This window comes from Triticum aestivum, chromosome 7D (assembly GCF_018294505.1).
Source record: "Triticum aestivum cultivar Chinese Spring chromosome 7D, IWGSC CS RefSeq v2.1, whole genome shotgun sequence".
NCBI lineage: Eukaryota > Viridiplantae > Streptophyta > Magnoliopsida > Poales > Poaceae > Triticum > Triticum aestivum.
The window spans coordinates 578,431,273-578,503,361 of NC_057814.1; the positions used below are offsets into that span (position 1 = coordinate 578,431,273).

General features: G+C 45.7%; 1 protein-coding gene, 1 non-coding gene and 2 pseudogenes across 2 annotated transcripts; 3 read left to right on the plus strand and 1 right to left on the minus strand.

Moving 5' to 3' along the window:
- The first annotated feature begins 4,181 nt into the window (after nucleotides 1-4,181).
- Nucleotides 4,182-7,101, plus strand: LOC123168903 (pentatricopeptide repeat-containing protein At2g37320-like). The gene is made up of 3 exons (XM_044586765.1): nucleotides 4,182-4,428; nucleotides 4,885-4,973; nucleotides 5,094-7,101. The coding sequence occupies exon 3, from the start codon at nucleotides 5,112-5,114 to the stop codon at nucleotides 6,846-6,848; it is 1,737 nt and encodes a 578-aa protein (XP_044442700.1). The 5' UTR covers nucleotides 4,182-4,428; nucleotides 4,885-4,973; nucleotides 5,094-5,111; the 3' UTR covers nucleotides 6,849-7,101.
- A 621-nt stretch (nucleotides 7,102-7,722) lies between these two features.
- LOC123168902 (protein argonaute 4B-like) lies at nucleotides 7,723-12,692 on the minus strand (annotated as a pseudogene).
- A 17,407-nt stretch (nucleotides 12,693-30,099) lies between these two features.
- Nucleotides 30,100-30,294, plus strand: LOC123171623 (U2 spliceosomal RNA). Its single transcript, XR_006485326.1, has one exon. It is a non-coding gene; the product is annotated as a U2 spliceosomal RNA (small nuclear RNA).
- A 1,318-nt stretch (nucleotides 30,295-31,612) lies between these two features.
- On the plus strand, nucleotides 31,613-31,776 carry LOC123171638 (uncharacterized; annotated as a pseudogene).
- Nucleotides 31,777-72,089: the final 40,313 nt, after the last annotated feature.

A 72,089-nucleotide genomic window follows, 5' to 3' on the forward strand; every position in this document is an offset into this window, starting at 1 on the left:
ACATTTGTAGGGTTTTGGATTTGTTTAGTATGTTGCATTCAACACTAGGGGTCAGCTTTGAGCCCTTATCGACCTACAATGTTGTATGGCGCTGAGTGTTGGCCGACTAAAAGGCGACATGTTCAACATTTAGGTGTGGCGGAGATGCGCATGTTGAGATGTATGTGTGGCCACACAAGGAAGGACCAAGTCCGGAATGATGATATACGAGATAGAGTTGGGGTAACACCGATTGAAGAGAAGCCTGTCCAACATCGTCTGAGATGATTTGGGCATATTCAGCGCAAACCTCCAGAAGCTCCAATGCATAGCGGACGGCTAAAACGTGTTGATAATGTCAAAAGAGGCCGGGGTAGACCGAATTTGACATGGGAGGAGTCCGTAAAGAGAGATCTGAAGGACTGGAGTATCACCAAAGAACTAGCCATGGTCAGGGGTGCGTGGAAGCTTTTCATCCATGTGACAAAACCATGAGTTGGTCACGAGATCTTATGGTTTTCACCTCTAGCATACCCCAACTTGTTTGGGACTAAAGGCTTTGTTGTTGTTGTTGTTGTTGGTGGTAATGTATGTCTAACAGCATTACAAGCACGATTCCGAGCTAACTTATTTTCTTATATATTTTCATCTTTGGATAACATAGTTGATGCTTACCGCCTGATCTTTTCATGTTAGCATATTATATTAATTGATGACATTAACTCTTGAGATGACCTGCAAAAAGAACTTCATCTTTTAATATCCTTTGCAGGTGTTGTTAACCACTTGTTTTCTTCAGCATGAACATCATCTTGGTCGTCCTATTAACCAAGTAAGTTGCACATCTTGAATAGCATAGCTCAGTTGGAATCTACACTTTTTTCCTTAATTACCGTATCTTGTTTCTGTGAGATATTTGTTTCTGTATAATATATTCTATTTTAATGACCAGCTCACATGTATGTAGATATTTGGCCAGCTTTGAGTTTCAAACTTCAGTTGCAGCAATGGAAAAATAAAAATTTATCCCTTGCCCCTCTTCTTAGCAAGTTCATATTTTTATTCTAAATTGCCACTAATGCTACATTTTTGCTGTTTTGTATTTGGCAGAATCTAGGTAGCCTTTTGATGGATTTCCTGTATTTTTTTTGGGTAAGTGAGTATGTATGAACACTTTATTGTTTAAAACACAAGAGAAAAGATGAGTGCCTGATGTGGAAAAAGCGTGTAAAGTATGCTAGAATGACTATAGGACCCTTGTGTATGGTTTCTCTTTTGGGATAGCTAAATTAGCAATATATTGGTGCATCTGACCTCTAACTGCTTTCAAACATTCTGGATGACAGGAATGTGTTTGATCCACACCATAAGCGTATTTCCATCCAAAGAGGAATTTAATTGAACCGAGAAAGAGGGCACAAGTAATAAAAGTCGATGTCAGTAATACATTGTTTCTTTCTGTCACCTTCCGCCTATGGTAATTTTCCATATAGTTGATTTTGCAGCATTGATCCAATTCACATCGATGATCCTCTTTTCCCTGCTAACATTGTGGGCCGGAATTGTTTCCGGGTCCACCACTGCATCAAGGTTGGCTCAAATTATCTTTTCTGGACTGGTTGAATCCTTCTGTTGTTGTCTAGAGCTTTTGGAGTTGTGGCAATGCTGTGATTATGCTCTTTTATCTGGTAGTTTGTTTGACCCGACAATCTTGGTATTGAAATTTAGTCTGTGCGGTACTAGTACTAATGCATTCTTTGTTTGGCCTTTGAAGATATAAATATTCGTCCGGCAAATCATGGATCAACAAGTGCTATTGGTATTTTCTGATGCTTTTCATGGCAGGCTTTTGCTGTTCTAGAGAACGAGCTACTGCAGTTCACAGCAGAATGTAACATGCCCGCATCATCATTCAGCCTGCTGAAGAAAATAATTCCAAGCATTGATTCCAATGAGTTGTAGCAGTAAGAGAACCTATGACTCCACGAGCTGCAGGAACTGTTGGGTTGGAAATTGGAATGGCCTCCTCTGTGTTCTAGACACTGAGTTCTACTGCAGCTGGTGGAAAAGGAGGCCAGTAGATTTTAATTTCCTAGCTGGTCTTAATTCTGGGTTACTTTCTTTTTTCTGGTGTACTCCCTCTGTAAACTAATAAAAGATCGTTTAGATCAGTAGTGATCTAAACAATCTTCTATTAGTTTACAGAGGGAGTACATTTTAATAGTACTCTTGTCAGTTTTTAATGCTCGTAGGTGTGAAAAACATTAGTAAAAAATGTTCACATTCAAGTCTTCTATTTACTGCAGACTTGTTCTAATGTATGATGCCAGCTGCCCTCCTCTCGCCTCTGGTTGCTGAGAACCTGAGACCGTTAATTGATTTACTATGCTGAATTGAACGACTCGAGAGCAAGACGGGGTGCACTCTGCACACACAAGGTACTGTACCTGTCACTTCCGTAACACGAGCTTATCCTATCACTTTGTAAGTATGTAATTCTCATCCACTTGATACCATAAATGATACTCCCTCCATTCCAAAATAGATGACCCAACTTTGTACTAACTTTTTTTACTAAAGTTAGTATAAAGTTGAGTCATCTATTTTGGAACGGAGGGAGTAGGTCCTTAACCTCCTGGCGGTGGTATGTGCTGCCAAGGATGCGACATGGGCATGGACACGGTCACGGAGGAGCAGTACGAGCAGACCCGCACAGAACTCTTGACCCGGAGGAGCACCCAGGATAAGCTCTAGCAGAGGCTCTGCATGTTTCCTGAATCATCTGTCCTCTGAACCTTACAAAACTGCTGAAGAAAACAGGAGCAATATCCGTAAGGAGGGCGAGTCCTTCGTGCTTTTGGCAGTCTGCATGAGCTTGTGGAACAGGAAATGGAGAATTGCTATGGAGGAGGCTACCTGACTTGATGCTGGAACTGGTGACCGGTACTGGCGGAGCAATTTTCCAGATAGATGTTTCTCCCGAAGATCAAGATTGTTCCTTGAACACACCAAAAGGGTAGCTGTGAAGATTACTGCCGGGATCTGAGTGTCGGATTCTTCGTTGAAGATACTCGCACTGCAACTGCTGAGTTGGTCTCTTTGAGAAACAAGTCAGGGCAAGTTTGTTGATATGATGTGCAAAACTACAAGCACGACGGACACCACACCATGCAGAGCATCAGGAAGATGAACAGGCGACGACTGACAAGGTTGGTCTGTCTTACAAAAACAGGCTTCAGTTCCTTGGACTGATGAGATTCAAGTTACCACTGCTTTTGTAGCGAAAGCAGACTTCGGTTCCTGCAGTTGATTAGTGTAACATTTTAAAAATGCTCATTCATTTCAAGAGTGTGATCTGATATGCCACTAAAAACTCCTTTAAAAAATGTATACAATGTAAGAATAATTTTATAAAATGTTGATAGCATTCATAAAAACGGTGTAACATTTTAAAAATGCTCATTCATTTCAAAACAAATGTACTGTGACATTGTAAACAATCTTTGTACAATGTAAAGAAGTCTGTGTAACTGAAAAATAATGCTACTCACCATTCAAAACATATAAATTTAAATTTAAATAAATGTCACAAGTTTCAAAAATATGTGATTTTAAAAACAAATATACAATGTAAAAAGATGTTCCTAGTTTAAAATAATGTTTCGTATCATTAAATAAGTTCCAATGTTTATTTGAATTTTTTAACACGTATTCGAAAAGATCTGTTTAAGAAAAATTAATCATGTATGTGAAAAATGTTAAACGTGTATGAAAATGTTTTGTATGTATACCAAAAATGTACACTATGCCTGACAAAAAAGAAATAAAACATATATTTGATAAAATGTTAATTATATGTTTTAAAAAAATATTAAACATGTATAAAAAATGTTTATGATGTATACAAAAAATGTATAATATGTATGAAAAATGTAGACATTGAAAACGTTATAAAAATAAAGAGAAAATAATCAAAGAAAACCGGTGAAAAGCGAAGAAAGGAACCAAAAAACTGAAGAAAAAAAAGAAAAACAACAGGAACCCTAATAAAACAAAGAAAAACTGAAGAAAACAGAGTAAAAAACAAAAACACAGAGGAAAAGAGTACATGTCGCAGCGGGCGAGAGATAGCCCTAGCAGACAGCAACCGTGAAGGCCCAAGACATAGTGCTATTTTGCAGTTCTCCCCCAACGGCCCAACCCAACCGCGCGCGCAGCCACAAGCGAAGGCACGCACGCACCGGAAAAGCCGCCGCCGCCGCCGCCGCTCGCCTGCTCCTGCCTCGTGCGCCGGCGCTGCCGCGTGCTGCTCCCGCTCCCGCTCCCGCTCCCGCGCCGGCACCGCCGCAGCTCTCCTGCTCCCGGCTCGCCCCCTACCGTGGCCCGCGCCGGCGCTGCTCCTGCGGTCCCCGGCCGCCGCGCTACACGCTTTGGTCCATCTCGGTTTAGGTGAGTTTTCAGGCAGCCTGCAGCCGGCGGTGGCTTTTGACATTTTGTGTCATGTGCGTGTGTATATGTCCAGTGTCCTGTATGAATCATGCTTTGGTGCTGCAGTTAATTAGTAGGCATACAGATTTTGTTAAGCGTGCGTGATTGCGCACAACTATTTCAACATTTTCTTATCAATTGTTGTACAAACTATCAAATATAAGATGAAGCAAGCCATTGATTTGGTACTCTTTTCTACACCTGTATTGTTACTTGTAGTTTTGTCATATTTGGTCTATTCTGTTGGACCGTTAGGCATCTGCCCCTTCTCAGTACAAAATCATGTATGTGTGCGTGCCAATAGGTCTGAATTGTAGTCTGCTTTCGGTCGATTGATTCAATATAAAAGAGCTTCTCTACAAAATCGTCTTCTGCGCTAGTATTACTAACTATGCCTTCTCTGTTGCTGTGGGACAGTTAAATTATTGGCATCCAAGCTCGGCGTCCAGTCAAAATCTCCTTAACTTGATGTTCGTATTCAAGGATGCTGGAAGAGGCGGTGCAGGGTGAGTATTGCAGCCACAATCTGCTTATGATAATGCATAAAGCAGAAGAGACCAGTGGATCAGTAAATCTTCCTTCATGATAAACATAACTAACTCAATGCCTCTGTTTCCCTTCACCAGGTGTGGATTTAGCTGTTCATGCTGCTAGGCCTTTCCAAACGGAGGCTTTGCACGACTTGCTGTGCGTGTCGTTGGGTTTGCCCATGGACAACTTCGGCCATGCACAAGCACAGCCATCTCCTCTGGTACCGTTTCAGCAAACGTTTACCATCGTTCTCACCGATTCGTCTGTGCGTGGCGAATTTTGGCACTCACTTACCACCCGAGAGATCAAGAAAGCAAGGGGGTCGTGGCATCCATGACGCATTGAGAGTCATGCACCTCGTGCCAAGGAAGGCATATAATGGCAAGGAGGAAGGTTCATCTCACCGCCGCCTTATCAACGACTGTATGCATGACATCTTGGGAGTTCAGCCAGAAAATCATGTTATGCGCAATGGAAAAGTGCAGTTTTCTGGCTCAAGCAATAATACAGAGCAAATTTTACCCAATACCGTTGATTCTCATGATATCTCTGCTTGTCCTTCCATGAATAAGCTCGCAAAGGTAAACAAGTTTATGCTACTTGTGGAGCTGCATAGGAGGGGAATGAGTGCGGATATATCTATTTTAGCATCTGCCATGAGCTTTTGTGCTGTTAAGCAATCCATTAGGGGAGGTGTCCAGCTCCATGCTCTACTGGTGAAAGTTGGTTATGAATTGTCAGTCCTTTCTGGCACCTCTCTAATCAGCTTATATGCAAGATGTTATCAACTGGAGAATGCTTGTCAGGTTTTTCAGAACATGCCAGTTAAAAATACCGTGTCGTGGACAGCACTCATTTCTGGTTATGCGCAGGATAATAAGGTTGAGCCTTGCCTCCAGGTGTTTCAGCTGATGAGGCAGTCAGCGTGCAGGCCTAATGACATCACATTTGCCACTATCTTCAGTGTGTGCACTAACCACGCACTTCTTGCACTTGGTAAAAGTGTTCATAGTCTAGAACTCAGAATGGGTTTTGATTTGTGTGTGCATGTCTCAAATGCACTGATATCAATGTATGCAAAGTGTGGGAGTATAGATGAGGCCCAGTCCATATTTGGGAGCATTGCGTGCAAGGACCTGATTTCTTGGAACTCCATGATATTTGGATATTCACAGCATGGCCTTGCTGAGCATTGCCTAAGCTTGCTAAAAGAAATGGAGGAGGAGCACATAGCGCCTGATGCAATCTCCTTCCTTGGCATCCTGTCATCATGTCGGCATGCATGCCTTGTAGAGGAAGGCCGGCACTGCTTCAAGGCAATGATCAGACTTGGAATAGAGCCAGAGTTAGATCACTACTCGTGTATGGTAGACCTCCTGGGCCGGGCAGGATTGCTCGATGAAGCGTGGGATTTGATCCATACAATGTCCACGTCTCCAAATGCAGTCATATGGGGTTCTCTGCTGGCTGCCTGTAGGGTGCATGGGAACATTCCGATTGGCATCCATGCTGCAGAGCACCGTCTTAAGCTGGAGCCAAGTTGTGCTGCAACTCATGTACAGCTAGCAAATCTATATGCTAGCATTGATTGCTGGAGTGATGTGGCCAGAGTGAGGATGATGATGAAGGGGAGAGGACTGAAGACGAACACTGGGTGCAGCTGGATAGAAATTGGCAATAAGGTTTATACCTTCACAGCAGAAGACAGATCAAAGAGCCAACAAGTAAATCATGTCTTGGCTGTTCTTGACTGCTTGCGCTCTCATATGGAATACAAGGATGATTTGCTGATAGATGGTCTTGAGTTTGATGAGCCTGAATATTTCAAGGTAAGTTCGAGCACTGAATAAATATTGGAAGATCATAGATCGCCTCATCTATATGAAGGTAGAAGAATCAATTCTGTAGAAAAACCATCGACTCACCTCAGAGACTTGTGATATGATTCATCTGATTCCTACCTCAAATTTTTTGATATTATATTGTAGTCTTATTTATACACACTTGTTGTAAACTAGGCTTCACTAGTGATTGGTACAGACCATGCGGGGACTTTGATGTAAATTGGAGTCAAAATATGAGAAATGTTAGATTGATTGACTAGATGAGGTTTGACGTTTTTTTCTTTCTCTACTGCTATTTTTGCACTGATCTGAATAATGCGAATTACTTCACAACTTCAGTTTTAACATCTGGAAATTACTTCTTGATTGCAACTTGTGGCTTAATTAGTATCCTCTAATAATTATCCGTAGTTGCATGATTTTTCCTTTGGGTTGTAAAAGAAACAAATTTAATAATGGGTAATTCAATATTTTACTTGTTCTTTTCACGTATGTTAGTATATTTCACTACAATCTCCTCTAACCTGTAAGCGGGGTCAAAATCCAGGGCCTTTAAGTAAATTGGCAGCAAAGTACATAATCACAAAACTATAAAGACACTTATTGAGAATCCGAAAATTAACCGTTGGACATGCTGCCAACAATATTTATGAACTTCACATCCAAAATATGTAGGCACCTTGCACATGAGCAGAGTTTCAGGTCTTGACTATCAAAAGTTCAGATTATTGTTGGCAAGGAACTCACAGAAAGCACCATGATAGCAATCAAAGATTGTTCGTTGAGATAACACCCACTAAATCTAGCAGCTAAGACCAAAAGCATACTTCAGCGCTCAGGCATGAACAGCATGACCGGTTCCATGTAGCATTTGAGAAAGTTTCCGTTGCTTCCAACCACTGACGATGGGGAAACCGTGCGACTCAGCAGAAGAACATCGATGACGCTATGTTGCGATGCAGACGAGGCAGCTCCGGCACCGGGGCAGCCTCAGCCTGGGACGACGTCTCCGACATGTCATCGAGCCTGGTGAACTTGGCCACCTGGCCCGCCGCAAGGTGTGCGTAGAATATGGGAGCAACTGAGAGGGAAAATCAGATGATCAGCCATGCCTTTTTGATATATATGTTGCGAAATCAAGTAGTGGAAAATCATGCTTACCTACTGAGATTGCTGTGGTGCTCCTCTGGTACCTGAAACGAGTTCACAAGGATTGAAATATCAAAAGGATGCAGTGATGATCAGAGGCAAGATAACAGCTGAATCTTTTGTTATAACTAACTGCTTTAGTGGACATACGCATAGGATAGGGAGTGCACGAGCTCCTCCAGCTCATCAGCAGAGAAGCCTATCTCGTCGTGGAGCACATGGTAGTGCGTTGGCCTTGTAGTACCCTGGTACACAAATGTAGAATGACTTAGATTCAAGTAAGCATTTGCAACGCAGTGAGTTACAATCACAACTCGCAAGGTAGAGAGAACATACAATCATGCCAGCGTGAGCACACATGTAGAAATCATAGTTACTGGGATGGCAGATGCCTCTATCAACCACAGTACCTACACAAGGGGAAAATAGGAATATGATAAGAATGTATGTGTAAAAAGGCCTAAGAATTGCTTGTTTAGTCCATACAAAATTGTACTCCCTCCGTCCCAAAATAAGTGTCTCAAAATAAGTAGTAAACAATAGTTCTGTGGTAGGTGTGTAGATAAAAGATGTAGGTTACCAGGGGGGACATTATTCACTTGATCAGGTCTCTGTCCATTTTGCAGGAAAAATCTCGTGTGATGATTCTTCTGTGCAACTATCAATGTGAACTTGGGGAACCAGTTGCCATTAAAATGCTTGCCACCAAAAAACTTGCATGCCTGTATCAATTAAAAAGACATTACTGTCCAGAACTGGCTCATGAGGAATGGGACATCATTTATGTTTACCTCCATGATCTGAGCTAGCTCCTCGTTCAGTGCCTGATTGAACTGGCTCTCACTAACACCATCCCTAACATCAAGACAACAGAGTTTCCTTAGAAATCAGGGTGCCAAAGTAAACTTAGAGATGTCATCGAGTATTAGAGTCAGTTTGCACTCTTAACATCAAGGGACAAGACATAAATAGTCCACCAATTTCTACAGAAAAATTATGCTGCTTAAATGCAAAGACTACTATCAATTATCTCAGGGAGGACTACTGACCTGAAAATGATAATTTGTTCCGGCCTCTGACCATTGTTGTTTCTGAGGAAGTCAACTAGTGAATCCCTGAAATGTTATTGTCCCAGTGAGCAACAAAACAAAAGCATATCTATAATTAGGAAGCATTGCTATTACAATTGTTTAAATTGCACTTATATAAATCCAAGCATAAGAAACTCACTTAATGAGGCCATGATCATCATCTCCAACTGGCTTAAACAAGGTATCAATCATTTCCAGCCTGGGTGACTGAGTGCACACAGACGCTCTGTACTTTGACATGATTGGCCACTTCAATGAACTAACCACCTAGGTAAAAGCCAAAAAACACCTGGGTGAGTAAGCGACTTGTCGGTTGTAAAATCTCTCCAGGACCATCAGCTGAAACCTGACTTTCTTACTGTAGGAAACTGTAAACATAAGCAAAACTTACTGCAGCAACCGATGGCACGTTTCGTCCTGGTGAACCATGGGAAACATCCATACCAAAGATGATGGTTGGTACCCTCGACACGTGAGGAATAGCACGGGTTGTTTCCTTTTTTAGCAATGAATTCAACCCGCCCAGCTGATTGGCAAAAACGAAACAAAACAAAAGCAAAGCATTCAGTTTTTCAGCTAACAAATCTAAATTGTGTGGTACATTGAAGATGCAAATATAGATCACACTGCGAACCTTGGCATTTATCTTTAGCAGCACATTTGTGAGGTACTGATCTTTGATATTGGGAGGAGGAACCAAGCATTGTGTAAAGATACCATGCTCCACAAGGCATTCGCGCTTCCACGGTCCTGATAAGAAAAATTGAGGTTTGGATAATAAATTAAGACATAATAAAGCTTATTTGCAAAGCTGAGGTAGCAGAGCAAACCATAAATGTCACTGTTCTTCTCAGGAAGAACACACAGGAGAAAGAGAAAGTCTGGTTTTCGTGTTAACTTTGCTTTAATCTGCTGAAACATAGCCTCCACCCTTTTCGTCGGAGGCTCCCGTCTCATTTGATGCCTCTCCTCAATTACAACGCCACATTCGGCCATTTCCTGCAAATAGAACTGGTTGATCAATACCAGAATTTTTTGAAAAAGCCCAAGATTAGGCAAAAAAAAGTTAACTCACAGTTCCCTTCTTGGCACCAGACTGGATAAGGCGCCTGACAAGATCTTCAACATTACATCGTGCAGACAAATTAACAACTCCCCACATCTTCACTTTTATGGGTTGAATGAACCTCTGGAGAGCAGAATTGGGAATGTTACCGCATCGATAACAATACGCAACAATAAAGAGTTTACAGTGCACATGTGTAGAGTTCAATCAAGAGGTATGTTCAGTTGCTCACGTCATTATTGAAGTTCCACCTCCCATTAGGTGTATGAAGTTCTCTACCATCTGCAGAGTTTAACTGCACATTACGATATTTAATTAGATGCAAGCAGCAAAGGGCCTGCATAGTAGGCGTTCAACAAAGACATACATCCAGTGAAAAGAGCAGTATGGCTCTACTAACCTGTGGTGCTTGAAGGACTCTACCCTCGACTTGAGTAAACTCTGGATCTATCGAGATGCCGCACTCCCTCAGCATTGGATCAGAATTATAATTATTGGCACGCAACGCCTGGGTAAATAAAATTGAGATTTATTGTATTTTGGATATTTTTAGACCCTGTGAACATATCTACTGCAGTATAGCTGAATTCATGGTATCAGAGTAACATACACCAGACAAGCTCAACATCCTTTGATCCGGCCTCTGCCTGGATCCCTCCACCAGCTTTGACCTTTGCAACGTTGACAGTGACTTCTTATACCTTTGTAATGGCAGTAGGACGCAAACCTGGTTGCAAACATGAAATTAGCACCAAAAACACAAGAGACTTTGCACGGGAAGAATGACTCAGAACAAGAACAGCGAGAAAGGGACGGACCTCCAGCGGTAGGTATGTTGGGTGCTTTGCCTTCCCCGCAATTAGACAGGGCAAATTAGCAGACTTTTCCATCTTCATAGACCAACGATTCATGAAGTGATCATAGACAGTTACATCCACAGTGTTGCCATCTTTTTGCTTTTGTGGGAAACTAGAACAAGAATGAATTTATTGAAACAAGAGGACGTGAGGCGTATGCCCTGAACTTGCATATAACAATTCAAGAGTAATAACATCTTACGTCAGCTCATTGCAATTCTTTTCGGACAATCCAGTAATCGTAAATTCTGCCTTGGTGTGAATGGTCTCGATCCTTAATTTGTTCAGTGCCCGTTTGGCCTAAAATCATGTCAAGGGTGACCAAGGTTAGAGCAGGTAAACATGTTAAGTCTAGTGATGGATTCTTGAAGGACTGAACATCTATTAAGAAATCACTAGGTTGTAACATACTTTGCGCCAGTCAATTCTGGAAGGGTCCTTCACATCCTGGTTGAAGAGTAGAAAGTCAATTACAGGCCCGGGTCTCACTACCATCGTGGTGGTTAAATCTGCAAAAATTTCAATAATCAATCACATGTGCAAATATGCCACCTTCAATCTTGTAACAAACTTTTTTCCAGGAAGCTCATGCAAATTAGGCCTCGAGATAATACACATACCAACATTGAGTGAGAGCCCACTTTGAGTGGGTCGAAAGCTAGAATAAAAACCCTGACAACCGCGAACACTGCCACCCAACTCCACATAACGGGAATCTTTACGTTAAAAAGACTGTCGGACTAAAAGGCAATTCCTGCAGCCAGCAAGAAAGCCGAGTGAGTATAAGAACATGGAATTGTTTGTTATAATAAGAACCTAACAGAGAGCCATCATAGAGTTTGCAACATTTGATAAAAGATCCAAAAGGTGTGCTACATAAACTTTAAGAACATACTGTTTTGCAGAGTGCTGCCTCAGAATGATGTCAAGAACCCGAAGAGCATCCTGCGAGGAAATGTTCATCCGAACCTTTGCCGCTAAGGTTATGTCCACCTTGAAAATTTTGGAGTCTACTGCCGGTTTCATTCTCTTGCTGTCACTTGGCCCCGGGCTGCCATCTCCTCCATGGCTCCCGCTCGTTGCTGCAATCCTGCAGGTTATATTAAATGTGAAGACGATTCCCACAACTAAGAGGAGATTATGAGTTCCAAGAATAGATGAGATAAAATGGGTGATGGAGCAGACGAGTGTTTTACCTTCCGGATGAAGCATCGACCACGACATCATCAAACACATTGGTGGTAAAAGGAAGAGGCCCAGCGGTGCAGAGGCCCGTCTCGCCATCGTAGGCGAACTGCTTGTCTGCAAGAAAAGAGGCATAGGTCTCGTGGAGCTGCCTCATCACTTTCCTCCTCATGCCTTCTCCCTTCACGGGATGACCGTCTTTGTACTTGAGATCCACCTGCGAACGGGAAATTCAAAACCAAGTGTCAGAAGGTGGCCGTGGAAATCAAGATGAACAAGAAGTGGGATGGTGATGGACTGGTCGGGATGAGGGATTGCCGTACGTGGTAGTGGTAAAAGAATTCATGCGTTGGCTTCCCGGAGACTTTGAAGTGGTTGGTGAGCAGTGTTATGCGCCGCCCCCTTGTGACGGGCTCGGGTGGCCTTCTGATGGGAAGCATCTGAGGCTTGCTGGTTTCATTGCCCTTGCTGCCGTGCGGCATTGGTGACTTGGTGGAATCACCCTTGCTGGGTTCATCGCCCGGCATTGGTGACTTGGAATCACCCTTGCTGGGTTCATCACCCCCGCCACCGTGCGGCATTGGTGACTTGCTGGAATCACCCTTGCTGCCCTGAGCATGCGACTCCATCTTTTCTGCAAGGAAAACGCATAGCAAGGAAATTCGCTCAGCAAGGATGTACTCTTAGTTGGGCAGGGAATTAACCAGACATTGTGTGCACTGCTCCACGATTAATTAGTTCCCTAAATATATGAAGCAAATTGATTCCCTTCCGGTTTATAGGTCCCTTCCGGTTTATAGGGCTCAAGGCTCAAATCTCAAATCTCATCAACCAAGGCATTTTGTGAGTGGAGGAATGTATCTCGTACTTTACAAAACTATCCCAATTAAACTCATGCATTAATTGAGATTAATTACAATGCATGCATGCTTGACCACTAGATGAGTAGGAACATTACATGCATTGCTGTGTTCCTTTTTAATTCTTGCATGCAAATATTTAATGCGCATTGAAAATTAAAAATGAGATGGAGATGAGCCCTCTAAATTGGAAAAACAAAAAAGTTGAGTTAAGCCTTATAAACCGAAAAGAAGGGAGTAAAAAGGATGCAACTTATGTAACATGAAAATATTTTCTGATGATAGATACATGGTATGTTTCCCAAAAAGAAAGGAGAAATGAAGTTAAGGGTTGCATTCCCAACTCCAGGTGATTTAGATCGAGCAAAGACAAATTTGGACAAGTAATATAATCTGGAAACTAAGAACCAGTGAAACGGTCAATTGGTACAATATCAGCATAACTTTTTTGTTTTGAGCAATAGTTGTTTCATTTCCCCCCAGTTCCATTGATATGAAACCACAAGTTCACAGCATTCGTTGCCGTCTAGGGTTAGGGGAGGAAACCAGAGGAAGCCCCTTTGTAGTAATTTGCGTACAAAATATAATTAATAATGTGTCGCCGTTCCTGATCTGTCGCATCCCCAAAACACCACCATACATCCCGCAAAAAAAGAAGAAAAAAACACCACCATACTTTCTGCAGCAACCTGAAAACCCTCGTGCACAAGCGAAACCAGCAAGCAAGCATCAGTGACTCACTCTTCACTCATCACAAAGTTGAAAGCCAAAATCCTAACTTCGCACGGCGGACCATCGAGAAGACGAACTAGTGCAGCGACAGATGGGTCGAGCGAGTCCGCCGCGGGAAAACCCAGAAAACCACCGACCTAGCAACGACCACGGCGCCAACGCCATGGATCTATCTATATAATTAATAATATGTCTCCGTTCCTGATCGGTTGCATCCCAAAAACACCACCATACTTCCCTAAAAAAAAAGAAAGAAAGAAAAACATCACCATACTTTCTGCACCCAAAAATAGGTGGGGAAAAACACATGGCCAGACCAACCTGAAAACCCTCGTGCACAGGCGAAACCAGCAAGCAAGGATTATTAGTGACTCACTCTTCACTCATCACAAAGTTAAAAGCCAAAATGCGGACCATCGAGAAGATGAATTAGTGCATCGACAGATGGGTGGAGTCCGCTGCAGGAAAACCCCGAAAAACCACCGACCTAGCCGGCGACCACGGTGCCGACGCCATGGATCTATCCATCCTCGATCGCCAAGAAAACGGCCGGAGAGAAATCAACACTGTCAGAAACTAGCACAGAAACAGATTCACGCAGAGACGAGAAAGGGAGAAATGAATCCAAGAAGAAAATGCAGCCAAGGTAGGATGGAGAGGAGGAGAGCTCGTCACCTTGGCCTCTTCCTCCTGGGATGGGTCACCGGCAACGACGGCTTGCTCGATGGATCTGCCCTCTTGGGCTGGAGCGGAGCGGATCGGAGCGGGAGATGAAAACCCTCGCTGGTTCCTCGACTGGCTGGCTGGCTGACTTCTGAGGCACACCACTTGCAGAAAACCCCCGCTCCCTCCCCCTCGTATTTATTATGACAAGCGAGGAATCGAGAATCCCTCTTTGCCTTTCATGGCCGTGGACCGCCTGACTGACTGACCGAGAACGGGGCCCCTTTCGTGTCGCTGTGGCGTGGGCCGCCAGGTGACGGGGTCCCGCGTGTCGGCCTCCTTCGATCTGTGTATGCACGCATGAGAAACACGGAGAAGAAACGGAAGAAGGCGCACGGCCCGGCATGTCCGTCTGTGGACGTGTTAAAGCGGAGTTGTTTTACGATGATGATACAGTGCTCCACTTACTGCATCTGGCCCGTCAAATCCTCGTTCATAGTTAAAACTCCCACTAGTTAAGTTAGTGGTTGTTTGGGTAACTAGTACTGTACTAGCAGTAAGTTTTATTTATATATAAATACAACAGTTTTAAAGGCTGCTCATAGTGGGGAATATCACATGTATACAAGTATATATATTATGCAACAGGTAAGCACTTGTTTTCCACCAACAAATAATAACGGGAACTTAAACCGCGTCCACTTACCGACACGTGCCCCTGCAACCCGCCTACCACTTCCAGATAATCCTACACCTACAAAGACCCTATGCAAGTCTATGAAACCTTGTAAACTAATTTGAACATCCCCCCTCTTTGAATTTTAGGGGGGTGGTCCCCTTCCTCCCCTAAACACCAATCCGTCTCATTGTTTCTCTATCTCCATCTCTACTTACTTAAAAAGAATATAAGGTTTCCGTTTCATCTTTCTTCTCGTCACCCTTCGTCCAACCTTCCCTATATAATAAGCAATCACCTTAATTTACTTACCTTCTGAACCAATTTCATTTTAATTTACTTACCAAACTTCTAATCAAAATATAAGGTAAATAACGGGCATAATTTGATGAACATTTATTTACACAATCACATACTATGGGCAGGTAAATCACTTTTGATCAAAATATAAGGTAAACCACGGACAAAATTTGATGAATAGTTATTTACACAATCGCATATTATGGGTAGGTAAATCACAAGCTAACGTAATAGAATATTTATATCCCGTTGCAACACAAGAGCATTGTTCTAATCTACCTAAACATGCGTAGTTAGTCTCGTATAAGTCTAGCATTGCCTCACCGCTTCCCCTCAAGGCTCCAGCCTTATCCCTTCGAGACGTCTCTGCTTCACACAATTCTTCCCCTCCTGATATCTCGTTTGTCTAGCTCGAGAGGGGATGGCTCCCATGGCGTTGCGACCATGCCAACCACCTGCTGCATCCCCGCCGCAAAACAAAGGGCGGTGTGACCACTAGCTCTCTTCGAAACAACTCCGATGCAACGCAACCTCACCATGGGAGCACCACTGTTGCTAAAAACAGGAAGGGTTGACGCCGGCCACCCTCACGCGTCATCGCCGCGGTGTTGCAACCCCGCGTTTGCAGCAGCACCACAGCTGCAGAGGGGGTGGCGTACGCAGCTCGGAGGGGGTGCCCAAGGTGGGGCGACCCAACACGCAGGGCGTAAGGGGAGCGGGTGTCACTCTGCGTGTCGCCGGTGCTGCAACGCAACTGCAATGGAGCGCTCGTCGGCTGCTCCCCCGTGCTCCTATGCAGCACTCGCAGCGCTTGCTGGAGGCCCAATGTAGAGTCGCCGACGACATTTGAGGAAGCTCGGCATTGCAATGAAGCATTGCTGCCACGCCTAGAGTTGACGTCGTTGGCATGCACTACTAGGGAAAAGCCTAACAGTAGTGTGGGTTAAACGCCTAGCAGTAGCGCGGGCACCCGCGCTACTGCTACGGCTCTACAGCTAACTTTTAGCAGTAGCGCAGGTTGACCAACAGGTAGCAGTAGCGGGTGTTAGGTAACCTCGCTGCTGCTAATAGCTGCAACGCCGCAGTTTATAGCTCGCTACTGCTAAGTACTCGCTGCTGCTACACACATACCCCACGCTACAGTTATTATTTTTTGAAAAAAATCTGCTGCATATTTCCTTTGTATTTGTACATGTTTTATACAATAGTCGTTATCATATCATACACACAACAGTGTCATCATATCATACACATACAAATACTCTCATCAAATCACGTCATCATCATAATCATCATCCAACACAAATGTTGTCTCTCGTCATCATCTCGAAATAGCGATACAAGTTATGACATGTCTCGAATACTTGCAACTACATTGTCATCCATCTAAACAATGATATAGAAGAGAAGAGCTGTCACTATGAGTGAGAGCAGAATTATGCAGTACATGAGGTGGCAGTTCTGATTCCTCTCTCGTGCTAGCGTGAACCTCAAGTAACTAGCTTCCACTTCTTGTCAGCGATCGAACCCTTTATGGCTGGCGCCCGAGAACCGCTCCACTTGGGCCTGACACTTGGGCCACTCGTCGTACGCTCCCGAAACCCTCCCTATGTACACGGCATAGCACTTCTTCGCCATCAAGGATCTATGTACCTGTTAGAGATGCAACTTCATCAAGCGAATCAACAATAATATGCAACATAATATACTTGAGCAACACAAAAAGAAAGAGTTAGCAAATAGATGCAACATATAGTAAACATAATTATTCAACGTAGATTCATCGTACCCAAACTAATTAACTAGAGGTACCCAGGTCATCGTACCCAAACTAACAAACTAGCGTTACACAAGTTCGGCAAGGACCGATGACATCACAAAGTTTCATCGCTACAGAAAGTACAAGCTCAACCGACACATCATCATCGGCATCGTCAATCATTGGAAGTTCCATCCATCCAGATCATCGAGGATGCACCCTAGCTTCTTGAACGGTGTTAGGTCCCGACGTTGTAGGCCTATGCGAGTTCGGACGTCAGCTCGTGATATAGGGCCGTGGTGGAACAACCCCTTCTCTTCGATGACTTCTTTCATGTCCCTCTAGATGCGAAAGAAGTCATCTCTGAGTTTATAATCCGGTTCTTCTCCAAAGGATTCTGCCCATTTGCGGATATGATCATCATTTCTGGTTTTCATGCGAAGTTGTTGGTGATCCCTTCTGAACTCCATCATGAGATGGAGGAGGTAGAATCCATCGTTCTTGCTTGCTGTCGGTTGATGGATGCAGCAGAAGCTACTTTTATGCGAGAAACCCGGCCTGCTCTTCCTTTGTTTCCTAATCTCGAGGTGGCCACCCCTCATGCTGAAGTCGTGGAGAGCATCATCCAGAATATCCATTATGTCGGTGTAGTCCTTCTTCTCGTAGTTTCTGGATGTGTCAAAATACACAGCGTGGGAGACTCGCGGAAAAAGAACGATAAGGACGGCGTGCCTGTTGCTGCAAAAAAAAACACCTCAAATTATTCTCCATATGAGCGAGAAGGAATGATTGAAATGTACGAAAGGGTTGTCCGGCAATGAATTACATTGGATGATAAGGCAGGAGAACCGTTTCCTTGTCCTTATTCATTATCATGAAGTTTTCGATGTACTCCCTAGTAGCTTTATGCTCAAAGTCACAGAGACTCAAGAAGGACTCGTGCATGTAGTATGGATCCGCCACACAGATTTGCGAGATTGTTCTCTCCTGGTGGCTAAGTTCATATGTAGCGCAAAAAGGCGGACGATTGTAAAATCGAGCCGCCTCGTGAGACACATCTCAAAGATATAATCAAACCGCAGGAAGAACACCTCCGCGGGCAGTGTGTCAACGTAACACTTTCTCTCAGGCACACGAACCACGTAAAGAGGATATCCTGGATCATCCGAGGCAAGAAAGATTTTCTCAGTCGATAGCACATGGTCGTGCAGTCTCTTGAGATCCCCTGATATGCCCTCCAGCGGTTTCGGCAGTAGGATCGGCTCGCCCGCAACATGGTACATCGCTGCACCTTTGACCGGTACACGGTTTGCAAAATTGGTCGGCGAAGCTAACTGGCTGCTAAGCTTGGGCCTGTTTGTAGGCAGGAGAGCCTCTCTTCGGCGGTCTCTTCCTCTCCTTTTTCTTGGGCTGACCTTCCAGACCCTTCGTTACCCCCGCCACCAGTGTTGTCGGGCTAAGCACTGTACGATCCTCGACTAGTTGACCCTGCGTTGAGGGGCGGCATCTGGAGGCGTGTCTTGTGAGGATTGCATGAAGAGAGACTTCTTGCAATCAACCCTAGGACGTTCCTACCCGGTGCTACTTCTTGAGCTTGCGTTGGTTTTTCCCTTGAAGAGGAAAGGGTGATGCATCAAAGTAGAGATAAGTATTTCCCTCAGTTTGAGAACCAAGGTATCAATCCAGTAGGAGGTACAAGCAACTCTCCAATCTATGCACCTGGACAAACAATCAAACACTTGCACCCAACGCGATAAAGGGGTTGTCAATCCCTTCACAGTCAATTGCAAGAATGAGATCTGATAGAGATAGATATAAAAGATTTCTAAACCGTAAAACAAAGTAAAAATAAATAAATTGCAGCAAGGTATTTTGGGTTTTTTTGGTTTATAGATCTGAAAGTATATGATGGAAAATAGACCCGGGGGCCATAGGTTTCACTAGAGGCTTCTCTCTTGAAATAAAACATACGGTGGGTGAACAAATTACTGTCAAGTAATTGATAGAAAAGCGCAAAGTTATGACGATATCCAAGGCAATGATTATGAATATAGGCATCACGTCCGTGTCAAGTAGACCGAATGATTCTGCATCTACTACTATTACTCCATACATCGACCGACTCCTGCCTGCATCTAGAGTATTAAGTTCAAGAGAAAAGAGTAACGCTTTAAGTAAGATGACATGATGTAGAGGGATAAACTCAAGCAATATGATGAAAACCCCATCTTTTAACCCTTGATGGAAACAATACAATACGTGCCTCGCTACCCCTACTATGTCACTGGGTGAGGACACCGCAAGATTGAACCCAAAACTAAGCACCTCTCCCATTGCAAGAAGAACCAATCTAGTTGGCCAAACCAAACCGATAATTCGAAGAGAAATACAAAGATATCAAATCATGCATATAAGAATTCAGAGAAGATTCAAATAATATTCATAGATAATCAGATCATAAATCCACAATTCATCGGATCTCGACAAACACACCGCAAAAGAATATTACATCGAATAGATCTCCAAGAACATCGAGGAGATCATTGTATTGAAGATCAAAGAGAGAGAAGAAGCCATCTAGCTACTAGCTATGGACCCGTAGGTCTGAGGTAAACTACTCACGCTTCATCGGAAGGGCAATAGATTTAATGTAGAAGCCCTCCGTGATCGAATCCCCCTCTGGCAGGATGCCAAAAAAGGCCCCTAGATGGGATCTCACGGGTACAGAAGGTTACGGCGGTGGAAAAGTATTTTGGTGGACACTTCTGGTCGTTTGGGAATATTTCTGAATTTATAGGCCAAAAATTAGGGTTGGAGGACTCCCGGGGAGCCCACAAGCCAGGGTGCGCCCCCTAGGGTGCGCCCTGCGGGCTTGTGGAGCCCTCGGGACTCTTCTGCCTTCCTCTCCAAGTCCTATGTGTGTCTTCTGGTCCAAGAAAAATCATCGCGAAAGTTTTATTCCGTTTGGACTCCCTTTGACATTCCTTTTCTGTAAAACTCAAAAACAAGAAAAAAAATAGAAACTGGCACTGGGCTCTAGGTTAATAGGTTAGTCCCAAAAATAATATAAAATAGCATATTAATGCATATAAAACATCCAAACAGATAATATAATAGCATGGAGCAATAAAAAATTATAGATACGTTGGAGACGTATCACCCGGGCACATCATCCATCTCCTCATCCGCATGCTCATAGCCCGAGTCATATGGCTGACTCATCATTTCTCCGGGTCATAGGCGCCGGTATTGAGGAATCGAAGAGGGTCCTCCTCCACCATCTCATCATCCATTTCTTGTTCCACAGGGGCGATTCCATCATCCACTATAGGACCCCCTTCCTCGCGTCGTCCGCCACACTCTCAACCGGCACGAGATCAGGTGCTGGTAATTGCATACGAGGGGCGGTGTTCATACCTTGCTGATGTGGTGTTGTCATTGGTGTGCTCTCGGTCGCCTCCACACGAAGAAGATTCTTCGGCCACAAAATCATCCAACTCTTGCATTGTCCAAGCCGCATCGGGGTCTCGTCATCCTCTCCCCTGAGCCACACTAGAGGAGCCAAATCCTGATGGCCCAGTTTGACACTCACCAAGGAAACCCTCAAGGTGACAACGGGAATCGGCTGGCCGTGGAACAAGCGTTCCTTGGGCTTCTGTATCGTCGCGGTTCCCATGTCCAGCTTCTGGCCGTTGATCATGTACAATATGGTGCACGGGGTTTCGTCGGCCTGTAAAGACATGTGTGCAGCGTCAGACATCCGAGGCAACGGAAGCACAAGATTATAGATATGTTGGTGCGATGCATAATTACCGTGAGGGCGTCGAGCTCAGGAAAAGTCGAAGCCCCGCCTCGCACGCTAGAGACGGTGGACGGGCTGCTATGAGCGGGTGCGAGACCTTGTGCGGTAGCGGCAGCAGGTGTTATTGGTGCGATGGCCATCGAGTTGCTCCCGACGAAGCTGGGCATCGGAAAGTCTTGTGGCCATTTGTCTGGGTTTTTCTTCGTCCAGTCGATAACAGCCGAAACCAAGGCCTCCACCGGAGATAAAAAATCTACTTTGTAGGCAGCTACTGCTGCATCGACTGCCACTTTGAGCAACTCAGATTCCAGGGCTTCTTGGGTCTCAGCTGCCGCTTTGACCAACTCAGATTTCATGACTTGTTGGGTCTCAGCTGCTCTTTTGTCGACCGCAACCGCCACCCTGACTGAACTTCCGTCTTTTCCTTTTGGTCTCCGAGTCCTCATGGCAGTAGTACTTCCATGTGGAGTCGTCTCCGACGCCGTGCACACATCCATACTGTGGCCGCTGGCCCTCAGGAAGTCCCTTCAGTATGTTTAAAGCCCGATTGAGAGGGTCTGATGACCCAAAAGTATAGGGGATCAATCATAGTCCTTTCGATAAGTAAGAGTGTCGAACCCAACAAGGAGCAGAAGGAAATGACAAGTAGTTTTCAGCAAGGTATTCTCTGCAAGCACTGAAATTATAAGTAACAAGTAGCTTGATAGCAAGGTAGTTTGTAACGAGCAAGTAACGGTAACGGTAACAAAAGTGCAGCAAGGTAGCCCAATCCTTTTGAGGCAAAGGACTGGCCAAAACGGTCTCTTATGATAAGCAAAGCGTTCTTGAGGGCACACGGGAATTTCATCTAATCACTTCCATCATGTTGGTTTGATTTGTGTCTGCTGCTTTGATAATTTGATATGTGGGTGGACCGGTGCTTAGGTGCTGTTCTTACTTGAACAAACCTCCTACTTATGATTAACCCCCTCACAAGCATCCGCAACCACGAGAAAAGTATTAAGAATAAATCTAACCATAGCATTAAACTTTTGGATCCAAATCAGTCCCTTACGAAGTAGCGCATAAACTAGGGTTTAAGCTTTTGTCACTCTCGCAACCCATCATCTAATAACTACTCCACAATGCATTCCCTTAGGCCCAAACATGGTGAAGTGCCATGTAGTCGACGTTCACATGACACTACTAAGGGAATCACAACATCATACCATCAAAATATCGAACACATATCAAGTTCACATGATTACTTGCAACAAGATTTCTCCCGTGACCTCAAGAACAAAAGTAACTACCCACAAATGACAATCATGCTCAAGATCAGAGGGGTATTAAATAGCATAATGGATCTGAACATATAATCTTCCACCAATAAATCATATAGTAATCAACTACAAGATGTAATCAACACTACTAGTCACCCACAAGCACCAATCTAAGGTTCCGGTACAAGATGTAATCAGTGAATATGATATGTTTGATTCCTTGCAATAGTTTTGCGATATAAAGATGGTAATATTAGAGTCATGCTAGTGGGTAGTTGTGGATTGTAGAAATACTTGTGTTGAAGTTTTTGATTCCCGTAGCATGCACGTATGGTGAACCGTTATGTGATGAAGTCGGAGCATGATTTATTTATTGATTGTCTTCCTTATGAGTGGTGGTCGGGGACGAGCGATTGTCTTTTCCTACCAATCTATCCCCCTAGGAGCATGCGCGTAGTACTTTGTTTCGATGACTAATAGATTTTTGCAATAAGTATGTGAGTTCTTTATGACTAATGTTGAGTCCATGGATTATACGCACTCTCACCCTTCCATCATTGCTAGCCTCTTCGGTACCGTGCATTGCCCTTTGGTGCAAACGTCGCCGGTGCATCCAAACCCCGTGATACAATACACTCTATCACACATAAGCCTCCTTATATCTTCCTCAAAACAGCCACCATACCTACCTATCATGGCATTTCCATAGCCATTCCGAGATATATTGCCATGCAACTTCCATCATCATCATATACATGACTTGAGCATTTATTGTCATATTGCTTTGCATGATCGTAAGATAGCTAGCATGATGTTTTCATGGCTTGTCCGTTTTTTGATGTCATTGCTACGCTAGATCATTGCACATCCCGGTACACCGCCGGAGGCATTCATATAGAGTCATATCTTTGTTCTAGTATCGAGTTGTAATATTGAGTTGTAAGTAAATAAAAGTGTGATGATCATCATTATTAGAGCATTGCCCAGTGACGAAAGGATGATGGAGACTATGATTCCCCCACAAGTCGGGATGAGACTCCGGACGAAAAAATAAACAAATAAAAAAATATATAAAAAAGAGAAAGGCCAAAAGAAGAGAAGGCCCAAAAAAAAGAAAAAAAAACAAAAAAAATGAGAGAAAAAGAGAGAAGGGGCAATGTTACTATCCTTTTACCACACTTGTGCTTCAAAGTAGCACCATGTTCTTCATATAGAGAGTCTCTTGAGTTATCACTTTCATATACTAGTGGGAATTTTCATTATAGAACTTGGCTTGTATATTCCAATGATGGGCTTCCTCAAATGCCCTAGGTCTTCATGAGCAAGCAAGTTGGATGCACACCCACTTAGTTTCAGTTTGAGCTTTCATATACTTATAGTTCTTAGTGCATCCGTTGCATGGCAATCCCTACTCCTCACATTGACATCAATTGATGGGCATCTCCATAGCCTGTTGATTAGCCGCATCGATGTGAGACTTTCTCCTTTTTTGTCTTCTCCACATAACCCCCATCATCATATTCTATTCCACCTATAGTGCTATATCCATGGCTTGCGCTCATGTATTGCGTGAGGGTTGAAAAAGCTGAAGCGCGTTAAAAAGTATGAACCAATTGCTCGGCTTGTCATCGGGGTTGTGCATGATGTGAATATTTTTGTGGTGAAGATGGAGCATAGCCAGACTATATGATTTTGTAGGGATAACTTTCTTTGGCCATGTTATTTTAAAAAGACATGATTGCTTTATTAGTAGGCTTGAAGTATTATTGTTTTTATGTCAAATGATAGACTATTGCTTTGAATCACTCGTGTCTTAATATTCATGCCATGATTAGATACATGATCAAGATTATGCTAGGTAGCATTCCACATCAAAAATTATCTTTTTTATCATTTACCTACTCGAGGACGAGCAGGAATTAAGCTTGGGGATGCTGATACGTCTCCGTCGTATCTATAATTTTTGATTGACCATGCCAATATTCTACAACTTTCATATACTTTTGGCAACTTTTTATATTATTTTTGGGACTAACATATTGATCCAGTGCCTAGTGCCAGTTCCTGTTTGTTGCATGTTTTATGTTTCGCAGAAACCCCATATTAAACGGAATCCAAACGGGATAAAAACGGACCGAGAATATTTTTGGAATATTTGGAAAATACGGGAAGAAGAATCAACGCGAGACGGTGCCCGAGGGGGCCACGAGGCAGGGGGCGCGCCCTGGACCCTCGTGGGCACCGCGTACGACGGTTGACGCTCTTCTTTTGCCGCAAGAAAGCTAATTTTATGAGAAAGATCTGGGCGAAAGATTTAACCCAATCGGAGTTACGGATCTCCGGATATAAAAGAAACGGTGAAAGGGCAGCAGACGAGAACGCAGAAACAGAGAGAGACAGAGAGACAGATCCAATCTCGGAGGGGCTCTCGCCCCTCCCACGCCATGGAGGCCAAGGACCAGAGGGGAAACCCTTCTCCCATCTAGGGAGGAGGTCAAGGAAGAAGAAGGCGAAGGGCCCCCCTCTCCCCTTCTCTTCCGGTGGCGCCGGAACGCTGCCGTGGCCATCATCATCACCGCAATCTTCACCAACAACTTCACCGCCATCATCACCAACTCTTCCCCCCTCTATGCAGCGGTGTAACCTCTCTCTTACCCGCTGTAATCTCTACTTAAACATGGTGCTCAACGCTATATATTATTTCCCAATGATGTATGGCTATCCTATGATGTTTGAGTAGATCCGTTTTGTCCTATGGGTTATTTGATGATCAAGATTGGTTTGAGTTGCATGTTTTATTATTGGTGCTGTCCTATGGTGCTCTCCGTGTCGCGCAAGCGTGAGGGATTCCCGCTGTAGGGTTTGCAATATGTTCATGATTTTCTTATGGTGGGTGGCGTGAGTGACAGAAGCACAGACCGGAGTAAGTAGGTTGTTTGCGTATGGGATAAAGGGGACTTGATACTTTAATTCTATGGTTGGGTTTTACCTTAATGATCTTTAGTAGTTGTGGATGCTTGCTAGAGTTCCAATCATAAGTGCATATGATCCAAGTAGAGAAAGTATGTTAGCTTATGCCTCTCCCTCAAATAAAATTGCAATAATGATTACCGGTCTAGTTATCAATTGCCTAGGGACAAATAACTTTCTCGTAACAAAAAGCTCTTTACTGAAACTAATTTAGTTGTGTCTTTATCTAAACAGCCCCTAGCTTTTATTTACACTCTCTTTATTATCTTGCAACCCTATCCAAAAACACCTACAAAGTACTTCTAGTTTCATACTTGTTCTAGGTAAAGCGAACGTCAAGCGTGCGTAGAGTTGTATCGGTGGTCGATAGAACTTGAGGGAATATTTGTTCTACCTTTAGCTCCTCATTGGGTTTGACACTCTTACTTATCGAAAGAGGCTACAATTGATCCCCTATACTTGTGGGTTATCATACGTGCGTGGGATGAGCACATGGGGGAAGAATTTGACCTAAAGGCGTTGCTGTTCGTGACCATCAATGATTGGCCTGCTCTCAGTAACCTTTCAGGACAGACAAACAAGGGATACCGCGCGTGCACGCACTGTTTGGATGATACTGACAGTATATATTTGGACAATTGTAGGAAGAACGTGTACCTGGGACATCGTCGATTTCTTCCGAGCAGGCATCCCGTAAGAAAGAAAGGCAAGCATTTCAAAGGTGAGGCGGATCACCGGACGAAGCCTCGCCACCGTACTGGTGCTGATGTACATGATAGGGTCAAGGATTTGAAGGTAGTCTTTGGAAAGGGTCCTGGCGGAAAACCTGTTCCGAATGACGCTGACGGACGCGCACCCATGTGGAAGAAGAAATCTATATTTTGGGACCTGCCCTATTGGAAAGACCTAGAGGTCCGCTCCGCAAGCGACGTGATGCACGTGACGAAGAATCTTTGCGTGACCCTGCTTGGCTTCTTGGGCGTGTATGGGAAGACAAAAGATACACCTGAGGCACGGGAGGACCAGCAACGTATGGACAGAAAAGACGGCATACATCAGGGTCATGCCAGCTACACTCTTACCAAAGAAGAGAAGGAAATCTTCTTTGAATGCCTGCTCAGTATTAAGGTACCGTCTGGCTTCTCGTCGAATATAAAGGGAATAATAAACATGGCAGAGAAAAAGTTCCAGAACCTAAAGTCTCATGACTGCCACGTGATTATGACGCAACTGCTTCCGGTTGCATTGAGGGGGCTTCTACCGGATAACGTTCGATTAGCCATTGTGAAGCTATGTGCATTCCTCAATGCAATCTCTCAGAAGGTAATCGATCCAGAAATCATACCAAGGTTAGAGAATGATTTGGTGCAATGTCTTGTCAGTTTCGAGTTGGTGTTCCCACCATCCTTCTTCTGTTTGAAATATGCCCTAGAGGCAATAATAAAATGGTTATTATTGTATTTCCTTGTTCATGATAATTGTCTGTTGTTCATGCTATAATTGTATTAACTGGAAACCGTAATACATGTGTGAATACATAGACCACAACATGTCCCTAGTAAGCCTCTAGTTGACTAGCTCGTTGATCAATAGATGGTTATGGTTTCCTGACCATGGACATTGGATGTCATTGATAACGGGATCACATCATTAGGAGAATGATGTGATGGACAAGACCCAATCCTAAGCATAGCACAAGATCGTGTAGTTCGTTTGCTAGAGCTTTTCTAATGTCAAGTATCATTTCCTTGGACCATGAGATTGTGCAACTCCCGGATACCGTAGGAATGCTTTGGGTGTACCAAACGTCACAACGTAACTGGGTGGCTATAAAGGTGCACTACAGGTATCTCCGAAAGTGTCTGTTGGGTTGGCACGAATCGAGACTGGGATTTGTCACTCCGTATGACGGAGAGGTATCTCTGGGCCCACTCGGTAATGCATCATCATAATGAGCTCAATGTGACCAAGTGTTTGGTCACGGGACCATGCATTACGGTACGAGTAAAGTGACTTGCCGGTAACGAGATTGAACAAGGTATTGGGATACCGACGATCGAATCTCGGGCAAGTAACGTACCGATTGACAAAGGGAATTGTATACGGGATTGATTGAATCCTCGACATCGTGGTTCATCCGATGAGATCATTGTGGAACATGTGGGAGCCAACATGGGTATCCAGATCCCGCTATTGGTTATTAATTATTATTTTTTATATTCATTTTTTTAAAACGTTCCAGGGGCTGGGCCCCACTTGTCATTGGCCCTGGGGGCCTATCGGGTCCGGGCGACGGGCGTTATCGGGTGCGGGCGCCGCGCACCCGCACGGAGGCGACGGAGGGCGCCGGTGGGGTCGTGCCCATGGCGCGTCCAGGGGAGGGCGTTGGCCGCGGCGAGGAGGCGGAGGCGCTCGGCAGCGAGGCCAGGGGCGGAGCGGCGGCGTAGGCGGAGCAGGATAACAGCAGCTGGGGGCGAGCGGGGTCGGCCGCGACGAGGGCGGGCGTGTGGGCGTGCGGGAAGGGGAACCACGGCAGCGGCTAGGAACGAGGCGGGGCGCGTGCGCGCGCAAGGGCGCGGGCGCGCAGCGTGGCGGGGAGCTGCGGCAGCCGGCGGTGTGCGGGCGAGCAGCGGCGAGGCCATGCGTGGGCGGAGCAGCAGCGCCAGCAGAGGCGAGGCGCGGAGCGCGACGACGGAGCGGCGCGCGTGGCAGCGGCGAGCGCGCCCGGTGCGGCGCGGGGCGACCACATGGGCCGTGAGGCGCGGGCGTGCCGGCGAAGGGGAGGGGTGCGGCGGAAGGGATGGCCCCGGGTCGTGGTGAGCGCGGCGGGCGCAGGGGAGTGAGCGTGTGTGCGCGCGTGAGGGAGTAGCGGGACGACGCGCGGAGGAGACGGGTGCGGTCGGCGTGGGGGGGGGGGCGGCCAAGGGCGTGGCCGAGCGGCAGCGGGCACGGCCGGTGCGTGCGCGAGCGAGACAGGAGGAGGAGAGGGGCGCGTGCTCACACGGGGAGTAGGGACGGGGCAGTGGGGGTCGGGGTGGTCGACGGGGACGACGCGGCGGAGCGGGAGGCAGGCCAGTGGGGAGGTCCGGCAAGGCGGCGTGGGCTTTGGGCGGCGGCGAACGATGACGAGGCGGCGGCGTACGGCGGCGTCGGCGGCCTCCTCCTCTCGATCCCGATCCAATCGGGAGAGGGGGGAAGATATTTCGGGGGGAGGAGTGGAGGGTGTCGGTGGGGCGAGTGGGGAGTGGGGGAGGTTTATGGGGTGCGGGGGTGGGCCGGCCTGGTGGTTCGTGGCCCAGTTGTGTCGGTGGCTTGCTGGGCCGGAGCCCCCGGGGGGGGGGGGGGGGGTGGTGGGGGGTTTCTTTTCCTTTTTTTTCTCTTTTGTATTTTCTTTCTTTTATTTATTTTCTCTTCTGTTTTAATTCAATTTAAAATATTTATGCATTTTATAAAACTGTGTCTTCTACACCATAATTATCTCTGTAATATTTAGTACAACCGAACATTTTTATTTTAGTGTTTGAAAACTTTATTGTTTTCCTTTAATTAAATTTTGAATTTGTTTCGGTTTTGAATTATCTAGAGTTTATCAACAGTAACCGAGGTGACGCGGCATCATTAGCGGGGGGATCACTGTAGCTTAATTATCCGGGCGTCACATCCTCGTGCCGCGAAGATTACCCAAGGGGGGCCTCCTCTTGCCGTTGTCGAGACGAGGCACAGCCGCAGTGGATCTCGATCTAAACCCCTCGGGCCCAGATCAGATCTCATCGCAGCCAAAATCTCATCCGCCAAATGGTCGCCGGAGATCTCCTGACCACCGTCAACCCGCTGTGCACTGCCGTTAGAGGAGGAGGGAGATGGACGCCGCTGCCCCCATGCGTTACCGCCGGCCGAGGACTGCGCCGTCGCCGCCGCCTCACCACAGGGGCTTCGCCTCGCGGCGGCCTCCGGGGCTGAGGGCGGTGTGGACGGGGACTCTCCGGGGGCGGCGCGGTGCCGCCGCCTCGGGGGAGAGAGGTCCTTCTATGCAACTATCATGGAAACCAGATGCTCATTCTTCAGCTGGTTGCCTATATAAACGAGGAGGCCCCGCTTTGTCACCGTTTCGGAGTTCTTACCCTAGTAAGTCGCTTTTGTCCAATTAAGTTCGACACAATCCTAGCTCCCTGATATATCAATGATGTGAAACGCAGCTAGCGTGCCGTGGCAAAAATAAAACAGACGCTTGTGTTGTGCCTTGGCTGGGTACAACAGCTTCAGTGGTCTACCCAAGAAAGACTTCAGAGTATGATGGCAAGAAGTGCAGTTTTCTAGCTTCATCTCTTCCCCAGCGTACCCGCATTGCCTTCTTCCAGCTTCATCGGAGCATCATATCATTCTGGACAATGGATTGTGACTTTGTGAGGACTTGCAGTGGCACCATGACTGATTCATCCGAGATGTATCGGAGTTGGGCTCACCAATTTAGTTGAACATTTCTTTGGGTTATATAGTTCTGGCTAAGACATTCCTAGATGATGTTGTGTTGATTCTGTTCGTCCGGCTAAGACATGGTTTCTCAGATGCGGCGGCACGTGTTGACAGAAATTACTACCCTGAGTTTCACCCTCAAAAAATAAAGATATTACTACCGTCAGGCCATGGGTATCAATTAAGAAACAACGTTAGTGGCCCACTGAGGCAGCTAGGCTGCTATACTTTAGCTGGGCCAAAACAAGTCCAAATCGAGAGAAATAGCCAGGACGCAGGGCAGACATGTTTTGACGCACGAGGTGTTTCTTATGAATCTGTTAGTTGGTTGGTTTAGTACCACCTCGCCCGTGCAACAGAGCGGAGCGGTTGAGAGAGCTATAAAAGGAGACCCTGGGCGCCGTTTTAAAGCATACCTTTCTCGGCCTTTTGGCTAAAATCAAGTGTAGTATCTGTTTTTATCAGTTTAATATCTAATATGTGGACTACATGTCCACAATGATATTAAATTTATTTTTTATGGGGAAGGGTCCACCACACTAGCTTGCTAGGGGCCCCTAATGTGTCGCCTAGGCGTTGCACTATTGTCTAGGCCGGCGCACCTCAACCAATACAATATAAAATATATTAGTCGTCCAAATTTAATAAGGCTGATTAACTTTTTTGCACTTGGAGAATTATCTGAATATAAGTGCCCATGATTGTGTGAGATTGATTTCCTTCTGAATAAACCTATCTATCAAGTGTGCTAGTAGAGTTATATTCTTCTGAATATTTGCAAGTCACGGTTTTCTATAACCCTATGTGAAGGGTACTATATTCAGTTCAACAAAACAGCGCCGCTATGTGAAGAATACGTGTAGAAGTTCCACTTAATTTTGCATCACAGGGCGACCTGAAATTTTCCATGTGCACCTGCAATAAAGGAGATGAGCTGCACAAGAGCAAAGGCTAAGAGGGAGGCATGTAAAATGTTGTGCTGTCTGTTTAGTTTTCCCAAGCGACTAATACGGAATCCTGAATCCAGATGCCTATTTTTCTGCTGGTGGCTTGTATCAAAGAGGAGGCCCTCCTTTGGGGCCGCTCTGGAGTTCCTTCTTCGAGTAGTAGCTTTTGTTCAATTTATTTGCACACAATCGCATCTCTGATAAATCAATGGTGTGAAAATGCAGCTAGTCTTCAGTCTTCAGAGAGTAAAGGCAAGAGTCATAGGAAGCCGGCGTTGCCTGCTCGATTGCGAGGACTTGCGGTGGCACCATGAGTCCATGACTGATTCCTCCGAGACATATCGGAATCGGGCTAGTTGCTCGTCAACTTATTAGCTGAACATTTCTCTGGGTTATAGTTCCGTTCTGATGTCTGGATGATGCAATGCTGGCTGCACCTTAGGTCCTTCCCAATTGATGGCAAAATGGCAATGACCAGTGTAGCAGAGTGGTTCAGTTTTGAGAAAGAGAGAACGGAAGTATTGCTGTACATGTGGCTACTATTACACTCTTCTGATTAGGAAATACAAACAAGTCGTTTCAGTAGCTTTCACAGGTCCATCAGGTTCCTCAAGTTAAATCCCTGCCCACCCAAATGACAAAATCTTGCTTTTTATTACGTTTTTATGACTAAGTTAATTCAGAAAACGTTACCAAACCAGGCTAAGATATGTCATTTTTTGCTACTCGACAGATCAGAAAGTACTCCCGTGAGGTCATGAGTGTGAAACTCTGAACTAGGAGGCCACGTTATTGGGCTGTCGAGGCATCTGGGCTGCTTGCTATAGTTTTTTAGCTGGGCAAACCGGCCAACAAGCCCAAACGGGAGAAACTAGTCAGGACGCACATGACCGATTGTTGGTTTAGTACCACCTCGCCCGCGCAACACAACAGAACGGTTGAGATAACTAAAGGAGACCCACATCATAGTTTCAAAGCATACCTTTCTCGGCCTTTTGGCTAAGATCAAGTATAGTATCTGTTGTGTCCACAACGATATTAAATTTATTTTTTATGAGGGAGGGTCCACCACACTAGCTTGCTAGTGGGGCCTTCACGTGTCGCCTGGGCGTTGCACTATTGCCCAGCAAGATCCACCAAAATGATTGTTGTTTGTGCAAAGCTTACACCCGATGTTGCCAAACATAATTGTTTTCCTAATCTTTTATTATCAAAAGAAAATGTGTGAAAAATCCACCACAATGCTTGTTGCTTGTGCAAAGCTTTGCACAAGTAGTATATCAGCCAGTTCTTTAATCTTGTCTCATCTCCCTTTTGTCTCCTTATCTGAAATTCTAATAATATGACATGCATCAAGCATGTTTTCTTGAAACAGAAGAAGATAGAGGCTTATGTTGTACAAATGTCAGCGGTATAGTCAAGGAACATTCGGAGGGCCCTGTGCTCTTGCAGATTTTGCCTGCTGTTACTTCTAGGTTCAAGTAGACAGGGTAGCGTGTGGACTCGCAAAGGCAAAATAACTGAACTAAAATCGTCTTATATTTAGTTACAGAGGTAGTAGTTGATCGCCAGTTCAGTTGAAAAGTTATGACGCTCTTCAGTCTTCAGTATGTGCGGTGTGGGGCTGTACTACGGTTTCTTTCCAGTTGTTTGACTGTTACTCGGTGCAGAGTGCTTGATAACATTTGTGCTCTGATTGAGAGAAACAACAAGCGGGCTGGTTGGCTGGCACTCTGTATTTTTTTTTTTTGAAACGTTCTGGCACTCTGTTTTGCCGCCCAAAGCTGAACGAGAGGACCGGTGTCACCACAGAAGACAGAGCAACAACTTTGACCAGACAAACTACAACATTCTATTAAAGGTTGTCTTGGAAATGAGAAGTTAAATGCTCAAGAAGTGAGGGCAGCTTAAGCTAGCATTCGAAACTATCTCCAGAGAGGAAAATGGTGGCGACATTCTGAAGTTTCCGTATGCACCACAATCCCTTAACCTGCTTGCCTTTTTTTACAAATGCTAGCTTAAGCTGCTGGTATGATAGTGACACGGCAAAACATCTTTCTTGCTAACTATAATGTGATTTAATCATTTTCTTCTTAGTTGTGTTACTACTCTTGTATTAACAGAAAATATATTTGTGTGGGTGAAGATGCACCACAGTGCTTGTTGATTGTGCAAAGCTTACACCGGGCTAGTTGCTCGTCAGCTTATTAGCTGAACATTTCTCTGGGTTATATCTCCGTTTTGATGTGTAGATGATGCTGTGTTGATGCTGGCTGCACATTAGGTCCTTCCCAGTTCATGTGGCTACTAGTCCACTCTTCTGATTAGGATATAAGTACAAACAAGTCGTTTCAATAGCTTTCTTACGTCCATCAAGTTGTTGAAGTTAAATCCCTGAACACCCGAATGGCAAAAGCTTGCTTTTATTATGTTTTTATGACTAAATTAATTCAGAAAAGGCGGTGGTTGTCGGTGTCAAAACCGGCAGATCTCGGATAGGGGGTCCCGAACTGTGCGTCTGAGAATCGAAGGTAACAGGAGACAGGGACACAATATTTACCCAGGTTCGGGCCCTCTTGATGGAGGTAATACCCTACTTTCTGCTTGATTATCTTGGATGAGTATGGGGTTTACAAGAGTTGATCTACCTCGAGATCGTAATGGCTAAACCCTAGATGTCTAGCCTGTATGATTATGATCGCCCCTACGGACTAAACCCTCCGGTTTATATAGACACCGGAGGTACCTAGCACTACTAGGGAAAACCTTATACACAGCATCTTAGCAGTAGCGCTGGACAAAACAGGGCGCTACTGCTACTTAGTAGTAGCTTTTTTAAATAAACCGCGCTACTGCTACTACTTTAGCAGTAGCGCGTTCGGCGAAACAGCGCTGCCGCTATATTTGTACTGGGCGCAGATGGCTAGCCCCACTTAGCAGTAGCGCGTACCACTGACTAGCGCTACTGCTACGGCCCGTAGCAGTAGTGCGTTTCTCTGAAACGCGCTACTACTTACTTACCTTATCCTGCTGGAGCGGTTCACCCTCTCACACTCACTCCCTCTCACTCGCTCTCGCCCGCGCCGAACCCTACCGTCATCCGCCGCCGCCGCGCTGCTCCTCGCCGAGGTACTCCCTCCTCCCTCCACCCCCTCCTCCCTCCACCCCTCCTCCTCCGGCCGCCCTCCTCCCACCGCCCATCTCCCTCCCCCTCCTCCGGCCGCCCCTCCCCCTCCACCCCCTCCATCCTCCTCCTCCGGCAGCCCCCTCCCCCTCCTCCCCCTGCCCCTCCCTCCTCCTCCTCCGCCCGCCCCCTCCTCCTCTCTCCTTACTCCTCCCTTCCGCTCCTCCCTCCATCTCTTTTTTTTTTTTCTGTTTTTCACTGTAGTTTTTTACTATTGTATAATGTAGTTTTTTTAACTGTTTTTAGCAAGTGTTTAAAATAATTAGTAAGTAAATTAATAAACTAGTTTAACTAGTTTAGTTTTAGTAAGAACTAGTTGAATTAATAGAACTAATGTATTTTTAGTAAGAAAATTAATATAACTAGTTGAACTAGTTTATTTTTAGAAAGAACTAGTTTATTTCTATTTATAGTAAGTTTATATTTAGTAAGAACTAGTTGAATTAATAGAACTAGTTGAACATGTCACATTTGTTGTTATTTTTTTAGTTTAAGCAATTATTCCCGCATCGATGTCGACGAGGCCTATCCCGCATCCTCGTCGTCGATACCCATCGTTCGCTACGGTTTTAGTTGTATTAGTGATGTTATATGTATGATACTATTCGGGATGTATTAGTGATAACTTATAGGGTTTTTGTTTTTGCAGAAATCAAGGAGCCCCTCCATCATCCCCGCCGTCGTCCCCGTCACCGACCCCCTCCGACCTCGAGGTGAGACCAGTCAAACATGTATATCTTGTGTTGCTCAAATAGGATATGTGGTTGCCCAAGTGGCCGGTCATGTTCAGGTTACACCTCCGAGTGGCCTATGTTTTGCCGGAGTGTTGATTAATTTCCGTTCCGGCAAATTTCAGGCGCTCGATATGTCCTGTTTTAGCAAAGGTCATGCCGGAATTTTCCGTGAATTTTGGCATGACTTGTGCTAGAATATGTAGGAAATATCGAGTGGCCTGGATTTTTTAAAAAGATAATTAAACGATATTTCGGGTTGACTTTAAGTCTGTCGAGGCCGAAGAATCCCGACTATTGTCGTGGGGGTCGTTTCTCCTTCTTCTCCGGGTGCTAGACAATTTGGTGTAATGCACTAGGGGAAGGAGGAGTAACGACCATCACCGACGGTCGCAAATGTCAGAGAAGAATCAGTGAGGGAGAGTTTCCACCATATATGAGAGGACGAAGAATCCCGACTGTTGTCGTGGGGGTAGCTTCTCTTTCGTTCCCGTGTGCTAGACAATTTGGTGTAATGCACTCGGGAACGAAAGGAGGAGCTACCATCACCGACGGTCGAATATATACATCACGTGAGTTGAGAGTTTTCAAGAAAAGACTCAACAGACCGATAGTCAACCCGTGATGAATAATAATGTTCTAATTTAGTTTTTGTGTACATATATTTAATTGTACAAATTTAATATTTGAATTATGAACATAGGAAATGTCGTACTCGGACGACGAAAGTCTCCCGGGGGAGTGCGACTTGTGCCACGACGACCGAGGTATGTGCGACAGGTTCCTTGACCTGGACGAAGATCGGCGCTTCAGCATTAAGCTCGATGAGACCTTCGATGTTGAAACGGTACGCAACAATGACAAGTGTTTTTTTATAATTAAGCACGACTTCAACTATTTCAACGTGTACTTTTCATCTTTTGCAATTCGACTAGCTTATCCCATGCTATGCAAGATGCTATGTCTTGGAGAGGATGGGTTTTGAAGACCATAAAAGTATGGAAAGAAAGAAAATTCACCTAAGGACCCATCATGGTATGGATTTTGAAGTAAATTTATACAATTCTGAGAGCGTAACCCATTTTGGTTGCAAGAATTGGGAAGCACTTTGCGAGATGTATGATTTTTATGAGGGTATGCTTGTCACCATGGATCTTGGTGATCCTGACACCGCCGAAGACAATTTGGACATTTGCGTCCTTGTTGATACGCTTCCAATTCTTCCCCTATGTGAGCTTCTCAAATATAGTTATTAAGTAATTTATATTGTTTATTTCAAAATAGTTGACAGCTTATTTCCATTGATAGCTTACTTTCATTCTTCAAAGAATGTGCGGAAGATGGTAGAAAGAACCAACTACACCGATGGCTCTGAGTTAACTTATCAGGAGAAAAGTCATCTGGTCGCATATTGTACTGATCTTGAGAATTACAATGCCTTTTATCGAGCTCCTCCAAATTATGGTCAATACGTGCCCACTAGTGCAAGTGTTGAACCACGATAACTTCCATGGAGATATCCTGGTAAGATTTTTTACTATTACGACATACGTGCATCTTTTGCATACTTCTAAAACTGGACTACATTGCTAACTACGAAGTTATTACTATGTTTTTCGACAGAAAATCCCGATGGATTGTGTGCCTCATTTGATGTATCAGAATGGTCGCCTTGATGTTTTGAACATACAGCCAGGCCGTCCTACGAATCTCACCTGTCCATACCGGATTTCTAAAACCGGTGAACACATGATAATCAAAGAATGGAAAAAAATGTGTGGACAGTCGTAAGGAGGTTCTTGGAAGCAACATTGTGCGAAAGGCAAGAATTGGAGACAGGATAATCTCCATTCTCCATAATGGAGAGTCAGGGGCTATCTTGTTTTATGCTATTTTACCTAAGATAATATAGTAGGTCCTAAGATAACGTAGTAGGTCCTATGAGGTACAATATGTTTATGAGAGTTGATGATGATGAGTAGTTGTGATTATGTCTAATGACCAACTTGTATGTGATGTCTCATTGATGAAAACGATGATCATGAGGAGGTGTTATATGACAATGACGTATTATGATGATAAGTTGTTAATGGTATGATGATGATGATGATGATGATATATTATATCATTGGGTGAAAGAACCGCGGATTAGTTTCAAAAGTGGATGTCCATCCACTTGAAACTAGTCCACGGTTCTTTCTCCCAGTGATGTAATAACTCATTATGATGTAAAATCATTCTCTAAATTGCCGCGGTATGAAAACTTGTATAAAGGTGTATGAATACAACATGAAATAAAAAAGAAATACGGAATAATGGTAGTAGCGCGTTCTAGGAGAAGCGCTACTACTAATTACCAGTAGCGCTCATAGAAAAAAGCGCTGCTACTAAGTCGTCATAGCAGTAGCGTGGTCCAAACCACGCTACTGCTAACCTTTAGCTATAGCGCCTTACTAGTAGCGTCGCGCCCCGCGCTACTGATAGGCTTTAAACACGCGCTACTGCTAGGGTTTTCCCTAGTAGTGTAGGGTTGTACAGAGTCGGTTTACAGAGAAAGGAATCTTCATATCCGAATGCTAAGCTTGCCATCCACGTAAAGGAGAGTCCCATCCGGACACGGGAGGAAGTCTTCTATCTTGTATCTTCATGGCCCATTAGTCCAGCCCACGTCACATAGCCCAGACGCCCGAGGACCCCTTAATCCAGAACTCCCTCAGTAGCCCCTGAACCAGGCTTCAGTGACGATGTGTCCGGCGCGCAGATTGTCTTCGGCATTGCAAGGCGGGTTCCTCCTCTGAATACTTCAAAGTAGTCCTCGAACACAGAAAACGTGTCCGGCTCTGCAAAACAGGCACCACACACAGCCGCAACGAGTATAATTTTTAACAAGTCCCATCTACTGACAACTTTTGCAGTGAGACGCTACATCCCTGCCCGGTCATTATTTCGAACCGTTTTTAGCCTCCCGCTCCATGTTTCGAGATGTGGTTTTCATTGGCACGTCTTGTCGAAGCAGAGATCGTGTCCCCTTATCACGGGATTCTCATCAATACGGGTGTGGGTAATCCAACCGCTTCGTCCACACGACCCTTGGGGAATTGGCGAGTTTTAAGGCGAGTAGGGAGGCGCTTGATATTCGTTGCCTTTATAAGAGGATAAGGATCCACTCTTTCACCCACGCCTTCTTCCTCTCTGCCCATCCGCTCTCGAGCTCCAGCACCCAAGCTTCCATCCTTTTCGCCCCCAAAAAGCACTCCGACCATGTCCAGATCTGGAGCACAGGGCAAGTGGATGGCTTCCTCTGTCACGGAGGAGAACATCACGGAGCTCCGGGACGCGGGGTACTTGGCCCAGGAAATCGCCCACCGGCTTCTGGCCAAGGGGCAGATCGTCCCCACCCCGGAGCCCAACGAGAGGGTGGTATTCATCCCCCACTTCATCCGCGGGTTAGTATTTCCTCTCCACCCATTCGTCCGCGGACTCATGTTCTACTACGGGCTAGATTTCCACGATCTAGCCCCAAATTCCTTCCTCAACATTTCAGCATTCATTGCCGTGTGCGAGGCCTTCCTCCGCATCCCACCCCACTTCGGATTATGGCTAAAGATCTTCAATGTGAAGCCGAAAGTGATGGATGGTCAACATGCAGAGTGCGGAGGCGCCATGGTGAGCAAACTGTCCAACGTCACATGGCCCACAGGCACCTTTGTGGAGACCGTCAAAGGGTGGAAACAGCAGTGGTTCTATGTCACAGAGCCCCACGACACCACCTGGGCCGCGGCTCCCGAATTCAAGTCCGGGCCCCCGATGTGGCTTACCTCCTGGCTAAACAAGGGCCTGGACTGGGCGTCGTCGGACGAGGTGTCAGTGCTGCAGACGCGCATTAAGAGCATGGTGGACAAGAACAGCAAGCTCGTCAATGTGATCCAGGTGATGCTTGTTCACCGGATCCTTCCTTGCCAACGCCGGACTTACCATTTGTGGGAATTCGATCCGGCCAAGCACCAGACCTTGCAACAATTCTTCGGTGCCACGCACGAAGGTATCTGGAAGGTGCTTTTCAAGGCCAATCAGACATGGCCGAAGACGACCGAGGACCGCGGTCATGACCTGACTCATCCAGCCAGTCCGGTGAGTTCTCCATATTTCGAGGCGTATCCTCTACCTGTGCATTCAAGGCAGATGTCCAAAATTCTCCATTTGTCTTTTCAGGGCTGGATAAAGAAGGCGGAGCGGATCCAGTGTCCAGCTCCGCTGCCTGAAAACCCAGCTATCCCACTTCTGACGAAGATGCTGGTTCCGGCGCCTTACAAGGCGCCGGAGAAGAAGGCCAAGAAGAAGGGCCAGGAGGCCAGAAGCGGCCTCCGCCGTAAAGGCACTTCGGACGCGATGTCAGAAGACGCCGAAACCCACTCCTCCCCCGCCGAGAACGACGAGGAGGAGGAAGAAAGTAATTCTCCCCCCGAGGGGGGAAGAAAGAAAAGGGCGGCCTCCACGGATCTGGAGGCAGAGGCGGAGGCGTCCAAGAAAGGGAAGGTCTCCCTTGCGGATAATTCCGCATTGAACACCGATAGTAGCTCTGAGTGGCGTCCCAGGGAGAAGCCCCTGGCCGAATCGTAAGTACTCAAAGGCACTTATGCACATATATATCCAGCTCCTTTACTTCGTGATTTTTAACATGTTGAATCATGCGCTGCAGTCCGGCTCACGCCCACCCCCAGCGATCCTCATCTTCGGGGAATTCGCTAGATCCAAATGTGATGGACAGCGAGTCGCCTCCGCTGGCCTCCTCCCCCAAGACTACGGACGACGCTGAAGTGTTGCCCCGAAGGACCCTCCCAGGCCAGGGAGAGGTACAGGAGGCCGTCCAGGTGGCGCCAGAGGGTGATACCTCGGCCGCCGGACACATGGGGGAACAGACCCCCCTGGAAACTAGCGATGGGGGCCATGCCCAATTCGGCCCCCAGCCAAATACTATTCCGGAATCAGGTAAGCAACCTCCTTCGAAAGAAGGAGGTGCACCTATTCCGTCGGTGACCTCTGTCCACCCAGAGGCACCGGATACTTTACTGGAAGCGCTTCAAGGTGCTTCCATTTTGGAAGAACACCGTATCCTTATGGGTACGGTGGTTGAGAGGGTTCAGTCCACTAAGAGCAGACTGACCGAAGCCTATGTCAGCCTTCTAACAGGCTTTGCGGTATGTGACGGAATTATGCAAAAAGAATGCCGTAGTATATACAGTAGCCACTGAGACTCTGTCCGGCGTTCGAAAAGAAAGGCTGGACAGAGGATCGAATAGTTTGCGCAGGAGACTAATCATATGTGTCTATGTGAATAAGCAGGCGTCGATGTTGGCTGCGACCTCCCGTTCTGCCGAAGTCTCCAAACTAAAGCAGAGGCTGGAGCAGGCCGATGAAGAGCTCAGCCATGTCAAAAACAACTAGAGGACAAGCAAGGTATGCAATGGCCAATTCAGATCTAAAATGATATGAATTGTTTGTGTTGATCATGTTATCATGGTATTTCATAGGAGCTGCGGCCGAGGTGGAGTCCCTCAAGAACGCGCTGACCGAGGCCCAGAAGAAAGCGGAGAAGGAACGAGCCACCCGCAAACACTACTAGGGAAAACCCTAGCAGTAGCGTGGGTATTTTGCCTATCAGTAGCGCGGGATGCCGCGCTACTGATAAGGCGCTACAGCTATAATGTAGCAGTAGGGCGTGTCATCCAATGCTACTGCTATACATGGCTAGCAGTAGCGAGCTTTATCACAACACGCTGCTGCTAATATCTACAGCGCTTTTTAGAGGAAGCGCTACTGGCAAGGGAGCGCTACTGCTAACTTTAATCCCCTTGCTACTGCTAGTTTTATTAGTTTCTGTTTTTTTCTGCATATTTGTTTTGTATTTGAACAGGCTTTATACAATATTCTTTAGCATATCATACACATACAAATCTAAACATAGCATATACATACAAATAGTCTCATCAAATCATGTCATCATCATAATCATCATCCAACACAAAGTGGTCTCTTGTCATCATCTCAAAAATAGCGATACAAGTCTCGATTACTTGCAACTACATCGTCATCCATCTAAACAATGATATACGTGAGAAGAGCTATCACTATGAGTGAGAGCGGAACTATGCAGTACATGAGTTCGTATCCCTCCCTCACATTAGCGTGAACCTAAACTAACTACTACCTATCGCTCGGAAACCGGAAACCGGTACACCTGGGCCTGACACTCCGGCCACTCGTCATATATATACTCCTGGCGTAGCACTTCTTTGCCATCGATGATCTATGCACCTACGTCGTCACATGAGTCGATGATATGCAACATATATAGTTGAGCAACAGAAAGAGACAGACTTGGCAAAAATAGAAGCAACATATCATAAGCATAAATAACGAAGTTCATCGTACCCAAAATGCCCTAACTAGAGTGATCTTCACTAGTCGAGGAGGACGGTTTAATTACATCACAAATAAAGTTTCGTCGTGCATAACTCAAAGTTTCGTCATACAAAAGTATGGACTAAACGGACACATTGTCATATATCGACAATCACTCCACCATATCGTGCCATCCATCCAAGTCAGGGAGATAGTCCCGAGCTTAGTGAAAGGCTTCAGGTCGAGACGCTGAGCGGCTACGCGTGTTCGGACGTCTTCCCGCGACATTTGTCCTTCTTCGTAGAACATCCCTGTTTTTTCGACGACCTCCTTCATGATGATTTGGGCAAGTTCGCGCTGGATGTGATAGAACTCAGCTCGAAGTCGATGATCCTCGATATCTCCTAAGTTCTTTGCCCATTGCAGAATATGGGCATCGCCGGATCTAGGTGACATGCGAAGGTTCTGGTGATCCCGTCTGTACTCCAGCATGTGGTGTAGGACATAGAATCCATCATTAAGAGAATCACTCGGTTGCTGGATGCAGCAGAAGTCGGTCTTATGGCCGAAGGCGGGCCTGCCGTCCCTTTTCTTCTTGTCCTTGACCTCTCCACCCCGTGCGCCGTAGTAAAACATAGCACTATCGAGAACAGACTTGATGTGGGTGCAATCCTTTTTGTTAATGTTCTTCGACGAGTCCAAGTAAAGAGCGTGGGAGTATCGGGGGTAGAGGATGATGAGGACGGCGCACCCACCACTGCGCAAAATAAGTACACCTCAAATTAATTAGCCTCCACCGTGCAAATGAATGATTGAAATCGAAGGAAGGATATCCGCGCGGATGACTTACAGGGGATGATAAGGCACGAGAATCGCCTCCTTGTCCTTATTGGCGAGCATGAAATTGACGATGTATTCCCTCGCGTATCCATAGTGCTCTGCGCAGACTCCCAATAAGCCCTCGTGCATGAAGTATGGGTCAGCGACACAGATATGAGGTATTTGCTCAACCCCGATGAGGTAGTTCATGTGCAAGGCATAAAGGCAGACAAACGTAAAATCCAGCTTCTTCACGTGAAACATGTCGAAGATGTAATTGAATCGAAGGAAGAACTTCTCCGCGGGGAATGTGTCGACGTATGACAATTGCCGCGGCACGTTAACCACGTAGAGTGGGTATCCTGAATTTTTCGAGGCGATGAGGCCTTTCTCTATCCGCAGCACATCGTCATGAAGTCTCCTTAGATCGCCGAATCTAGCCCCTAGCGCTGCTTCAGGTAGGATTGGTTCACCGGGGATATGCCATTTTGCCGCACCGGGGATATCTATACGGTCTTGAACCCGAGGCTGCTGAGGCGGCTGGATCATAGAAGCAGCTTTTTTGCCTTTCCTCGGTCTCTTCCTAGACTTCTTTACTACCGGAAGGTTGTCCATAATACGTTCAGACTCCGGAGGCGGCAATTCAGGCACCGACTCATGACGCTCAAACCCTAAGTAGGCGCCAGTATTGACATACTGTTGAGTGTCATCGTGATCCTCATCCTCATCTATGGTGACGTCACCAGCGACTAATGGAGCCTCTTCCTCACCCCCTCCGCTATCACCCAGCACGACAGCCGACGCTAATTGGGTAGGTGAGGTGTTGATGTTCATACCTAACTGCGTGCTCGTGGGTGTGCTCCCGGCCGCCTCCAGACGAAGCAGACTCTTTGGCCACAACAGGACCCACCCATTGCAATAATCACCAAGCCGCCACGGGGTCTCGTCGTCATCCCTCACTAGTACCAGAGGAGCCAAATTCTCGTGGCCCAGTTTGACACTGGCCATAGAAACCTTGAAGGCGTCCGGGGGGATCGGCCGGCTGTGGAACAATGGTTCCTTCGGCTCCATTATCGTTGCCTTCCTCACGTCCACCTTCTGGTCGCTGATGGTGTACAATTTGGTGCACGGGGTTTCGTCGGCCTGCAAAGAAAAGTCTGCGACGTGAGACATCTGAAAGGCAACGAAAACGGGAGATTATACATTTATTGAAGGGGGCCGGTGTGACAGATACCGTGAGGGCGTCGAGCTCAGCCAAAGACGAAGCACCGCCGAGCACGTCCGGTGCGGGAGCAGGTGCAGGAGCCGGTGCGGGAGCAGGTGCAGCTGCAGGTGCGGGTGCAACGCTAGTCGAGCTGCTCCCGAAGAAGTCAGCAAGGGGAAAGTCTGCTGCATTTTTTCTGGATTTTGCCTGCTCCAATTGAAAACGGCCAGAACCAAGGTAGTAGACATATCTACAAGCACCTGTTTTGCGGCATCTACCGCTGTTGCGACTGTCTCAGATGATTTCTTCTGAACCGCAATCTCAACCTTCTTGTCGATGTTTTCTTCAATTAACCTCCGTCTTTCCTTTCTCTCCTCCGTGGTCTCACGGTAGTACTTCTTCCATGTGGCGCCGTCTCCGACACTGTGCACGCGTCCATACGACGGTTGAGTCTCCACCGGGAGTCCTTTCAATATGTTCAACGCCCGGTTGAATGGAGTGTCCCACTTGGGCCTCGCCAACACCTCAGACGGCGAGTCGCTTTCGGCCGCAATCCTATGCTGCTCTCTCTGCAAAAGGCACAAGGATCGTTTACAAATATGACTAACGTGCAGTCGAATTGATCAGAAACTAAAATTACCAGCAGTCTCATGAACTCCGTCGTGACCGCGTTCGTCTCGAAAACCTTCTTCACTGGGTCCCAACGGTGCCGGGCCCTGAGGATGTCACGCTCCTGCGGGAAGGTGAACTCCGCCAAGGGGTCTAGGATGCCCAGACTCGCGGCTTCCGCGTCCTCCTTGGCCCATATGGACCTCTTCCCGCCGTAACCACGGCTTCCGTGGTGGTGGCACCCAATGTTCCTCTCTTGAAGCCCCTTCATGTACTTCGACTTTTTTTGGCAGCTTCGGCCTCGCAAGCCGCCTTGAATATTTGAAAGTGCTCTGCCGTGATTGTCGGATTATCCTTTACAATCTCGGAGTAGGGTTCCTTTTTGTTGACGATCCGATATTTCAACCTTGATTTCCAGGCGGCCAACGCGTCGCTAAACTTGGTCATGGCTTTTTTTTTATCTTCTTCATTGCGGGGTCCTTATCTGGATCTTTATAATCCTTTTCATTCCGGCGCGGGAACAAGAATATCTGGTGCAAGTTCTTTAGGAGGGAGGGCCTCATATTATCTATCTTCTTTAGTTTCTCATCGTTGATGGTGGCGGTTGTCCGTATGATGCAGCCTATTTGATTGTCGTAGCACGCCCGCGCTTCCTCGGGCGCGTTTGGCTGAAAATTGCCATCGTCCACCTCCGCGACCACCAGTCTAGTAGTCCTGAGCTTGTTAGGAAGCCATTGCCTCTTTGCTTTCGGTTCTATACCGGCTCCGCTAGTCTCGGCGCTGGTCTCAGTCTCAGCGCCGGTCTCGATGCCGGCCTCTGTCTCAGCGCCGGTCTCGATGTCGGTCTCAATCTCCGATGCGACAGGTGGACCCAGCAACATCAACTCTTGATCTTTGGCTTCCCTCAAAAATTCTTCTGCCGCCAGGTAGACGTTGTCGCAGTCACCAGAACCCTGTCCTTCATCGTTGGTAGCCATGTTTCCTACGATTAAATCTAGTCAATTAATTCTAGACCTAATAAAATGAATAATGACATAAAAAAAGGCCTATGCTTTGCAGGAACGTTGACTCCTTCCTGGTGCGGCAAATCCCGGGCACTCGATATGTCCTAGTTTGTAGCACAAGTCATGCCGAAATTCATGGAAAATTTCGGCATGGCTTTTGCTAAAAAGTGGACAAATCGAGAACCTGAAATTTGCGGAAATGGAAATGAATCAACATTCCGGCAAAACATAGGCCACTCGGCTTCATTCCCTGGAAACAACAAAGCCACTTGGGCACAATCGTACCACTTTAATGAAAATATATAACATGAGCAAACACTATTGAGGAATTTGCATATAACATGGCCACTTCAATGAAAAGATATAATCAACAATAATGGAATATGCAAATGAACATCAATGACATATATCATATAACAACAATCTTGTTTTTTTACATAGCAACAATTAGTTTAACCAAGTTTTTGAAAAGAAAAACAATTCTGTTTTTTGTTTATAGCTAAATGCCATAGCTACTGGTTTTTATTTATAGCTAAATACTTTTGTTTTTTGTCTAAAGCTAAAAGTCTAGGAACTCCATTTTCTCTAACACTTCTGACCTCACCAAAATTTCCACAGCAAGACCTTAGTACCTACACCCAATTTCTTCAAAAATATTCAGTTCCATAGTCCAAATAATTCAAATTTCATTTGAATGAAATTTGGAACAGATTCAGGTCCATAGTCCAAATAATTTTTTATAGCTAAGTGTTTTTGTTTATAGCCTCTATTAATTTAAATCTAAATGCTACTATTATTTCATACCCTCTATTAATTTAAAGCTAAATGGAATTACTGTTTAGGCATTTTCATAAAAATTTGCCCTAGTTAATTTCCTAAAAAAATTGCTAATCATTTTTCCTAAATGCTAAAAAATGCCTACTGCCCTAAACAAATCTAGGGTTCATATGAACACCTAGGGTTCATATGAACATCAACACAGCATCAACATATATATGAATTGCCCTAGCAGAGAGAAAGAGGAGGGTAGGGGAGAGGAGAGGCAGAGCCTTACGGTCGGCGGTGAGGGCAGGCTCTGGCTCGAGCGGTGGAGGTCCTGGGCGGGCTCGGGCAGTGGCGGTGAGGTCGAGGGCGGCGACGGTGAGCTCGAGGGAGGCGACGGTGAGGTCGACGATGGCCTCAGGCGGCGGCTGTGAGATCGAGGGCGGCCTCGGGCGGCGGCGGTGTGGTCGAAGGCGATAGGGCGACGGTGGCGATGGAGTAGTTGGGGGAGAGGGGGGAGTGGAGGGGGAAGCACTTAGCGAAATTTTGAGCCCGCGCGGCCGGGGGTTAAGTCAAACTAGCAGTAGCGCGTTTTGCCGAAACGCGCTATAGCTAAGTTAGCTATAGCGTTTTCCAGCGAAACGCGCTACAGCTATTCCTTTTTGTTTTATTTTTATTTTTCTTTTGTTTTCTTTACATTTTTTTTTCATTTCTCCTTTTTCTATTTCTTTCATTTTCATTTACTTTTCTACTTATTTTTCTATTTATTTTCTTTTTCATAGCAGCAGCGCTCTACAGCATAAACACGCTGCTACAAAGTTTTTAGCAGTAGCGTGCTTCTGGAAGAACCGCTACTACTATTCCTAGCCTACCGGCACCAACGAGGGAATTATAGTAGTAGCGCTTTTCCGAGCAGACGCGCTACTGCTACAACAATTGTTGTAGCGTGCTTTTGTAACAAGCGCTACTAATAAGTAGAAATAGCGCCGTGTTTTGACCAGTGCTACTGCTATACCTCTGTGTATAAGGTTTTCCCTAGTAGTGAAAAAACACGAGTCAAGGGTCGGGGAGGTTCAGCAGGAGCTCAAGGACGCCGCAGAGAAATGCGTGTTCTTGGAGCGCAAGATTGCAGACCAAGAGTCCGAACTTGCTAACGCCCGCCAAAGCGCGCAAGAGGCCTGGGCGCCCTCCGGGAAATACAAGAGGCCAAGCAAATTGCGGCGGGTAAGGCCTTTATTATTCAGAGCAAATTTGTGAAGAAAAGGTATCTCTTACTGACCCGGATTTGGAGTTCTCCAGGAGCGTTTGCGGATCTGCCTCGCAGTGTTGCTAATGCTGCGGAGTTCTTCCGAGCCGAAGAGGGGAGCTCAACGGAGAAGCTGTTCTAGTCGCAATACCTTGCGCCAGAGCATCCGGTGCCCCTCGGCGATCAGCTGAAACAGCTGACTGAACTACATAGGGTGGCCGGATTGGCGATGAAGGATTTGATAATCCGTCTATGGCCTGTCGAAGCCATGCCTAGCAGCCACTTCGAGCTCGTGAAGCGGCTGGTCGATGCCTGCCCCCGGCTTGATGCCATAAAGCGGTCAGTCCGCATCGAAGGTGCGCGGATGGCCTTCGCCCGTGTCAAGGTGTAGTGGGCGAAGATGAACGCCATCAAGCTCGCGACCGAGGGACCGCCTATGGGCAAAGAGCACCGCATGCCCGAGCGGTATTTTGATGATGTCCTGGAAGGATCCCGCATTGTAGAGGGCCAGTGCGCAAAGGACATTATATTTGAATGAATGTATTAATGTTATCCAGTCATGTATTATGGAGCAAAGCCCATATGTAATATATTGCTTGTTTGTTGTGTGAGAATATTCCCTCCTGTGCAGTCGTTTATTAAATCGGAGAGTTGGCCAGTCGTCGGCTTCAGCCCCCACGTAGGTAGTACGGGGTGTTTGGGTTGGAACCTAAACACACTTGACCCAAGAGTTTGGTCCTTGAAGGAGGTGTTTAGCGCAGCGAACCAGACAATCAGACTATGTGGCTTTATCACCCTCACTTAGCCATAGGAGTTTGACAATAGGAGTGTAGGCGCAGCCCCTAGTTAGTATTTGTTTATCCGGACTAGGGCGCTGTAGGCACCTGATCGGGTGGAGGCCGATCCGTCGCATAATGCGGAAAAAATCACAAGAGATTTATGTTTAGCCACCGAATAGCTGACCAGCTCTCGCCGCATCATGACAGTCAGTTTTCGGCTTTCTTTACTGAGGTGTTTATCCGGATAAACAAGAAACACAATCGGAGTAGTTCTCCCTTTACTACCCTAGCCGATAAGACGGAACGTAAGGTAGCAATCACAGGAGCCGGGCAACCCAACTATTGACCAAAGACATGATTCGGAGCCGATGCATATAATGCTATATTCGGGGCGTCGAATTATACTGTAAAAAGTGTTCGGACTTGTTGTAAACGTATGGAGCACAATGGGGCCCCTGGTGAGTTAAGTCGTACCAAAAGGGGGCGGGTGCAATTGATAAAAAACAGTGAAATATAATGAAGGAGTAAACCAGTGCCACATATATTGGGCCGGAAACTGCTTCCATTATAGTCTGATTGATATGTCAAAGCGTATTTGTACAAATAATGTGATAAGCAACAGGGCTATTTAACATGCCGAGACTAAGGGGAAGCTGCGTGCAGGTTCTGGAAACAGGTAAAGTGATCGTCAAGAAGATCATCTGGGTATTCTACCACACGTCTATGCTACTTTCCTCCTTAGTGGGTGATCCTTCGAAAGGATCGACGATCAGGCCTTCGTGAGGGGCCCGTGGAATAGAAACCTGAAAAGGATAGAAAGGAAAGGGAAAGTATGAGTGTCCAGATGAGGTCGAACCGTATCGTGGACCGTGATCGAGTTATGCCTCCGTTTTTGCCCATGGTATTTTTAGTGCGTAGTTATGTACGCGCGGTACTTAAGCCGCAATTCGATCGGGGCTGAGACAGAGGCCGAATTGCTAGTCGAACTCCTGACGAGCTGGACTGTCATTCTGCGGAGTAGTCCGGACTTGTTTAATAGTGTCCGGGGGCTTGGCCGCCGAATTGATGTTCTTCTTGGTAAGGCCGCCCTGAATCTCTGCTGCCAGGGCCGCGGTGTGCTCCTCAGTACGGAGGGAGCGTTCCATGTTTCCGTTGACTGTTATGACACCGCGTGGTCCGGGCATCTTGAGTTTGAGATAGGCATAGTGTGGCACCGCATTGAAGCGAGCAAATGCGGTTCGTCCGAGCAGTGCGTGATAGCCACTGCGGAAGTGGACGATGTCGAAGATCAAGTCTTCGCTTCGGAAGTTGTCCAGAGATCCGAAGACGACTTCCAATGTGATTGAGCCCGTGCAACGGGCCTCTACACCTGGTATTACTCCTTTAAAGGTAGTTTTGGTGGGCTTGATCCTTGACGGATCGATGCCCATCTTGTGGACTGTGTCCTGATAGAGCAGGTTAAGGCTGCTGCCCCCGTCCATGAGGACTCGCGTGAGGTGGAATCCATCAATGATTGGGTCGAGGACCAGTGCTGCTGAGCCGCCGTGGCGGATACTGGTCGGATGGTCTCTGCGATCGAAAGTGATCGGGCAGGATGACCATGGATTGAATTTTGGGGCGACCGGCTCTATCGCATAGACGTCCCTGAGCGCGCGTTTGCGCTCCCTCTTCGGGATATGAGTAGCGTATATCATGTTCACAGTTTTGACTTGGGGTGGCAATTTCTTTTGTCCCCCTGTGTTCGGTGGACGGGGCTCCTCATCATCGTCCTCACTTGGCGACCCCTTCTCCTTATTTTCGGTATTTAACTTACCGGCCTGTTTATAGACCCAACATCTTCTGTTGGTATGATTGGCAGGTTTATCGGGGGTGCCGTGGATCTGGCATGGTCGATCGAGTATTCGGTCCAAGCTGGATGAGCCCGGATTGCTTCTTTTAAATGGCTTCTTCTGCTGACCGGACTTGGAGCCACTGAATCCGGTGTTGACCGCTCTGTCATCGGCATTGTCACTGTTGCTTCGACGCTTGTGCCTGTTGCGTCGGGGCTTGCCGTTGCTATTTCTGGCTTCAGAGGTGCCGGGTTCGCCTGCACTGTTGCTGCTACGAGCTAGCCAACTATCTTCGCCCGCGCAAAAGCGGGTCATAAGTGCCGTGAGGGCTGCCATGGACCTTGGCTTTTCTTGGCCAAGGTGTCGGGCGAGCCATTTGTCACGAATGCTGTGCTTAAAAGCCGCTAGGGCTTCGGCATCTGGATAGTCGACAATCTGGTTCTTTTTAATTAGGAACCTAGTCCAGAATTTCCTGGCCGACTCTCGGGGCTGTTGAACTATGTGACTTAAGTCATCGGCATCCGGAGGTCGGACGTATGTACCCTAGAAGTTGTCGCGGAAGGCATCCCAGCTGCCAGCGGAGTTTTCTGGCAGGCTATTTAACCAGTGCCGAGCTGGTCCCTTGAGCTTTAGTGGGAGGTATTTGATGGCGTGAAGATCATCTCCGCGAGCCATATGAATATGGAGAGGAAAGTCCTCAATCCAAACCGCGGGATCTGTTGTTCCATCATATGATTCGATATTCATGGGTTTAAACCCTTCTGGGAATTCGTGCTCCATTACTTCGTCAGTGAAGTAGAGGGGGTGTGCGGCGCCTCTATATCGGGCCAAGTCGCGACGCAGCTCAGATGGTTTCCGTTTACGGTTTTCGGCCCGGGCGTGGTTATGCTTGTCGCGCCCGGCTGGATAGCCGTCCTCGCGTGCCGGGGCACGCCCCCGCGATTCGTAGATCGATCTGGTCTGACCTGCTCTATTTTCCAAGTCCTGCCGTAGGTCATACATATATCCCCGAGCTGTTGTGTCTCTATTTTTACGGCGAGGTAGCACGGGCTGGTGTTCGGATTGAGTTGTCCTTTTGTCATGGCCACATGGTGGTCGGTCGACCGCGTTACGTGCTGCTGGTACGGGCTCCAGCGCCTCATCGTCGAATTGAGGTAGCAGCTTATTCTTCGGGTAACTCTTGGTTGGGCGCCTGAGGCCGTATTCCTCGGCTGCTAGGACGTTAGTCCACCTATTGTTGAGCAGATATTTATCAGCTTGCAGCAGCTGCTGCTTCTTTTTCAGGCTCCGTGCAGTGGCTATTAGCCGGCGCTTAAAGCGCTCCTATTCAAGGGGTTCCTCAGGCACGATAAAGTCTTCGTCGCCGAGGCTCACCTCATCCTCGGAGAGTGGAAGATAATTACTATCCTCCGAGTCTTCATTTACAGCCTGTTCATCAGGGCTAACTTTCCCATCTTCCCGATCGTCCTGTTCGGAGGTTGGCTCGACGGGGTCTTGTTGGTTTTTGGCGTCGTCCGTAGTATTGTTGTTTCCGGTGCCGGTATTGCTGTCTTTTCCACGACGTGATTTAGAGCGACGCCGCTGACGTTGGCGCTTTGGTTGTATCTCAGGAGGTTTACCCTCAACTAGATTTTTCTCGTTATCACCGTTACCCTCTTTGGGTGTATCCACCATGTATACATCATACGAAGAGGTGGCCGTCCAGCGTCCGATAAACGGCGGGTTTTGGGCCTGCTCTTCTCCGGCATCGTCGTCCATGCCGTCGATGTCTTCGGAGCCAGAATCGAGCATGTCGGTTAAGTCCTCGACAGTGGCTATGAAGTGGGTGGTGGGTGGGACGTAAAATTCCCCGCTCTCAGCCCCTAGTCCGGGCTGGGCGCAGTTCCGACATTGCCCCTCCATAATGATGAGGGATCGCATTAAGTCCAGAGCCTCGCTTAAAGGCGAGGTTTGGCCAGGGGGAGGAGAGTCTGTGGAGTACGGCGGGAAGGAAACTCCTTGGCCGAGCTCACACGATGCTGACTCCGAGGGTTCGGAGCCAGTGTTCGGAGAGGACTCCGGCTTCATGAAGATTGCTGGTGACACTACTTCCTCCGGCTCTCCCATACTAGGCTCAATGGCCATAGAGTGTCCAGTGGGCTCGGAAATCCCGTCTTCGGACTTGGTGATGCGCTACGGATCTAAGGCCAGAGCGGAGGTTGGGGTCGCGAACCCTTGGAAGATCAAGTCTCCTCGGATATCAGCGACATAATCCAGATTTCCAAAACTAATCTAGTGACCTGGGGCGTAGCTGTCGATCTGCTCTAGATGGCCAATCGAGTTGGCCCGCAGTGTGAAGTCGCCGAACACAAAGATCTGGCCGGGGAGAAAGTCCTCCCTCAGGGCAGCATTGTTGTAGATGACTGATGGAGCCATCGAACCTTCTGACGACGACACAGTAGAACTCTCAATGAAAGCACCAATGTCGGTGTCAAAACCGGCAGATCTCGGGTAGGGGGTTCCGAACTGTGCGTCTGAGGATCAAAGGTAATAGGAGACAGGGACACAATACTTACCCAGGTTCGGGCCCTCTTGATGGAGGTAATACCCTACTTCCTGCTTGATTATCTTGGATGAGTATGGGGTTTACAAGAGTTGATCTACCTCGAGATCGTAATGGCTAGCTAAACCCTAGATGTCTAGCCTGTATGATTATGATCGCCCCTACGGACTAAACCCTCCAGTTTATATAGACACCGGAGGGACCTAGGGTTGTACAGAGTCGGTTTACAGAGAAAGGAATCTTCATATCCAAATGCCAAGCTTGCCATCCATGCAAAGGAGAGTCCCATCCGGACACGGGAGTAAGTCTTCTGTCTTGTATCTTCATGGCCCATTAGTCCGGCCCACGTCACATAGCCCGGACGCCCGAGGACCCCTTAATCCAGAACTCCCTGAGTGGTGCCGGCGGCTACAACAACCAGGGTGGCCTTCAGAGACAGGGCCAATCACAAGACTCAAGAGGTGGCCCGCCCCCCCCCCCCCGCATAAAAAGCAGCAGCAACAGCGAAACCGCACCGGCTCCCAATAGGCGACGGGTACGACGGGGCCTCTGCCAGTGGCGGCAGGGGCCTCCGATCAGACGGGCACCAATGGGCAGGGGCTTGCTTCAACTGTGGGGAAAATCACTTTCTGGCCCAGTGTGACAAGCCGCAAACCTGCTTCGCCCGCAAGCGTCCCGGTCATGTCTCTACTAACTGCCCACGTCCGCGGAAGCAGCCTTCGCTGTCAATGTTTGGTTTTGGCATGTGATAGACAGGGTTCTACTTTCTTGGTATGGATGACGAAGACGAACCAGAGCCTGAAGTCGTGGCTAATGCGGCCTCCCTCACTATCAGCAGCGACAATCTGATCTCAGTGGAAGCTCTCACGGAAGAACTTAGAAATCTGTCTGAGGATGGATGGGACTGGCGGGTGCAGCAGATCAGCGAGAGAGTTTTCTCAGTGGTGTTCCCCACAAAGGACATGTTGAAGATGTGTAGGGCTGTGGGCAAACTTTGCCTACCGATCACAGATGTCACAGTGGAAGTCGGGCCACCTATTGCCAATGATGCGTCCACCGATCTTCTGGAGAAACCTGGGTGCTGGTGCACAAAATCCCTCCCAAGCTGCGAACGAAATCAATTATCAAGGAAATCTGCAAGGTTCTAGGGGTTGTTGTGGATGTAGATGAGGCCTCAATCTATGGTTATGGGCAGGGAGGCAGGTAAGGTCAAGGGACCTTTCCAGATTTTCCGGCGACGAAATGGTTTCATCATGCACGTTGAGCCCGAAGCAGCCAGTGAAGGAAATATGCCCTAGAGGCAATAATAAAGTTGTTATTTATATTTCCTTATATCATGATAAATGTTTATTATTCATGCTAGAATTGTATTAACCAGAAACTTAGTACATGTGTGAATACATAGACAAACAGAGTGTCCCTAGTATGCCTCTAGTTGACTAGCTCGTTAATCAAAGATGGTTAAGTTTCCTAGCCATAGACATGTGTTGTCATTTGATGAACGGGATAACATCATTGGAGAATATGTGATGGAGAAGACCCATCCGTTAGCTTAGCATAATGATCATTTAGTTTTATTGCTATTGCTTTCTTCATGACTTATACATGTTCCTCTGACTATGAGATTATGCAACTCCCGAATACCGGAGGAACACCTTGTGTGCTATCAAACGTCACAACATAAGTGGGTGATTATAAAGATGCTCTACAGGTGTCTCCGAAGGTGCTTGTTGGGTTGGCATAGATCAAGATTAGGATTTGTCACTCCGTGTATCGGAGAGGTATCTCTGGGCCCTCTCGGTAATGCTCATCACTATAAGCCTTGCAAGCAATGTGACTAATGAGTTAGTTATGGGATGATGCATGACAGAACGAGTAAAGAGACTTGCCGGTAACGAGATTGAACTAGGTATGATGATACTGACGATCGAATCTCGGGCAAGTAACATACCGCGATGACAAAGGGAACAACGTATGTTGTTATGCGGTTTGACCGATAAAGATCTTCATAGAATATGTAGGAGTCAATATGAGCATCCAGGTTCCGCTATTGGTTATTGACCGAAGATGTGTCTTGGTCATGTCTACATAGTTCTCGAACCCGTAGGGTCTGCACGCTTAACGTTCGATGACGATTTGTATTATGAGTTATGTGATTTGATGACCAAAGTTTGTTCGGAGTCCCGGATGAGATCACGGACATGACGAGGAGTCTCGAAATGGTCGAGGGGTAAAGATTCATATATTGGAAGGCTATATTCGGACATCGGAATGGTTCCGAGTGATTCGGGTATTTATCGGAGTACCGGGGAGTTACGAGAATTCACCGGGGGAAGTATTGGGCCTTACTGGGCTTTAGTGGAAAGGAGAGAAGGGCCACAAGGGGAGGCAGCGCTCCCCCCATGGGCTGGTCCGAATTGGACTAGGAGGGGGTGGCGCCCCCCTCTTTTCTTCTCCCTCTCCTCCTCCTTCCCTCTCTCCACCTCTTGGAAAAGGAAGGGGACTCCAACTAGGATTGGGAATCCTCCTATAGGCGCACCCCCCTAGGACGGCATCCTCCTACTCCCTCCTTTATATACGGGGGAGGGGGGCACCCCAAAGACACACCAAGCCTTCTCTTAGCCATGTGAGGTGCCCCCCTCCACAGTTACACACCTCGGTCATATCGTCGTAGTGCTTAGGCATAGCCCTGCGCCGGTAACTTCATCATCACCGTCGCCACGCCCATCGTGCTGACGGAACTCTCCCTCGGCCTCAACTAGATCAAGAGCTCGAGGGACGTCATCGAGCTGAACGTGTGCTGAACGTGGAGGTGCCGTACGTTCGGTGCTTGGATCGGTTGGATCGCGAAGACGTTCGACTACATCAACCGCGTTACTAAACGCTTCCGCTTTCGGTCTACGAGGGTACATGGACACACTCTCCCCGCTCGTTGATATGCTTCTCCTTGATAGATCTTGCGTGATCGTTGGAATTTTTTTGAAATACTACGTTCTCCAACAGCCAGCTCATCTGCAAGTGCTCCGGTCGATCCTCGACCCCCGGGCTTCGACCCCCGGCCACCTTATGAGGATGACAATGAGGAGGAAGACCCAAGTATTTATACTCAATCCTGGGATGCCCTGGGCAGTAAAGGAAAAGAAGGAGACAAGAGTGCGCCTCCAAAGTCAGCAAGGCCGGGCTCCCAGCAGGGGGGCACCTCCAACACCAAGCAGCAAGGTGGCCGGGTGGCGGTGATGGGGGCGCCACCTTCGGGCGCGGCTCTGGCGGAGCGATCTGCCCCTGGTCCGACCCGGTCTCGGGCGGCGGCCTGATACGTCCATTTTGCATCATGCTTTGATATTGATATTTATCGCATTATGGACTGTTATTACGCATTATGTCACAATACCTATGCCTTTTCTCTCTTATTTTACAAGGTTTACACAAAGAGGGAGAATGCCGGCAGCTGGAATTCTGGGCTGGAAAAGGAGAAAATATTAGAGACCTATTCTGCGCAACTCCAAAAGTCCTGAAACTCCTCGGAAGTTATTTTTGGGAATTATAAAAAATACTGGGCGAAGAAAATACCAGAGGGGCCCACACCCTGGCCACGAGGGTGGGGGATGCGCCCTACCCCCTGGGTGCGCCCCCTGCCTCGTGGGCCCCCTGGTGGCCCTCTGGTACCCATCTTCTACTATATGAAGTCTTTCGTTCGAGAAAAAAATCATAAGCAAGCTTGCGGGACGAGACTCCGCTGCCACGAGGCGGAACCAATCTAGGGCTCCGGCGGAGAAACATCCTTCCGGGAGGGGGAAATCATCGCCATCATCATCAGCAATGATCCTCCCATCGGGAGAGGGTCAATCTCCATCAACATCTTCACCAGCACCATCTCCTCTCAAACCCTAGTTCATCTCTTGTATCCAATCTTTGTCTCAAAGCTTTAGATTGGTACCTGTGGGTTGCTAGTAGTGTTGATTACTCCTTGTAGTTGATGCTAGTTGGTTTATTCGGTGGAAGATTATATGTTCAGATCCTTAATGCATATTAATACCCCTCTGATTATGAACATGAATATGATTGTGAGTAGTTAAGTTTGTTCCTGAGGACATGGGAGAAGTCTTGCTATTAGTAGTCATGTGAATTTGGTATTCATTCGATATTTTGATGAGATGTATGTTGTCTTTCCTCTAGTGGTGTTATGTGAACGTCGACTACATGACACTTCACCATCGTTTGGGCCTAGGGGAAGGCATTGGGAAGTAATAAGTAGATGATGGGTTGCTAGAGTGACAGAAGCTTAAACCCTAGTTTATGCGTTGCTTCGGAAGGGGCTGATTTGGATCCATATCACTACTAGGAAAAGGGCTATAGATAATATGGACACTAATGGCGCACCACACATGTGGTGCGCCACTACTATATGCTAAAGGCGCACCATGTGTTGGTACGCCATTAGTGTCCAAATACTAATGGCGCACCACATCCACGGTGCGCCAGTACTAACAATTTTTTTTCAAAACTAGTAATGTAGCACCAGGGGACAGTGCGCCATTACTAGTTTAACTAGTAATGGCGCACCACACTCTCGGTGCGCCACTACTAACAATTTTTTTTTCAAAACTAGTAATGGCGCACCAGGGGACAGTGCGCCATTACTAGTTTTAACTAGTAATGGCGCACCACACCCTCGGTGCGCCACTACTAACAATTTTTTTTCAAAACTAGTAATGGCGCACCGTGGGTGTGGTGCGCCATTACTAGTTTAACTAGTAATGGCGCACCACACCCACGGTGCGCCATTACTAACTTTGCCCAAAAATTCTCCCCCCAGTGGACCGCCTTTTCAGTTTTAGAAAAAATAAAAGAAAATGATGGAAATGTCAAAAAAATAAAATAAAATAAGTTTCCCATGTGATATGTGGTCTAGTTGTTGGGAAAATTTACAAATATGAATTTCGACTTTATTTGCAAAATCTCTCTGGAATTTGTAAAATGGGCATAACTTTTGCATACGAACTCGGATTAAAAAGTTTTTTATATGAAAAATCATCTACTCGAAAAGTTACGTACGATTTGAACTGGGGGAACTTGGTTCATCATCTTCAAAATCCCCAAAAACCTAACAGAATGAAAGATACGGGGCTTTTAAGATCTAGAGGGGGGGAATGAAAAAAAATTCAAACTTACTAGTGGCGCACCATTTGCTAGGTGCGCCACTAGTAACAGAAAAAAAAATTGGTTTCAAAAAAACTTTTTTGGAATTTTTTTTCAAAATATGATACGTAATATGACCGGGAAGTTTGAAATATTTTTTCAAAATTTCATCACACTCATGAATATGAACAAAGTCCTAGACATCAACAAGGTTTAATAGGATTGATATGATAGATATATCAACAAGTGCCTGTGAAGTGAGCTGGTGCTAGGGTTGGATAGAACTGCGAAGTTAAGCGTTCTTGGGCTGGAGTAGTGTGAGGATGGGTGACCTTCCGGGAAGTTTACCACGGAGTGCGATTTGACTTGAGATTAAGCATATTGGCTTGAGATTAAGCCATAGTGACCCGAGATTAAGAAAAAAACGAAAAAAAATTTGTGAAATTTTTATTTAAAAAAAAGTTTCTGAAAAAAATTGTTAGTAATGGTGCACTTCTATGTGGTGCGCCATTACTAAGTCAGATAGTAATGGTGCACCGTGGGATATACTAATGGCGCACTCCTTGGTGCGCCATTAGTATACCAGATACTAATGGCGCACCTGTGGTGCGCCATTAGTAAAAAGTTCTAATGGCGTGATGCTAGTGGCGCACCTGTAGTGCGCCATTAGTAGCCAAAACAGGTGCGCCACTAGCAGGCCTTTTCCTAGTAGTGTATGTTTCATGCTATGGTTAGGTTTACCTTAATACTTCTTTTGTAGTTGCGTATTCTTGCAATAGGGGTTAATCATAAGTGGGATGCTTGTCCAAGGAAGGGCATCACCCAAGCACCGGTCCACCCACATACCAAATTATCAAAGTAACGAACGTGAATCATATGAGCCTGATGAAAACTAGCTTGACGATAATTCCCATGTGTCCTCGGGAGCGTTTTCTTTCATATAAGAATTTGTCCAGGCTTGTCCTTTGCTACAAAAAAGGATTGGGCCACCTTGCTGCACCTTGCTGCACCTTATTTACTTTTGTTACTTGTTGCTCGTTACCAATTACCTTATCACAAAACTATCTGTTACCGATAATTTCAGTGCTTGCAGAGAATACCTTACTGAAAACCGCTTGTCATTTCCTTCTGCTCCTCGTTGGGTTCGACACTCTTACTTATCGAAAGGACTATGATAGAACCCCTACACTTGTGGGTCATCAAGACTCTTTTCTGGCGCCGTTGCCGGGGAGTGAAGCGCCTTTGGTAAGTGGAATTTGGTAAGGAAAAATTTATATAGTGTGCTGAAATTTACTGTCACTTGTTACTATGGAAAGTAATCCTTTGAGGGGCTTGTTCGGGGTATCTTCACCCCGTCCAGTAGAGCAAAGAGTTGCTCCTCAACCTACTGAACCTACTGCAAATGTTTACTTTGAAATTCCTTCGGGTATGATAGAGAAACTGCTAGCTAATCCCTTTACAGGAGATGGAACATTGCATCCCGATTTGCACCTAATCTATGTGGATGAAGTTTGTGGATTATTTAAGCTTGCAGGTATGCCCGAGGATGTTATCAAGAAGGTCTTCCCTTTATCTTTGAAGGGAGAGGCATGGATATGGTATAGGCTATGTGATGATATGGGATCATGGAACTACAAACGATTGAAATTGGAATTTCATCAGAAGTTTTATCCTATGCATCTTGTTCATCATGATCGTAATTATATATATAATTTTTGGCCTCGCGAAGGAGAAAGCATCGCTCAAGCTTGGGGGAGGCTTAAGTCAGTGTTATATTCATGCCCCAATCGTGAGCTCTCAAGAGAAATAATTATTCAAAACTTTTATGCTCGGCTTTCTGACAACAATCGCTCCATGCTCGATACTTCTTGTACGGGTTCTTTTATGATGAAGACTATTGAATTCAAATGGGATTTATTGGAAAGAATTAAACGCAACTCTGAAGATTGGGACCTCGACGAAAGTAAGGAGTCAGGTATGACACCTAAGTTTGATTGTGTTAAATCTTTTATGGATACCGATGATTTCCGTGGGTTTAGCACTAAATATGGACTTGACTCTGAGATAGTAGCTGCTTTCTGTGAATCATTTGCTACTCATGTTGATCTCCCTAAGGAGAAGTGGTTTAAATATCATCCTCCCATTGAAGTAAAAGTAGTTGAACCTATCAAAGTTGAAGAAAAAACTATCAACTATAATGATCCTATTGTTCTGACTACTTATATCGAGAAACCACCTTTCTCTGTTAGAATAAAGGATCATGCTAAAGCTTCAACTATGGTTCGTAAGAGTAACACTAGAACACCCACACCCCATGAGCAAATTAAAGTTGAACCTAGTATTGCTATGGTTAAAGATCTCTTGGCTGATAATATTGATGGGCATGTTATTTACTTCTGTGATGAAGCTGCTAGAATTGCTAGACCGGATACTAAGGGTAAACATAGACCTGTTGTTGCCATGCCTGTTATTTCTGTTAGAATAGGAGATCATTGTTATCATGGCTTATGTAATATGGGTGCTAGTGCAAGTGCAATACCTCATTCCTTATACAAAGAAATCATGCATGATATTGCACCTGCTGAGATAGAGGAAATTGATGTTACTATTAAACTTGCCAATAGAGATACTATTTCACCAATTGGATTGTTAGAGATGTTGAAGTCTTGTGTGGGAAAGTTAAATACCCTGCTGATTTTCTTGTTCTTGGTTCCCCACAAGATGATTTTTGTCCCATTATATTTGGCAGACCCTTCTTGAATACTATTAATGCTAGGATAGATTGCGAAAATGATATTGTTACAATTGGTCTAGGGGATATGTCTCATGAGTTTAATTTTGCTAAATTTCGTAGACAACCCCATGATAAAGAAATGCCTAGTAAAGATGAAATTATTGGTCTTGCTTCTATTGCTATGCCTCCTAATGATCCTTTAGAACAATATTAGCTAGACCATGAGAATGATATGTTTATGAATGAAAGAAGGGAAATAGATGAAGTATTCTTTAATCAGGGGCCTATTTTGAAACACAACTTGCCTATTGAAATCCTAGGGGATCCTCCTCCACCCAAGGGTGATCCTGTGTTTGAGCTTAAACCATTACCTGATACTCTTAAATATGCTTATCTTGATGAGAAAAAGATATATCCTGTTATTATTAGTGCTAACCTTTCAGAGCAGGAAGAAGAAAATTTATTGAAAACTCTGAAGAAGCACCGTGCTGCTATTGGATATACTCTGGATGATCTTAAGGGCATTAGTCCCACCTTATGCCAACACAAAATAAAATATGAGAAAGACGCTAAACCGGTTGTTGATCACCAACGACGGTTAAATCCTAAGATGAAAGAAGTGGTAAGGAAAGAAATACTAAAGCTTCTTGAGGCAGGTATGATTTATCCCGTTGCTGATAGTCAGTGGGTAAGTCCTGTCCATTGTGTCCCTAAGAAGGGAGGTATTACTGTTGTTCCTAATGATAAAGATCCCACAAAGAATTGTTATAGGTTATAGGATGGTAACTGATTATCGTAAGTTAAATAAAGCTACTAAGAAGGACCATTACCCTTTACCTTTTATTGATAAAATGCTAGAAAGATTATCCAAACATACACATTTTTGCTTTCTAGATGGTTACTCTGGTTTCTCTCAAATACCTGTGTCAAAAGAGGATCACGAAAAGACCACTTTTACTTGCCCTTTCGGTACTTTTGCTTATAGACGTATGCCTTTTGGTTTATGTAATGCACCTGCTACCTTTCAAAGATGCATGATGGCTATATTCTCTGACTTTCATGAAAAGATGGTTGAGGTTTTCATGGATGATTTCTCCGTCTATGGATCTTCTTTTGATGATTGCTTAAGCAACCTTGATCGAGTTTTGCAGAGATGTGAAGAAACTAATCTTGTCTTGAATTGGGAGAAGTGCCACTTTATGGTTAATGAAGGTATTGTCTTGGGGCATAAATTTCTGAAAGGGGTATTGAAGTTGATAAAGCTAAAGTTGATGCTATTGAAAAGATGCCGTGTCCCAAGGACATCAAAGGTATAAGAAGTTTCCTTGGTCATGTCGGTTTTTATAGGAGGTTCATTAAAGACTTCTCAAAAATATCTAGGCCTCTGACTAATCTCTTACAAAAAGATATTCCTTTTGTCTTTGATGATGATTGTGTAGAAGAATTTGAAATACTTAAGAAAGCTTTGATTTCTGCACCTATTGTTCAGCCACCTGATTGGAATTTACCTTTTGAAATTATGTGTGATGCTAGTGATTATGCTGTAGGTGCTGTTCTAGGACAAAGAATTGATAAGAAATTAAATGTTATCCAATATGCTAGTAAAACTCTGGACAGTGCCCAGAGAAATTATGCTACTACTGAAAAAGAATTTTTAGCAGTTGTATTTGCTTGTGATAAGTTCAGGCCTTATATTGTTGATTCCAAAGTAACTGTTCACACCGATCATGCTGCTATTAAATATCTTATGGAAAAGAAAGATTCTAAACCTAGAATTATTAGATGGGTTCTCTTGCTACAAGAATTTGATTTGCATATTATTGATAGAAAGGGAGCTGAGAACCCCGTAGCAGACAACTTGTCTAGGTTAGAGAATGTTCTTGATGACCCACTACCTATTGATGATAGCTTTCCTGATGAACAATTAGCTGTCATAAATGCTTCTCGTACTGCTCCATGGTATGATGATTATGCTAATTACATTGTTGCTAAATTTATACCACCTAGTTTCACATACCAGCAAAAGAAAAAGTTTCTCTATGATTTAAGACATTACTTTTGGGATGACCCACACCTTTATAAAGAAGGAGTAGATGGTGTTATTAGATGTTGTGTACTTGAGCATGAACAGGAACAGATCCTATGCAAGTGTCACTCCGAGGCTTATGGAGGACACCACGCTGGAGATAGAACTGCACATAAGGTATTGCAATCCGGTTTTTATTGGCCTACTCTCGTCAGAGATGCCCGTAAGTTTGTCTTGTCTTGTGATGAATGTCAAAGAATTGGTAATATTAGCAGACGTCAAGAAATGCCTATGAATTATTCACTTGTTATTGAACCATTTGATGTTTGAGGCTTTGATTATATGGGACCGTTTCCTTCCTCTAATGGATATACACATATTTTAGTTGCTGTTGATTATGTTACTAAGTGGGTAGAAGCTATTCCAACTGGTAGTGCTGATCATAACACCTCTATTAAGATGCTTAAAGAAGTTATTTTTCCGAGGTTTGGAGTCCCTAGATACTTAATGACTGATGGTGGTTCACATTTTATTCATGGTGCTTTTCGTAAAATGCTTGCTAAGTATGATGTCAATCATAGAATTGCATCTCCATATCACCCGCAGTCTAGTGGTCAAGTAGAACTTAGTAACAGAGAGCTTAAATTGATTTTGCAAAAGACTGTTAATAGATCTAGAAAGAATTGGTCCAAGAAGCTTGATGATGCATTATGGGCTTATAGAACTGCATACAAAAATCCTATGGGCATGTCTCCATATAAAATGGTTTATGGAAAAGCATGTCACTTACCTCTCGAACTAGAACATAAGGCATATTGGGCTATTAAAGAGCTCAATTATGATTTCAAACTTGCCGGTGAGAAGAGGTTATTTGACATTAGCTCACTTGATGAATGGAGAACCCATGCCTATGAGAATGCCAAACTGTTTAAAGAAAAAGCTAAAAGATGGCATGACAAAAGGATACAAAAGCGTGAGTTTAATGTAGGTGATTATGTGTTGCTATTAAACTCTCGTTTAAGATTTTTTGCAGGAAAACTTCTCTCTAAATGGGAAGGGCCTTACGTTATCGAGGAGGTCTATCGTTCCGGTGCCATAAAAATCAACAACTTCGAAGGCACAAATCCGAAGGTGGTAAACGGTCAAAGAATCAAATATATCTTAGGTAATCCCATAAATGTTGAAACTAATGTTATTGAAACCGTAACCCCAGAGGAATACATAAGGAACACTTTCCAGAACGGTTCAGACACCAAAAAGGAATATGTATGTTGTACGGTAAGCAAATCGACTCCAAAATAGTTCTAATGATAATTTTTCTCCATTTTGGAATATTTAAAAAAGTAGGAAAATAAGAGGTAGTCCGGGAAGGACATGAGGCGTCCACGAGGGTGGAGGGCGCGCCTTACCCCCTAGGCGCGCCCCCTGCCTCGTGGGCACCTCGTGTGCTCTCCGGACTCCATTTTCTTGCACGTTACTTCTTTTGGTCGGTAAAAAATTCATTATATAATCTCCCGAAGGTTTTGACCACCGTATCATGCAAATATCCGCTGCTCTTGTTTTGAGCTGTTTTTCTAACAGATCTAGATCACCATGACGTCTCCAAGCACCCCCAAGGACAAGTAGTTCGAGAAGGCCATCAATCCCTACCTCGCGGAAGTGCTGCAACATCCTCAAACCATTGAGATGAGTGAGGGGTTGCTGCACATCCGCGATGTTGAGGGACCAAGGAGGACCAGAAGCACGGAGACAAAGCTCGAAGCAATGGAGCAACAAGTTTTCAAGTGTCAAGAGATGGTGGAACGCGGACTCGACGCCAACCACATAATGATCACAGGGTTCACCAACAACCACAAGCTAGATGTCAAGAACATTGGGGAGACCATCTTCAAGCTTCACGAGAAAATCGAGCACCTCCAGGCCCAGATCTATGACCTGCAAAACCAAAACTGTGAGTATGAATATAGATTCAGGAGGATGAGTTTGGCTGCAGATTTGAGGACCCTAGAGACTCGATCATCCTTCTATGATGGTGAGCCTATGCCTTGGAAGATGGACGGCAAGCCTACATCATCAACAACTCCATCATCACTAGCTCCGAGGAAGGAGAACTGAGTATTGGGTATGGGCACTCCCCTTGGCAACTGCCAAGCTTGGGGGAGGTGCCCCGGTATCGTATCACCATCACACTTCTATCTTACCGCTTTTCTTAGTTCGATCCTTTTGGTTATATCTTGATGTAGTAGAATAAATTTAGTATGATCTAGCTTTGAGTTTTTGTGTTGATCCTTATCTGTGTAATCGAGTCCGTGAGCTATATATAATAAAGATTAGTCTTGAGTCGAGGGCTTGGTTATCTTGCTATGATCTTGAGGGAATAAAAGAAAAAATAAAGAATAAAAAGAAATAAAGAGATCATATTGATCTTATGGAGAGTAATGACTTAACATATAAAGAGTATGATGAATAAAAGTTGTTGAGAGTTGACAAACATAGTTTTGGTCATCGTTGCAATTAATAGGAAGTAATAAAGAAAGAGAGGTTTTCACATATAAATATACTATCTTGGACATCTTTTATGAGTGTGAGCACTCATTAAAATATGACATGCTAAAAAGTTGATGTTGGACAAGGAAGACAACGTAATGGGTTATGTTTTCTTATATCCGAAATAAATTATGTTGTCATGGATCATCCAACATGTTGATCTTGCCTTTCCCCCTCATGCTAGCCAAATTCTTTGCACCAAGTAGAGATACTACTTGTGCTTCCAAATATCCTTAAACCCAGTTTTGCCATGAGTCCACCATATCTACCTATGGATTGAGTAAGATCCTTCAAGTAAGTTGTTATTGTTGCAAGCAATAAAAATTGCTCTCTAAATATGTATGATCTATTAGTGTGAAGAAAATAAGCTTTATACGAGCTTGTGATATGGAAGAAATAAAAGCGACGGACTGCATAATAAAGGTCCCTATCACAAGTGGCAATATAAAGTGACGTTCTTTTGCATTGAGATTTTGTGCATCCAACCATAAAAGCACATGATAACCTCTGCTTCCCTCTGCGAAGGGCCTATCTTTTATTCTTGTCCAATTGTGAAAGACTAAATGATAGTTGAGTATGTGGACTTGCTGAAAAGTTGTTATATTGACTCTTTCTGATGTCATGATAAATTGCAATTGCTTCAATGACCGAGATTATAGCTTGTTAGGTTTCAATGAAGTTTCTGATTCATACTTGACATTGTGAATAGATTGTTACTTGAGCATAAGAAATCATACGACAATATATATAAATGTTGCTATTATAAGAATGATCATGATGCCCTCATGTCCGTATTTTATTTTATCGACACCTCTATCTCTAAACATGTGGACATATTTACCGTTATCGGCTTTCGCTTGAGGACAAGCGAAGTCTAAGCTTGGGGGAGTTGATACGTCCATTTTGCATCATGCTTTGATATTGATATTTATGCATTATGGGCTGTTATTACACATTATGTCACAGTACTTATGCCTTTTCTCTTTTATTTTACAAGGTTTACACGAAGAGGGAGAATGCCGGCAGCTGGAATTCTAGGCTGGAAAAGGAGCAAATATTAGAGACCTATTCTGCACAACTCCAAAAGTCCAGAAACTCCACGGAAGTCAGTTTTGGAATTTATAAAAAATACTGAGCGAAGAAAGTACCGGAGGGGGGCCACCCACCATCCACGAGGGTGGGGGCGCGCCCTACCCCCCTGGGCGCGCCCCCTGCCTCGTGGGCCCCCTGTCAGGCCTCCAGTACCCATCTTTGGATATATGGTGTCTTTCACCCTGGAAAAAATCATAAGCAATCTTTCGGGAAGAAACTCCGCCTCCACGAGGCGGAACCTTGGCGGAACCAATCTAGGGCTCCGGCGGAGCTGTTCTGCCGAGGAAACATCCCTCCGGGAGGGGGGAATCATCGCCATCATCATCACCGTCGATCCTCTCATCGGGAGGGGATCAATCTCCATCAACATCTTCACCAGCACCATCTCCTCTCGAACCCTAGTTCATCTCTTGTATCCAATCTTTGTCCCAAAGCCTCAGATTGGTACCTGTGGGTTGGTAGTAGTGTTGATTACTCTTTGTAGTTGATGCTAGTTGGTTTATTCGGTGGAAGATCATATGTTCAGATCCTTAATGCATATTAATACCCCTATGATTATGAACATGAATATGATTTGTGAGTAGTTATGTTTGTTCCTGAGGACATGGGAGAAGTCTTGCTATTTGTAGTCATGTGAATTTGGTATTCGTTCGATATTTTGATGAGATGTATGTTGTCATTCCTCTAGTGGTGTTATGTGAACGTCGACTACATGACACTTCACCATCCTTTGGGCCTAGGGGAAGGCATTGGGAAGTAATATGTAGATGATGGGTTGCTAGAGTGACAGAAGCTTAAACCCTAGTTTATGCGTTGCTTCGTAAGGGGATGATTTGGATCCATATGTTTCATGCTATGGTTAGGTTTACCTGAATACTTCTTTTGTAGCTGCGGATGCTGGCAATAGGGGTTAATCATAAGTGGGATGCTTGTCCAAGGAAGGGCAGCACCCAAGCACCGTTCCACCCACATACCAAATTATCAAAGTAACGAACGTGGATCATATGAGCGTGATGAAAACTAGCTTGACGATAATTCCCATGTGTCCTCGGGAGCATTTTCTTTCATATAAGAATTTGTCCAGGCTTGTCCTTTGCTACAAAAAGGATTGGGCCACGTTGCTACACCTTATTTACTTTTGTTACTTGTTGCTCGTTACCAATTACCTTATCACAAAACTATCTGTTACCGATAATTTGAGTGCTTGCAGAGAATACCTTACTGAAAACCGCTTGTCATTTCCTTCTGCTCCTCATTGGGTTCGACACTCTTACTTATCGAAAGGACTATGATAGATCCCCTAGACTTGTGGGTCATCATGGCGCGCCCCCACTAAAGATCGCAAAAATAAAAAGCCAAGTCAAGAGCATACCCGGACAGACGCCATCTCGCTCCTCGCCTTCAGGAGGGTGGCGCTGTGGGTGGAGAACTTGTCCAGGACGTCCTGCACCTCAAGGTTCAGGGCAACTAGGCCGGCTCCTGGTGTCCAACCAGGTGGAGCGGAGCTCGTGGCCTCAGTGTCGGCCACCTGCGAGCTCGCGGCCCCAGTTTCTATTGGGGAATGTAGTAATTTCAAAAATTTCCTACGATCACGCAAGATCTATCTAGGAGAAGCATAGCAACGAGCGGGAAGAGTGTGTCCACGTACCCTCGTAGACCGAAAGCGGAAGCGTTTTATCAACGCAGTTGATGTAGTCGTACGTCTTCACGATCTGACCGATCCTAGCACCGAACGTACGGCACCTCCGTGTTCAGCACACGTTCAGCTCGATGACGTCCCTCGTACTCTTGATCCAGTTGAGGCCGAGGGAGAGTTTCGTTAGCATGATGGCATGGCGACGGTGATGATGAAGTTACCGGCGCAGGGCTTCGCCTAAGCACTACGACGATATGACCGAGGTGTGTAACTGTGGAGGGGGGCACCGCACACGGCCAAGAGATTGTCTGTTGTGCTTTGGGGTGCCCCCTTGGCCACGTATATAAAGGAGGGAGGAGGAGGAGGCCGGCCTAGGAGGGGCGCGCCTATAGGGGGAGTCCAACTAGGATTCCCAATCCTAGTTGGAGAACCCTTCCTTTTCCAAGAGGGGAGAGAGGGAAGGAGTAAGAGAGGGAGAAGGAAATAGAGGGGGGCGCCGCCCCCTCCCTAGTCCAATTCGGACTTGCCATGGGGGGGGGGGCGCGGACCCCTTGAGGCCCTTCTCTCCTTTCCTGTATGGCCCATTAAGGCCCACTACTTCCCCCGGCGAATTCCTGTAACTCTCCGGTACTCCGAAAAATACCCGAATTACACGGAACCATTTCGATGTCCGAATATAGCCTTACAATATATCGATCTTTACCTCTCAACCATTTCGAGACTCCTTGTCATGTCCGAGATCTCATCCGGGACTCCGAACAAACTTCGGTCATCAAATCACATAACTCATAATACAAATCGTCATCGAACGTTAAGCGTGCGGACCCTACGGGTTCGAGAACTATGTAGACATGAACGAGACACATCTCCGGTCAATAACCAATAGCGGAACCTGTATGCTCATATTGGCTCCTAAATATTCTACGAAGATCTTTATCGGTCAAACCGCATAACAGCATACGTTGTTCCCTTTGTCATCGGTATGTTACTTGCCCGAGATTCGATCGTCAGTATCATCATACCTAGTTCAATCTCGTTACCAACAAGTCTCTTTACTCGTTCTGTAATGCATCATCCCGCAACTAACTCATTAGTCACATTGCTTGCAAGGCTTATAGTGATGTGCATTACCGAGAGGGCCCAGAGATACCTCTCCGAAACTCGGAGTGACAAATCCTAATCTCGATCTATGCCAACACAACAAACACCTTCAGAGACACCTGTAGGGCATCTTTATAATCACCCAGTTACGTTGTGACGTTTGATAGCACACAAGGTGTTCCTCCGATATTCGGGAGTTGCATAATCTCATAGTCAGAGGAACATGTATAAGTCATGAAGAAAGCAGTAGCAATAAAACTAAACGATCATTTATGCCAAGCTAACGGATGGGTCTTGTCCATCACATCATTCTCCTAATGATGTGATCCCGTTCATCAAATGACAACACATGTCTATAGTCAGGAAACATGACCATCTTTGATAAACAAGCTAGTCAAGTAGAGGCATACTAGGGACACTTTGTTTTGTCTATGTATTCACACACGTACTAAGTTCCCGGTTAATACAATTCTAGCATGAATAATAAACATTTATCATGATGTAAGGAAATAAATAATAACTTTATTATTGCCTCTAGGGCATATTTCCTTCAGTCTCCCACTTGCACTAGAGTCAATAATCTAGTTCACATCGCCATGTGATTTAACACAAATAGTTCACATCATTATGTGATTAACAACCATAGTTGACATCTCCATGTGACCAACACTCAAAGGGTTTACTAGAGTCAATAATCTAGTTCACATCGTTAATGTGATTAACACCCAAGAGTAATAAGGTGTGATCAGGTTTTGCTTGTGAGAGAAGTTTTAGTCTACGGGTCTGCACATTCAGATCTGTAAGTATTTTGCAAATTTCTATGTCTACAATGGTCTGCACGAAGCTACTCTAGCTAATTGCTCCCACTTTCAATATGTATCCAGATTGAGACGCAGAGTCATCTGGATCGGTGTAAAAGCTTGCATCAACATAACTCTTTACGACGAACTCTTTGTTACATCCATAACCGAGAAATATTTCCTTAGACTTCTAAGGATAATTTTGACTACTGTCCAGTGATCCACTCCTGGATCACTATTGTACCCTCTTGCCAAACTCATGGTGAGGTACACAATAAGTCTGGTACACAGCATTGAAGGAAATATGCCCTAGAGGCAATAATAAAGTTATTATTTATTTCCTTATATCATGATAAATGTTTATTATTCATGCTAGAATTGTATTAACCGGAAACATAATACATGTGTGAATACATAGACAAACAGGTGTCACTAGTATGCCTCTACTTGACTAGCTCGTTGATCAAAGATGGTTATGTTTCCTAGCCATAGACATGAGTTGTCATTTGATTAACGGGATCACATCATTAGGAGAATGATGTGATTGACTTGACCCATTCCGTTAGCTTAGCACTCGATCGTTTAGTATGTTGCTATTGCTTTCTTCATGACTTATACATGTTCCTCTGACTATGAGATTATGCAACTCCCGTTTACCGGAGGAACACTTTGTGTGCTACCAAACGTCACAACGTAACTGGGTGATTATAAAGGTGCTCTACAGGTGTCTCCAAAGGTACTTGTTGGGTTGGCGTATTTCGAGATTAGGATTTGTCACTCCGATTGTCGGAGAGGTATCTCTGGGCCCACTCAGTAATGCACATCACTATAAGCCTTGCAAGCATTGTAACTAATGAGTTAGTTGCGGGATGATGTATTACGGAACGAGTAAAGAGACTTGCCGGTAACGAGATTGAACTAGGTATCGAGATACCGACGATCGAATCTCGGGCAAGTAACATACCGATGACAAAGGGAACAACGTATGTTGTTATGCGGTCTGACCGATAAAGATCTTCGTAGAATATGTGGGAACCAATATGAGCATCCAGGTTCCGCTATTGGTTATTGACCGGAGAGGTGTCTCGGTCATGTCTACATAGTTCTCGAACCCGTAGGGTCCGCACGCTTAACGTTACGATGACAGTTATATTATGAGTTTATATGTTTTGATGTACCGAAGGTTGTTCGGAGTCCCGGATGTGATCATGGACATGACGAGGAGTCTCGAAATGGTCGAGACATAAAGATTGATATATTGGAAGCCTATGTTTGGACATCGGAAGTGTTCCGGGTGAAATCGGGATTTTTCAGGAGTACCGGGAGGTTACCGAAACCCCCCGGTAACTTAATGGGCCTTAGTGGGCCTAGGTGGAAGAGAGGAGAGGAGGCCAGGGCAGGGCCGCACGCCCCTTCCCCCCCAGTCCGAATAGGACAAGGAGAGGGGGGCGGCGCCCCCCTTCCTTCCTCCCCTCGACCTCCTCCCCCCCCTCTCCTAGTCCAACATGGAAAAGGGGGGGAGTCCTACTCCCGGTAGGAGTAGGACTCCTCCTGGCGCGCCTCTCCTCCTTGGCCGGCGGCCTCCCCCTTGCTCCTTTATATACGGGGGCAGGGGGCACCTCTCTACACACAATTGATCAACGATCTTTTAGCCGTGTGCGGTGCCCCCCTCCACCATATTACACCTCGATAATATCGTAGCGGTGCTTAGGCGAAGCCCTGCGTCGGTAGAACATCATCATCGTCACCACGCCGTCGTGCTGACGAAACTCTCCCTCAACACTCGGCTGGATCGGAGTTCGAGGGACGTCATCGAGCTGAACGTGTGCTGAACTCGGAGGTGCCGTGCGTTCGGTACTTGATCGGTCGGATCGTGAAGACGTACGACTACATCAACCGCGTTGTGTTAACGCTTCCGCTTTCGGTCTACGAGGGTACGTGGACAACACTCTCCCCTCTCGTTGCTATGCATCACCATGATCTTGCGTGTGCGTAGGAATTTTTTGAAATTACTACGTTCCCCAACAGTGGCATCCGAGCCTGGTTTTATGCGTTGATGTTATGCACGAGTAGAACACAAGTGAGTTGTGGGCGATATAAGTCATACTGCTTACCAGCATGTCATACTTTGGTTCGGCGGTATTGTGAGATGAAGCGGCCCGGACCGACATTACGCGTACGCTTACGCGAGACTGGTTTCACCGTTGCGAGCACTCGTTGCTTAAAGGTGACTGGCGGGTGTCTGTCTCTCTCACTTTAGTTGAACCGAGTGTGGCTACGCCCGGTCCTTGCGAAGGTTAAAACAGCACCAACTTGACAAACTATCGTTGTGGTTTTGATGCGTAGGTAAGAACGGTTCTTGCTAAGCCCGTAGCAGCCACGTAAAACTTGCAACAACAAAGTAGAGGACGTCTAACTTGTTTTTGCAGGGCATGTTGTGATGTGATATGGTCAAGACATGATGCTATATTTTATTGTATGAGATGATCATGTTTTGTAACCGAGTTATCGGCAACTGGCAGGAGCCATATGGTTGTCGCTTTATTGTATGCAATGCAATCGCCATGTAATTGTTTTACTTTATCACTAAGCGGTAGCGATAGTCGTAAAAGCAATAGTTGGCGAGACGACAACGATGCTACGATGGAGATCAAGGTGTCGCGCCGGTGACGATGGTGATCATGACGGTGCTTCGGAGATGGAGATCACAAGCACAAGATGATGATGGCCATATCATATCACTTATATTGATTGCATGTGATGTTTATCTTTTATGCATCTTATCTTGCTTTGATTGACGGTAGCATTATAAGATGATCTCTCACTAAAATTTCAAGATAAAAGTGTTCTCCCTGAGTATGCACCGTTGCGAAAGTTCTTCGTGCTGAGACACCACGTGATGATCGGGTGTGATAGGCTCTACGTTCAAATACAACGGGTGCAAAACAGTTGCACACGCGGAATACTCAGGTTAAACTTGACGAGCCTAGCATATGCAGATATGGCCTCGGAACACGGAGACCGAAAGGTCGAGCGTGAATCATATAGTAGATATGATCAACATAGTGATGTTCACCATTGAAACTACTCCATCTCACGTGATGATCGGACATGGTTTAGTTGATATGGATCACGTGATCACTTAGAGGATTAGAGGGATGTCTATCTAAGTGGGAGTTCTTAAGTAATATGATTAATTGAACTTAAATTTATCATGAACTTAGTCCTGATAGTATTTTGCAAATTATGTTGTAGATCAATAGCTCGCG

Coding starts and splice junctions, on each gene's coding strand:
- LOC123168903 (XM_044586765.1), top strand. CDS start 5,112: ATGCTGCTAGGCCTTTCCAAACGGAGGCTTTGCACGACTTGCTGTGCG.